Raw genomic sequence first — 72,089 nt, 5'->3', positions numbered from 1 at the left:
TGGAAAAGACTAATTTTAATACCAAAAGATAGGACCTAGTAATGATAGACAGGGAGCATCTTCTTTGCAGGCATGTCTAAAATCAAAATAGTAAACGTTTTTCTCAGTCACCAATACAGATGAGAAGTATCCATTTATGATCACAAGATCGCCCTCTGACTTCACATCCAGACTGCCATTTGGACCGTCAAGGGCTGCAGATTTTAGTGAGGGGCATTGGGATGTCCAGACCTTGTTAACATTGAAAAGGGGGATGTTTAAGAGGTTTTAGAAGGCATAAATGTTGATATGTATGACCACCCTTCCCTGACCTGCTGAAAAGCAGCTAATGGCTGCTTTTAAAATCTTCTGCATTGCTCCTCTTCTCACCTACTCACTCATTCTGAAATATGTAGAGTAATGGTTTAATTCTACAGAGTGTTAGGTGCCTGCAGCAAACTGCCAGCAGGGTGATGAACACAGATATGATAGTAACGTGTAAGAGGCAATTAGACAAGCACCATAAGTAAGCCGGGAAAAGAGGGATATAGTTCATGCTTAGATGGGGATAGTTTAAATTGGTATAGTTGGCACAGGCATTGCGGGCCAAAGGGCCTGTTCTTGTGCTGTATTGCTCTATATTCAATTTCAAAGCATTCCTTCTGAAAATGATCACTTTGTTAGATCTTGCTTTTCCTCCTCTGCAGGTGAGTATTTTTGTTCAATTCCATTGGCTTCAATGCAAGACTGCCCCCTTTGGGATCCTTAACTAAATTGTTTCTGGAGGATCCTATAAAATACCTATTGGAAGGTTTCTTTGTGCTCTGCTGCAGTTGTTTATCTCAAGCAATGTAATTTCTTTGGACATTGTTTGTCTTGTACATATCAATTTAAACACACTCATGATATAATGGGAATAGATATTAAAAAAAATAATAATTCTGTGCTTGGTTCCACACAGTTGATGCAGTACACATAGCTCCCACTACCTCCACCCGTGTATTCTACATCAGTGTTGGAGTTTGCTGCGCAGTAATATTCTTGGTGGCAATAATATTAGCTGTTCTCCACCTGCACAGTATGAAAAGAGTGGAAATTGATGAAAGGTGAGTGACTTCCAGTTTAATGCTGTGGAATTATGTTTTTAAAGGTACAAACATAAAAAAGATAGAATAAATCCTACATTTTCTTTAAAGTAAACAATTTTTGGAGAAAATTTAATCAGTGGTAGAATATAGTTCAGCCCACAATGTTTGCAGTAAACATGATGCCAAGTTAAATTGATCTCATCTGCCTGTACATGACCCATACTCATCAATTCCTTTCACTTTCATGTGCCTATCACAAAGCCTCTATTGTATCTGCCTCCACCCCAATACCCCTGGCAATGCATACCGGCAATGTGTAAAAAATGTGCCCCGCACATCTCCATTAAACTCTTCCCCCTCTCACCTTATAGCTATGCCTTCTATTGCTGGATATTTGCATTCTGGGAAAAATGTTCTGACTCTCTCATAATTGTATATACTTCTATCATGTCTTCCTTCAACCTCCAATGTTGCAGAGAAAACAATCCAACTTTATCCAAGCTCCCCTTGCAGCTGAACCCCTCTAATTCAGACAGCATTCTGGTAAACCTCCACTGCACCCTCGCCAAAGCCTTCACTTCTTGTAATGGAGCAACCAGAACTACACGCGATACTCCAAATGCAGCCAAGTCAAAGCCTTTTAGAACTGCATTATGACTTCCTGGTTCTTTTTCTCAATGCCCTAGCAATGAAGGCAAGATACCATACGCCTTCTTTACCATCCTATCTATTTGTGTTGCCACCTTCAGTAAGCTGTGAACTTGGATTCCAAGATCTCACTGCACGTCAATGCTGTTAAGGATCTTGACATTAATTGTATACTCTCCGCTTATATCCTACTTTCACCAATCTCCTTCGTCACCTCCTCAAAAAACTCAATCAAGTTAGTAAAAACTCAAATAAAGTTAGTGTGTTATATTACGTTGTGGTATTTTAAATATTAATGCTTTGATTTTAAATGAGATTGTAGCACAGCGGTTTAACCATGCTTGTCATCATTGTAAATGTTTAGAGATACAGCAATGAAACAGGACCTTCAGCCCACCAAGTTCATGCAGACTATCCAAGACATGTTCACTCAAGTTCTATGTTATTCCACTTTCTCACCCACTCCCTGCACATTAGGGATACTTTTTACAGAGTCCATTTAACCTACAAATCCACACATCTTTGGGATGTGGAATGATACTGGAGCATCGGGAGGAAACCCAGGCGGTCACAGGGAGAATGCTCAAACTCCACAAAGACAGTACCTGAGGTTAGGATCAAACTCTGGTTATTTTTATCCACAAATTAAACATTAAAAATATTCCCCAAAGCCATCTTATGAATGGAAACCTATGAATATTGTCACAAATGGTAGGAAATGTTATTTCATTTAGAGGCAGGTACTGATGATCTCAGTATTGAAACTGGGAGCTCTAAAGTAGTTAATTGACATCCACATTAACTACTAAAATAAAGCCACTACTGTAATGATGACCGATGAAACTACAGATTGTCATGCACTATTGTGTTCCTCTGTGTCTCCTCTTATTGGGGAATGTAAAACTGGAGGTCACAAACTAAAAATGAAGGGATGCCCATTTAAAACAATGTTGGTGCAAAATGTTTTCATTAATTTTTGAAATCTTTAGAACTCCTTCTCAAAAGGTAGTAATATTAAATTCAATATGGTATCTCAATGAGTCCTGATGGTCATGACCAAATAGAAGCTGCTCCTGATCCTTGAGTTTATGATGGACATCCGCACAGCAATGATCTAGCACATGGGTAAGAGTGGGATGAAGATTTAAAGTGGCAGGCTACTTGAACATTGGAGGTTCAGGCTCATATTCGTTGTTTGAGCAGAGGTGCTCCACAAAGTGTTCACCTCACCTACACTTGGTTTCTCCATGGGATCAGTGTAAGCTAGCTAATTGGATGTAAAATTAACTTGGTTTTAGGAGTCAGATGGTAGAAATGAAGGTTTTCAAATTGGATGTTTGTGACTAGTGTACTGCAGAGATTGATGCTGGGTCCACTGTTTGTCATCCATGTTAACGACTTGGATGAGAATATGACTCTCCTGGCATAACATCAGGGATAACATCAAAATGGTGGTATAATGAAAATGGTTATTTAAGATTGCAACAGTGTTTAGGTTATCTAGGAAAGTGAATCGATTATTGTTTTATAAATATTAAAGTAGAAAAGTAGGAAGTGTTGCATTTTGGTAAGTTTAACCAGGGTAGGGCATGCGCAGTAAATGATAGGGCACTGCATAGTGTTGTAGAACAGAGAGAATTAGGGGGTATGTAATACTGCATGTTTGCTTCATTGGTCAGGGAATTGACTATAAAAAATTGTATGTCTTGTGCAACACTACAAGATGTTGGTGTGCCCACAGTTGGAGTATTGTGTTGCAGTTTGGTCACTCAGCTATTGGAAGGATGTCACTAACTGGAATGGGTGCAGAAGGCAAGGCAAGGCAAATTTATTTGTATAGCACCATTCGTGCAAACAGCAATTCAAGGTGCTTTACAGGAAAGAAAAAATAAAATAGTCAGTAATTAAAAATTGCAAAATAAGCAATACGACAAATGTATGAATAATAAAACAACGTCAATGAAACAATAAAACGATTTTAAAGAGCACATAAAAGGGTTAAAATTGGACGGTTAAGATTACCTGCATGTCGGGTTATGGAAAAGCTATAGTAAACAACAGTGTTTTTAGGCCTGATTTAAATGCGCTTACAGTCTGTGCACACCTCAGGTGTTCAGGGAGCTTGTTCCACAGGTGTGGAGCATAAAAACCGAATGCTGCTTCAGCCTTTTTAGTTCTGACCCTGGGAACACAGAGTAAACCTGTCCCTGAAGACCTGAGGAGTCTAGGCGCCTCATATACAACAAGTAGGTCAGAGATGTATTTTGGACCTAGACCATTCAGTGCCTTGTAGGTCAGTAACAGAATTTTAAAATCTATCCTCTTACACACAGGTAGCCAGTGCAAAGATTTAAGGACAGGTGTAATGTGGTCCATTTTCTTGGTGTTGGTCAAGACTCTGGCAGCGGCATTTTGGATAAGCTGCAGTTGTTTAATTGATTTTTTATTGAGACCTGTAAAGATGCCATTACAATAATCTAACCTACTAAAAATATATGCATGAACAAGTTTTTCAGTGTCTTCTTTGGACAGAAATCCCTTGATTCTTGCAATATTTTTTAGATGGTAATAGGCAGATCTGGTAATGGTCTTTATATGGCTGTTAAAATTCAAATCCGAGTCCATAACTACACCAAAGTTTCTGGCTTTGTCTGTGGTTTTCAGTGCAATTGAGTCGAGTTGAGCACTCACCTCGCCTTGTTTTTTTGGGACCAAAGACAATAATTTCTGTCTTATTTGCATTGAGCTGGAGGAAGTTCTGGTTCATCCACTCATTGATATGTTTGACACACTGGCTCGGTGAGTGTAGGGGACTATGGTCATGTGGTGACACTGCGATATATAGTTGTGTGTCATCGGCATAAGTGTGGTAGGATATGTTAAAATGCTCTATGATCTGAGCTAGGGGGAGCATATAAATGTTGAACAAAATGGGTCCAAGAATGGAGCCCTGAGGAACCCCGCATGTGAGTTTTGTACGTTCTGATTCAAAATTACCAAGGGAAACAAAATAATCCCGATCTTTCAAGTAAGATTTGAACCAGTCCAGCACAGAACCAGAGAGTCCCACCCACTTCTCCAGTCTGTCAAGCAGATTCATGAAACTGTTACAGGACAGGAAGGCTGAAGTTATACAGAAAGTGGATAGGGATTGTGATTTATTTCCCCTGGATCTTTTAGTCATTTATAATATAGTGGTATATATTTTATTTCGAACATGTAAAACAAAAAAATTAAAAACAAAGCCAAAAATAACAATGAAATGAACAATAAACCTATACACAACTCATTGAATAACCTCAGAAACATCACAAATTAAACCGTACATGTTGGAAAAGGAGTAATAGGAAGTATACACTTATTCCTGCCCTTCTCCGCAACTCATCAATTCACAAACTTTATCTCATCTCTATATATATGTATATGTATATGTATGTGTGTGTGTGTATAGTTTGCTAAATAGTTCCATTGTCATCACCAACATGCTGTCCACTTGTGCAAGCTTCTCCCTAAATTTTGCCATGTCCATCTTTCAGTGATAACTATTAGAAATAGTGTCTTGCATCTACTAGCATTGTTTTGTCTTTTCATACAGGCAGGCAAACTACATGAATTCAGTATTTCAGTAAGCATAATTGGTAGAATCTGGTCCATTTAGCCATTGTTATTTCTTACAATTGATATTAAATGTTGTCATTGCCTGCATCCAAAACCCAGAAATTAATATTTTTAAAAAATGCCTTTTTGCTCAGTTGCTCGACAATGTAAAAATAAAGGTTGGGTGGGTTTGCCTTCTTTCATTTAACATGTCTGTTCACCATGATGCAGGTAGTCTCTTAATTGTATTTGGGCTACCATTTGTAGAATTACAAACCACAGAGTTTTTTATGTTTTGTGCAGAAATGTTGGATCTTTTCTATCTAAAGGCCTTTTTTGAAGAAAAAAGTTTGATTTTCTTTTTACCTTGAGAACATTTTGGCTTTTAAGTCTTGAAAACACAAATACAAAATGCCATAAAAATTGCAAATGTAATTGAATTACTTATGTATGGTAATGTGTTGTTTTTGTTTGTTTTATCAGCATGAGTGAGAGTGGAAGCACCCAGGGCCTGTCGCAGCCCTCCACACAGACCACCCAGTATTTGCGAGCAGATACACCCAACAATGCAACACCTGTCACTAGTAAGGATTTTATTTGGATAATGCGAGAATTACATAATTGTTTCATTTATTATTAAAACATAGAACACTACAGCACTGGAACATGCCTTTCGGCCCACAATGTTTTTGCCGAACATGATACCTAGCTGAATTCATGTCATCTGCCTGCACATGATCCACATCCCTCTATTCCATGCGCCTCCATATGCCTAACTAGAAGCCTCTTAAACGCCACTATCGAATCGGCCTGATCCACCACCTCTGGCAATTTGTTCTAGGTCCCCACCTGTGTACTCCATTAAATCTGCCCCTCTCACCTTATATTGCCCTCTTGTATTGGACATTTCCACCCTGGGGTAAAAGTTTTTACTGTCTACGCTATTTATACCTCACATAACTTTACATACTTCAATCAACTCTCCCCTCAACCTCCAACTTTCTAGAGAAAACATTCCAAGTGTATCCAGCCTCTTCCTGTAGCTGAAACTCTCTAATTCATTTGACATTTTGGTAAACCACCTCTGCACCCTCTCCAAAGCCTTGACATCTTTCCTGTAATGGAGCGACCAGAAATGCACACATTACTCCTAATGCAGCATAATCAAAGTCCTAAAACGATGCATTATGACTTGCCTTATCTTCAATGCCCCTTGAAACGAAGGCATGCATGCCTTATGCCTAACACCCTATCAACTTGTGCTGTTACCTTTTATTGAGCTATGAAGTCGGATGCCAAGATCCCTCTGTACATCAAGGGTCTTGCCATTGGGACATAAGATTAAGGTGAGGGGGAATAGATTTAATAGGAACCTGAGGGGCAATATTTTTACACACAGGGTGGGAGGTAGTTGAGGCAGTTACTATCAGAATGTTTAAGAATCATTTGGACAGGTACATGGATAGGATAGATTTTGTGGGAAATGTGCCAAACGCAGGCAGGTGGGACTAGTGTAGATGGAGCATATTGGTTGGAGTGGGCAAGTTGGGCCGAAGGGCTGGTTTCCATGCTGTGTGACTCTATGACTATTAGCTATATACTCTCTCCTGGTAGTCAACCCCCCAAAGTGCAATCCTTCATCCTTGATCGTGTAAAACTCCATCTGCCATTTCTCTACCTGTTTCTGCAGCTGATCTGAACCCACTGTAGATAGACACAAAAAGCTGGAGTAACTCAGCAGGACAGGCATCAAATCTGGAGAGCAGGAATGGGTGACGTTTTGAGTCGAGACCCTTCTTCAGACTAGTCGGGTGAAAGGGAAATGAGAGATATGGACGATGATGTAGGGAGAGATAAAGAACAATGAATGAAAGTTATGCCAAAAAGTAACAATGATAAAGGAAACGGACCATTTTTTGCTCTTTGGGTGAAAATGAAAAGCTGGTGTGACTTGGGTGGGGGAGAGATGGAGAGAGAGGGAATGTCGGGGTTACTTCAAGTTAGAGAAATCAATATTCATGCCACTGAGCTGTAAACTGGCCAAGCAAAATATGGGATGCTGTTCCTCCAATTTGTGTTTAGCCTCACCCTGACAACGGAGGAGACCTAGGACAGAAAGGTCAGTGTGGGAATGGGAAGGAGAATTAAAGGGTTTAGCACTTCACTTGCATCTCTTCCAACCTCATCTACTGTATCCGTTGTTCAAGGTGTGGACTCTTGTACATCAGCGACACCAAACGAAAACTGGGTGATTGTTTCGCTGAACACCTTCACTCAGTCTGCCTGGACCTACCTGATCTCCCAATTGCTAAACACTTTCATTCTCCCCATTCCCAGCATCTGCAGTTCCTTCCTACACATATATCCTCTGGTGTCATCAGCAAATTTGCCAACCCATCTACATTGATGTCTCGGTCTTTTGGATTATTCTGGATTAAGTTAATCATACAGTTTATTTTAGTTTATCTCTTGACAGTAATTGTTCCTGTATCCCATAGTGGTTAAAATTATGGGATAGAGCATTTCTTTATAAAGACTCGATAGACTAAGGCAGCACAGTGGAATCTCCAAAGCATAGAAAGCTATGGATTGGGTATTGGTACATGGAAGTAGTCGATCGGGACTTGATGGTGCGGATGAACAGGGTGGGCTGAAGGGCCTGTTACTGTGCTGTATAGCTCCACGATCTGACACTGCTCCAGAGGCTTGTACATACAATGTTAGAATGCTCCATGTGCCTAAGATACTCCTGTCGTGTAGAAGGGGGGAATTTGTCAACATTTTAAAATAAGCTTTCCCCTGTGATTGCAACAGTCAGAGTAAGAAAGCATTAGTATTTGCAACTAGCTCGCACTCCATTGATGCCATATGTCTTAGATTTAATTTATGTGGCAATCTTAGCTAGCCATAGCTAGGAACATTGTGATCCGTGAGTGATTCACATCAGTTCACAATTGATCATCATACCCAGGATGCCCTGATAACAAAGGTTGAAGAGTAAGAATAAAAATATCATGGAACATTGGACTTTGAATAGTGCAGCTCAAGACGTTGAACATGATGCCAAATTAAACTAATCTATTCTGTCTGCACATGATCCATATCCTTCCATTCCATGTGCATATCGAATAGCCTCTTAAAAGCCATTATTACCCCTCACTTATAAAACCCCAGCCAAATGCAAAACTGATTAGTGAAAGGCAAGGTAGCAGGTCAGATACTAATCAGAAAAGGATAAGGCAGATACTCTGAGATGTTTTTTTTTTTTTCTGCATGCTCAGGCTGGTGACACATCACTCTTGCCAAATCTGATCTGCAGGTTAGACACGGTTGAGGAAGGCATTTGGCATGCTTACATTCATTGGACTCGTCTTGGATTCATATTGAGCACAATAATTGGGATGTCATGTTACAACTCTGCAAGATGTTGGTGAAATCACATTTGGAGTATTGTATGAGTGACTGACATAGTTTTGTCTTTTCATTCAGGCAGGAAAGCAAACTACATGAATTAGAATTCAGTATTTCAGTAAGCATAATTTGTAGAATCTGGTCATTTAGCCATTACTATTTCTTACAGTTCATATTAAATGTTGTCAATGCTTGCATCCCAAATCCAAAAATGACTAGTAAAAAATGCTTTCTTGCTCAGCTGCTCATGAGTGTTATGCATTGGGCTTATTCTGATAGCCCAATCTTGGCTTCAAGGAGAAAGTGCGGGTGGTCTCGGGCTAGTCACGGCAGCTCACTCATACCTTAAAAGGTGATGTTGGGAGTCTCAGGCTTGTCCTGGCAGCTTGGTCTAAGTCTCACAGAGGAGGCTTTGGTGGTCTTGGGCTTTTCCCAGCAGCTCCGACCTGGCCTCGGAGGTTCTGGCGGTCTTGGGCTTGTCCCGGTGGCTCAATCTTTGCACTCCATGTGGGGCGCCGTCCCTTGTTGTCTGAGCAGGTTAGGATATGCTGGTGGTCTGAGGCTTGCCCCAGCGGTTCAGTTTTGGAATCGAGGAGGAGACGCTGGCGGTTATGGATTGTCCCTGCGGCTCAACTTTTCCTCCAAGCCTGCCTTTGTGTATAAATGATTGTTAAAAGAAAAATAATTATGATTATAACACAACTTTCTGACCTTGCAGGAAGTGATTTGAAGGAACTTTCTGGGTGTAATCCTGAAGAAGAAAGACAAAATGGTATCACCCAAGTTTCCAAAAAGTCAGGTTAGCATCATCAATAGCAGTGACTTTACAGAGCACATTGTATTTAAGGTGCTAAGAAAGTTCTATGGAGATGCAAAAGTGGTTTTACTGAATTCATATCCCAATCAACAGTTTGGAAATTGCTCAGTAGCCATTTGGAAATTTAATTTTACTGTTTTTTGCTTTATACCAATTTTGTTTCTGTGATGACTGAAGCAAAATATTTATTTAATGTGTCTGTCATTTCCCTTTTCTACTTTACTAAATGACTGTTACTGCTCTAAGAGAAATAAATAGAAATAACATCCAATAGTCTGGGAAATCTGAGGCACGACCACCAAAGTCTAAAAGTGCTGGTCTGTTGTTCTCCTGTACTTTTGGATTAATGTGAAGAGAGCGGAAGAAATTGAATGGGTGTCTTTTTGGGCACAGGAGGAGGGGTGCGATGGGCAGAGGGGATGGGGTGCGATGGGCAGAGGGGATGGGGTGCGATGGGCAGAGGGGATGGGGTGCGATGGGCAGAGGGGATGGGGTGTGATGGGCAGAGGGGATTGGGGTCAATGGGCGGATTGGGTCTTGGTGGGCAATGGGGACTCGGGGGTCTCGGTGGGCAAGAGGGTTGGGGCTCCAGGGAGACGAGGGGGTTGGGGATCTCAGGTGATGGAGGGTGTTTGCATCTCTGTGGACAAATGGGGCTGTTAGGCTTGGTAGGCAGAGTAGAGTGATGGTCTCTGGACTGAGGGGGTTGAAGATTTTTGTGAGTGCACGAGTTGAGGATCTTTGTGGGCTCACAGGTTGGGGATCTCTGTCGGTGCACGGGTTGATGGTCTCTCTGGGTGCGTGGGTTGAGGATCTTTGGGCGCAACACAAATTGATTGCTGACAGGACCATGCTTCATACTTCTGATAGTCATGCTTCATTTTTACGTAAGCGTATTTGTTGTGATGTGCAAAACGGCCTAACATTATTTGTTTATTTTTCTCTTATGTATTTGTAGCTGCTTTCCTCATGCATGGTATATGCTGCAATTTATCACTAATCCTACAGTTACGCACTTTTGAGTTTTGAACAAGGTCAATATATGTTGGATATTGGTTTTCACTTTTTCTTTCCAGGTTACCCTACACTTCGGATAGAAAAGAATGATCTCAAAAGTGTCACATTAGCAGAGGCAAAAGCTAAAGTGAAGGACATAGCTATCTCCAGAGAGAGGGTCACTCTCAAAGAAGTTCTTCAAGAAGGTGAAGATTGCAGCAAAAGTTTTTTAATTATTTAACTTTTCAATCCTACACTTTTCCGCTCTGAGATGACTGGGTAATTTCAGAAACAACCAGGGAATCCAGTAGGCCTTGGTGGACCAATCGCAAGTGTTGCCATATCTTTGCGCTCCTACATCTCAACGAATTCCTTCTGCTTTTTCAACTCTGGCCTTTGTCCATCCATCTGCCGAATAACCCCCCCCCCCCCTCCTGTCTTCACATCTCACCTACCGTGTTTTGTCCTGCTCCTCTTCTCTTCCAATTTTCTTCCCCCTCAATCAGACCCGAAGCATCACCTATCCATGTCCGAAGAAGGGTTTCGGCCTATTTCCATCGCTCCATAGATGCTGCTGCACCCGCTGAGTTTCTCCAGCATTTTTGTGTACCATCACCTATCCATGTTCTCCAGGGATGCTGCCTGACCTGCTGAGTTACTCCAGCATTTTGACTTTTTCAGCAAAATAGATCTTATATAGATTTTGAAAGTTAAATCTGAAGTGTAAATAAATTAGCTTAATGGCTTTCCATACAATATTTGGTTAATTTTGTGTTTCAGGTACATTTGGTCGTATCTTTCTTGGGATTTTAATTGATGAGAAAGATCCAAGTAAAGAAAAATATGTATTTACTAAAGCAGTAAAAGGTAAGTAATCATATAGTAAATATTGTACCTAATTGAATACACAGCTCTGAAGTTGACTAACTGTCTCCACCTCCTGTCAGGAGGACGGTCCGTATAACGGTCAAGTAGGCGCTGGATGTCCTAGGGCATATGAAGGTAGATACATTTCCCGGGCCTGATCAGATGTATTGAAAGATGCTGTGGGAAGCTAGAGAAAAATTTGGGGGGGCTCCTGGCTGTGATATATGAATCATTGTTAGACTCTAGTGAGGTGCTGGATGACTGGAGTGTGGCTGATGCTGTGTCTTTATTTAAGAAGAACGTCAAGGCCAAGCCTGGGAACTAGACGAGTGAGCCTAACGTCTGTAGTAGGTAAGTTACTAGAGAGGATTCTGAGGGATAAGATGTGAATGCATATGGACAGATAGGCTGATTAGGCATAGTCAGCCTGGTTTTGTACATGGGAAATCGTGTCTTATGAATTTGAGCTTTTTTTGATGAGGTAACCAAAAAAGGTTGACGAGGGCATGGGTGTAGTCGTTGTCCATATGGACTTCAGCAAAGCTTTTGATACGGTTCATATAGGATCTGGGGAGAGCTAGCAAACTAGATAAAGAATTGGTTTCATGGAAGGAAACAGTGGTGGTGGTAAGATGTTTTTTGGACCGGAGGCCTGTGTCAAGTGGTTTGCCTCGGGGATCGGTGCTGGGCCCAATGCTGCTTGTGGTTTATATCAACAATTTGGATGACAATGTACAAGGCATGATGAGTACATTTGCAAATGACATTAAAGTGGGTGGTATTGTAGATAGCGAAGATGGTTTTAAAAATTGCAACAATAGACAATATAAATAGACAATAGACAGTTCGCCTTTATAACAAGAGGAGTTGAGTATTTGAGCAAAGAGGTCCTTCTGCAGTTGTATAGGGCCCTAATGAGACCACACCTGGAGTATTGTGTGCAGTTTTAGTCCCCTAATTTGAGGAAGGACATTCTTACTATTGAGGGAGTGCAGAGTAGGTTACAAGGTTAATTCCCGGGATGGCAGGACTGTCATATGCTGAGAGAATGGAGCGGCTGGGCTTCTATACTCTGGAGCTTAGAAGGATGAGAGGGGTTCTTATTGAAACATATAAGATTATTAAGGGTTTGGACACGCTAGAGGCAGGAAACATGTTCCCGTTGTTGGGGGAGTCCAGGGGCCACAGTTTAAGAATAAGGCATAAGCCATTTAGAACGGAGATGAGGAAACACCTTTTCTCTCAGAGAGTTGTGAGTCTGTGGACTTTTGTGCCTCAGAAGGCGGTGGAGGCCAGTTCTCTGGATACTTTCAAGAGAGAGCTCGATTGAGCTCTTAAAGATAGTGGAGTCAGGGGATATGGGGAGAAGGCAGAAACGGGGTACTGATTGGGGATGATCAGCCATGATCACATTGAATTGTGGTGCTGGCTCGAAGTGCCGAATGGCCTACTCCTGCACCTATTGTCTATTGTCTATCTGCTTCTTCGTCCATGCTTTGCATTCGTTGCTGGGATCATATGGTTCGTGTGCATAGTTCTAACACGTCCTCTGACTTCTGCCAAATACCTCCTGAATCCCCTTTGAGTGGCTATCTACTAAAACAAGAAGATTATTATTCCCTTGCCAAGAGCTGCAATATTTGTTTATTTGCTGTTGTGCTGCTTGCAAAATTGTCATCACAGAATGGCAGATAGAATGTAATTCTGACAAGTGTGAAGTGATGCATTTTGATAAGTTAAACCAGGCAGAGCATACATAGTAAGTGACAGGGACCTGGGGAGTGCTATTAAACATGAGACCGAGTGGTAAAAGTGGCAACCGGTAGACAAGATTGTGAAGAAAGCATATGGCGTGCTTGCCTTCATTGGACGGAGCATTGAGTACAAGAGTTGGAACGTCATGTTACAGCTGTACAAGATCTTGGTGCCGTTGCACCGAAATACTGTGCACAGTTTGGGTTACCGTATTATTGGAAGGATGTGATTAAATTAGAGCCGGTGCCGATTCACAAGGATGTTGCTGGGAATGGAGGACTTGCATTATAAGCAGAAACTGGATTGGCTAGGACTGTTTCCCCTGGAGCAGAGGAGGCTGAAGGGTGACATTTATAGTGGTTTATAAAATCATGAGTGGCATAGATAAGAGGGAATTGGGAGTCTTTCCTGGGAATTGGGAGTCTAAAACTAAAGAGCATAGATTTAATGTAAGTTATACAACAGTACAACATAGGAAACTGGTCCCTTGGCCCAGCTGTTTCATGCTGATCAAGTTGCCTAACTGAGTAAGTGAAACTTGCCTGTGTCTGGTCCATATCCCTTCAAACCTTTCATGTCTGTGTACCTATCCAAGTTCCATATGGAGTGGTGGCGCCTTCTATGTACCTATCCAAATATCGTTCCATCCGAGTGGTGGCACCATCGAGTGTGGCAGCCTCGCCAGCAGCTGTCTGTCCTTTCATCCTTTTTGTTATTTTTAGTCTGTCTAAACGTTTGTTTTTGGAGGTCTTTTAGTCTTTTTTATGTGGGGGAAGGGGGAAACTGTCTTCTCAGTCACTACCTTGTCGAGGATGCGTCTTTTCTCCGAGCCGCATTTCCCCCCCCCCCCCCCCCCCCCCCCCCCGGCCAGAGCTTCAGCAGCGGCACAGCACTAAATTACCATCGCAGAGCGGGCGTGCCGTCTTTAACACCATGAAGCTGTGGTCTGCGGGAGGCGCTGACTTTAACATCGTGGAGACCTGGGATCTTTTGCCGAGGATCGCCAGTGATGGAGCTCCGTCCAGCTCGGCCTGTGGACTTCGGAAGCCGCGGTCTCCAGTAGGAAGCGGCCGATTCGGAAACTCCAAGCCGCTGAGAATGTTCTTCCGTTCTGACGCCGGAGCTCCGATCATCCTGGCGCGAGGGCCTGAAACATCGGGCTCCATTGCGGCGACTGCGGAGGCCCCAACAGGCCCCGGCCACGGGTGAACAAGAGGAAGTGGACTGAACTTTGTTGCCTTCCCTCAGTGGGAAACGTTGATTCCGCTGTGGGGGGATTTTTTTATGTTTTATGTTAAATTTTATAGTGTTGTGTTTATCTTATTTGTGTGCTGTATGGTAACTCAAATTTCACTGCACCAATTGGTGTATGTGACAATAAATATCCTTTGTCTTTTATATACCCACCACCCATTGTGTAAAAAAAGTTACCCCTGAGGCTCTTATTAAATCTATTCCCCCCCCACCATTAACCCATGTCCTCCGGTTATTAGTTCACCTATTCAGGTCTAAAGAATGTGCATTTACCCCATCTATTCCTCATATGATCTTGTACACCTCTATAAGATCACCGCTCATTCTCCTACACTTCAAGGAATAAAGTCCTAGTCTGTTTAACCTCTCCTTAAAGCCCAGCCCCTCAAGTCCTGGCAACATCCTCGTAAATCTCTGCACCCTTTCAAGGCAGACAACATCTTTCCAATAACATGGTGACCAAAACCGAACACAATACTCTAAATGTGGTCTCACTGACGTCTAGTATAACTGCATTTGACCTCTCAACGTTTATATTCAATGTTTACCAAAATGCTGCTTGGATTAGAGGGTTCCATCTACAGGCAGAAGTTGGAAAGACTCGGATTCTTTTCACTGAAATGTTGGTGTTTGAGGGGAGTCGATAGGAGTATATAAAATTATGCGAGGCACACATGGGGTGGACGGTCAGAATATTTTTTTCCAGGGTGAAAATGTCCAAAACTAGGGGGCGTGGCCATAAGGAAAGAGGAGGAAGGTTTAATGGAGATGTGCAGATCAAGTTATTTACACAGATCGTAGTGGAGGGCCTTGCCGGGGGTGGTGCTGGAGGCCGATAAGGTGCCATTTTAGAGGTTTTTAGATAGGCACATAGAAGTATAGTGTCTAGGGGGATATGGATCATGTACAGGCAGATGAGATCAGTTTGACTTGGCGTCATGTGCGGGCACAAACATTGTGGGCCGAAGGGCCCATTCCTGTACTGTATTATTCAGTCTAATGGTGCAGAATCTATTTTAATCTTTGACCTCAATCATACAAAAATTAATATTTTTTTCAATTGAATGAGATGCTGGTGATTGAGAGCATGCATTGCTGCTGCCTCACAGCTCCAACAACCCAGCTTTGATCCTAACCTCTGGTGCTGTTTATCTGGAGTTTGCACATGGTGTCTGGATAAGTTTGCCCCAGGTGCTCATGTTTCATCCGAAATCCCAAAGATGTCCTGGTTTGTAAGTCAAGTGGCTTCTGTAAATTATATCCATGTTATTTGATAATGGAGATATAGTCAATGGGCATGTGACTAGGATTATAAGGAAATAATTGATGGAATTGTATTTATAGTATTGTCTAAGAGAATACGGGGGTGAGTTTTTCTCAATTAACCACTTCTGCTTGAACTTGAGAATGCTTGTTTACAGATTAGTTCCTAGCACTAAATGATATGGTGCTATGAGCCACATGCACACTTAACTAGCTTTAAAGGTAGTGATTTTTACCTTTGTTTAATGGAAAGAAGGGAACAGATTTTGTCCAAAAAATGTGTGCAAGTGCTATAATTTATTTTTGTTTCCTTTTGTAGACCATGCTTCAGAGGTACAAGTAACTATGATGTTGACAGAGAGCTGCAAACTGCGGGGACTCCATCACAGGTAAGCAAAATTAACTTTCATCTATCGTTCTTCTCAGGCAGTCCATTGGGGTTAAGTGTCTAAGAAGGAACTGCAGATGCTGGAAAATCGAAGGTAGACAAAAGTGCTGGAGAAACTCAGCAGGTGCAGCAGTGTCTATGGAGCGAAGGAAATAGGCAATGTTTCGGGCCGAAACCCTTCTTCAGACTCTCCTGCTTCAGCGTTTATTATATTGAGTCTGCGATGACAAATGAGTCCTGTGTGGGAACAGTGAACTTGCATACAATATTTGCTAGTCTTTTACAGTAGCTGTGATTCTGTTCTCATCTTCTGTCCATCTTATTCTCTTTTATGCCTTGTTTCTCAGTTTACTTTTCAGTCTTGTTCTCAATATTTGCCTATCATGATATCCTCCCCAAAATTTTATTTGGTTCAACATATTCTCCCACTCCCCCTCTCTTGAACCCTGTTGCATCATATTTTTACCTTCCACTGTTGGCGCATGGCTAGCAGGTGCTCCTGATAGAGATGTTCAGTGTTGTTGGAGCTACCTGCCTCTCTCTTGTCACTGCGAGCAGTCTTGGGTGAGGGTTCTCCAGGATTTAATGGAGAGAGTTTGGTGGTACTTCTGCAATGCTTTGACATGCCAATTTCGGGTTTGCTTTTCAGACACAAAGGATCCGGTGGATCTTTAGTTTCCTTCATGTAGAATCATTGATTTGTATTGGTACAGGAGAGGCTACTTGTAGTGTGAAAATCCCCCCAAAATGCAGGTGCTGGCAAACTGAAATTAAAATTGCAATTGCTAGAAACATTCAGAATTAATGTTTCGAGTTAAATACCTTACTCATAACAGTTCAGCAATGTAGTGGTTACATCAGCGAATACACAGCCAAAGTACTGGACCATGGTTCCAGATGCATGAGTTCAAATTCCACTGCTGCAACAGAGGAGTTTAAATATAAACAATTAAATCAATCTGAAGTTAAAGAAAAAAAGATTACAAAAAAAAATAATGATCTGGTTCATTAATGACATTTGGGTAGAAAATTGTTGTTCGATCTGGCGGATGTGTTATTCATGACTCAACAGTGCAGCTGTCACGTAACTGCCATACCTCATTAAAAGCCTGTTTCCACCCCATTATAGATGTGATCTCCAGACCTTTAGTGTTCATGTTTTATATATTATAGATCGAGATAATAGAGTAAATGGAAAAGAATTGTGTTCAGCAAACATAGAACAGCACAGGAATGTTTGTGCCGAAGATGATAAACTGAACTAAACTAACGTTAAACTGAAGAAACAAAGAAGTTTCTTTATTGGAGCTATTTATGTTGTGCTGCCATCACCAAAGAAACTCAAACAGTGGGTAGGTGGGAACCTGGCGTGCCCCCTATGTTCAGAGGTGCCAACGTTGAGGCATATTTTGTCAGGATGTTAGACTAGTCTTTCTCAAGGTCGATATACATGGCAGCATAACTTGGTCTTGAAGTGGAAAGCTGAGAGGATGAGAGCACAGGTGAATTCATTATGCAATAGGACTGAGAGTGTGGCTATTCATTTTGTCCGTGAGGGAGAGAAAGGTAGAGGAGGAAAGTTTTCAGACAGACATGAAGGTCAGCTAAGGGAAACTAATGATTGGGAAATAATTACTACTAGTTTGAGGCCAAATATAGTGAAATCAGACTGTCAGCTGTAAAATCACTGACTATTTCTCGTGATTTTTCTGCCTGAAGCACCAAGGTTGAGGGCCATACTATGGCAATAAGCTCCTGCCTGGAAGCAAACATCACACTGGCACCATCTCTACCATGGCAAGTTATTCTAAACGATGAAGAATTATACCCATTCATGAGAGGGGCTGGGTTTAGGCATTTCCACAACCAGCTGTCAATTGATTAATGACTTTGCAGTTGGATGGTCAACATGGAGAAGGGGTGGGGGGAAAGATGGGATGAGGAAGGACACAAGGAGAATGGGTTGTGGGATGCAAGCCAGGGCAAAAAAACATAATGGGGTATCTGTATTGGGAAGAGTGAATGTTAGAAATGAAGTACAGGAAAGGAAGAAGCTATTTCCCAATGCTAACCAAGGTCTCTGGATCAGTGCTTCAAGCCTCTTGATAACAATGCAGTTACAGGCAATATTTTTTATATATTAATATTTTACGATTTGTTTCTTCTGATAGATTTGAACTTTGTGTGTAGTGAGGAATATGGTGTAATTGGCCGTGGAGGTCAGGGGGATGGAACCTCTCCTGTTTCGAAAACTGCAGGAGCAAGAGATGGTGTTTGATAGTGACTAATATTGTGTTGTTTTTGGACCAGAAACCTTCTGCCCATCAATCATGTTTGCATAGAGGATGGTGAGAGGCCCATGGTACTGCTCCCTTACATGAACTGGGGTAATCTAAAGCTCTTCCTTCGACAATGCAAACTTGCCGAAGCCAACAATCCACAGGTAACTTCTAAATATTTTTTAATAATTTATTTAGTTATGGCCAGGAAACAGACTCTTCAACCTAACTCACTCATGCCAACCCTGAGCTATTCCTCTTTTCAGAATGTCCATGTGTGGGGGGGGGGGGGGGGGGGGGGGGGGGGGCAGGGGGTAGGGGGTAGGGAATTGTCGACATCTCAACCCAAGTAATTTATGGATTACTTTCTCTCCACAGATGCTGCTCGACTAACTTTTTTTGTCCCATTTGCCTCCATTTGGACTTTGAAATCTTTGAATCCTTTCATATACCTGTACCAATCCAAATGTTTTTAAAATGTTGTAATTGTACCACCTCCACCTCCACTGGCAGTTCGTTCCATACATACACCAGCCTCTGTGTGACAAACCTTCCCCTCGGGTCCCCTTTAAATATTTTCCTCCTCACCTAAACCCATGCTCTCTAGTTTTAGACTCGCCTACTATGCGGGGAAAAAGACTGCACCAGTTCACTTTACGCCCCTCATGATTTTAGATACCACTGTAAGGTATCTTGTATGTATCTATAATTACAGAGGTATGCCTCGGCTTTCTACACTCCAGGGAAAAACCCCCCAACTTATTCACACTTTCCTTATAACTCAAGCCCTCAGTCCTGGTAATATCCTTGTGAATGTTTTTTTATACTGTTGAGGGAGATGACTGTTTAGGGGAGAGCAGCAGCTAGGTTGGTACCGGGCCTAGCTCTAAGGCACAGTGGGGTAGGTTGAAGTTAGGCAGTGCGATAGTGATAGGAGACTCGATAGTTAGGTGAGCAGTCAGGAGTGTCTGTGGCAGCAAATGGGACTCCAGGATGCTTTGCTGCTTCCCTGGTGCCAGAGACTTGGATGTCTTGGAGTGGCTGTTTCCATGAGTTTCATTGAGTTTTTCAGATATGGAAAAGAAAAATGGGATCAGCGGGCAGCAGTTTAATTCATCTGAAAGTGATATAATTTCTATCACGATGTTCGATGTGTCTTGTTTGGAATGGAAATTATAGGAGATTACATTATTAGTAAAATTGTTATGTATTCTACAAGTATGACAATTATTTTTGGATCTAGGAAAAGTAATTCTTTTCAATTTGATATCGTTTTCAATTTATACAGGGGACATTCAAGTAATTGTTATGTCTTTTTCACAGGCAATATCACAGCAAGACCTTGTTCATATGGCCATTCAGATTGCCTGTGGGATGAGTTACTTGGCAAGGAGAGAGGTTATCCATAAAGACCTTGCAACAAGAAATTGTGTGTGAGTGCAAGAGATTACTGCAAAACATTTCTAGTTCACAAATTATGTATTTTTATGGCTAGGGGACCACGTTGGCTTCGATGTATGCAAAATTTATAGAACTCTTTATGGGGGTTCCAAACAATTCCATTAAATTTATTCTGTCCTTACACCTAGTTTGAGCCCACATGCAACTCTAATTGACCTGAAATTACCTAGCAAGTCATTATGATCTTTCCAACCACCTTTTTCAGAGTTAATTCATAATAATTGCTATGGTTCATGATATTTTGGGTTAGCATTAACTGCCTGCCTTTCTAAAGATAATTGGGACAAAGACACAACATTTATTTATTTCCCTTTGTACTCCACAGGTTTTGGATTGGATTGGATTCAATTTATTGTCATTGCACTTTTCAGTGCAACAAAATGGTTTAGCCTGCAGTCATAACATAGAATAAATAACAAACACTCAACAGTTTAAAGTCCCAAAGTCATTGTCTCTTCCCTCCTTGCTCTCCCCCTCTGCGCTGAGGCAATCCAAGCCTCTGATGTTGTGACCCCGCCGGGTGATTTTGAGACTTGTAATAGAAAAAAATCACATGTGGTTGAAGTGCACATTATCAGATTTTATTAAAGGGTATTTTTATACATTTTGGTTTCACCATGTAGAAATTACAGCTGTGTTTATACATAGCCTCCCCCCCCCCCCCATTTCAGCAAACCAAAATGTATAAAAATGGCCTTTATTAAAATCTGACAATGTGCACTTTAACCACATGTGATTTAAAAAAAAAATACAAATCTCAATTGTGGAGTACAGGGTCAAATAAATAAATGATGGGTCTTTGTCCCAAACATTATGGAGGGCACTGTAAAATTAGAGAATTCAGCGTTCATACCGCTGGGTTGTAAACTACCCAAGTGGAATATGACGTGCTGTTCCCCAGATTTGTACATGGCATCACGCTGGCAGCAGAGGAGGCCTACGACAGAGGTCGGAATGTGAAGTGGAGTTAAATTATTTAGCCACCAGGGGATCCTGTAGCCATGGCTGACCGAGTGTAAGTGTTCAGCAAAATGTTTGTCGCGTCTACGCTTTGGCCTGCCAATGTACAGAAGCCCACAACAGGAACACCGGGTGCAATAGATAAGATTAAAGGAGGTGCACGTGAACCTCTGTCTCACCTGGAAGGGCTGTCGGAAACTCTGGATGGAGTCGAGGGAGGAGGTATAAGGACAGGTGTTGCATCTCCCGTGATTGAAAATGAAAGTACCTGGGGAGATGGTGGTTTGAGTGGAAAGTGGCGAATGAGTCATAGGAATTGTTATGTTTTATTTTGGTATATAATATTAGAAATATTAATAACAGAAATAGCAGTTGCTGAAAATGTCTTTACATTGCAATCTTAGATTTACCTATGTTCAACATTTAGTCAAAATGCAAGAAAGTGCTCTCAAACTTTGAAGGTAGGTTTCATAAAATGCAGGATGTGCTATTCACGCAGGTATATCTTGTACTGTAGAAAGCTAGGCAGACGTGTATTACGATTTAATTCATGTTGCAAAGAATTGCCAGCATTGCAATGTACTCAGTTGCTATCTGGACTGGATGTGCATTCCTACCTTCGGTCAGAGATTTTTTGATCTCCAGTATTTGTTTTAAAATGTGAAAGCTGGAACCAGATTTTGTATATTCTGACTTGAACATTTCTATCACTTATATAAGAGTATTTTTGCTAATTGTAAGTCTGTGTCCATCCTAGCATTGATGATGGCCTTCAGGTAAAGATTGCAGACAATGCTCTCTCCAGGGATCTCTTCCCCATGGACTATCATTGCTTAGGGGACAATGAAAACAGACCTGTTCGATGGATGGCATTGGAAAGCCTTGTCAACAATGAGTTTTCAAGTGCTAGTGATGTGGTAAGCAATCTGTTCCAAAGTACGTTGAAATGTAAATACCATTATAAACACAATAAAGGAGGTAGCTTAGTTGCTTAGTTTATTGTCATATATACCGAGGTACTTAATCATAATTGTAATTTATTAGCAAAGTATTTTGCAACATATGAGGAATTTGGTTTGCCATACAGTCATACCAAAAAAGCAACACGACACACAACTACATAAGAATTTGACATAAACATCTACCACAGCGGCTCCTCCCCATTTCCGATTGTGATGGAAGGCAACATAAGTCTTATCTTCTTATCTCCCGCGGTAGGGGGAGTCGAGCCATCTGCAGTCGGGGCTGTCGATGCTCCCACGGCTTGAATCTCCCAAAGTCGGTCTCTAACCAGAGACCATGAGTTCCATGTTGTTAAAATCCGCAGGCTCCAGCAGTTGCAACTCCGAGGTCGTCCCCAGCAAAAGGCCGCCAGCTCCATGATGTTAAGCTTCAGTGCCCATGGAGATACGACACGGAAAAATTGGCATCTCCATCAAGGAAAGAGATAATTAAAGTTTCCATCACATGATACAAAACTAAAGAAAAACTAAAACATACATCTTATAACAAACTAAAAACACAAAGAAGGAAAAAGACAAAAGCTTTTGTACTTGTAATTTAATGCCTTCCATTTTTCCAGGGAATATATTCCCAGATTGTTGTCAGTTCACTACCCATCATATTTATGTTGCATATCTCATGAAAGGTTATGATTTATTAAGTTTTCTGCCCTTGTATCAAACTAGTTAAGAAGAAAACTGTCTGCTTATGTTCCTCTACTGTGATCTACTGATCTCATCACCTCTTCCGATCTCCACTTCACAGCCTCCAACCTTATCGTTCCCCTGCCCAATTCTGCCTGTTTCTTTCTCCTTATGAAGAAGGGTCTCGACCTGAAACTTCAAATTTCTCTCTTCCAGAGATGCTGCCTGACCAGTTGAGATTCTCCAGCATTTCGTGTCTATCTTCAGTGTAAACCAGCATATGCAGTTCCTTCCTATTCTTTAAACAATATGTAGTTGTGGCCCTAATAAATCCTTCCAAGAAACTAATTTATTACATCTGCCAAGCTGATTACTTGCCCAATATTGCATTTCCTGGCATTTAGACTGCTTCCTAACCAGGTTTCGAGGGATATGGGCCAAACACAGTCTGGTAGGACTAGTAGAGATGGGGCATCTTGGTGGGTATGGGCACGTTGGGTCAAAGGCCCAGTTTCCATGCTATATGACTCTATGGCTCTAAGGTTAAGGTTATAACAACTTGCCTTCATTTCGATGAGCTTCAACTCTTGTGAAGTGATTCTGAAGGACTTTTGGGTGTTTATAGGCAGACATTCCACTGGGTGCTACTCGAGTCACTTGAAGTAAACGTCAGAATTCCCATATGACCAAGTAACAACGTTTTTTTTTAAACAATGCATGGTGGATTGGGAACAAGAAAGGGTAGCACAGCTTAGTGTGGAATAGCATAGATATTGCTTGGAAGCTGAAGGTGGCAGCGCTATTTTTAGAAATTTGGGAATTACAGAGAGTATTGACTCATTTGAAGCTGTTGAGATTGAGAAATAAAACCAGAGATTTCAACCGCAGAATGGTTGCATTCAGGGAAAAGATTAATAATGCTATGAAATGACGTGGAACAGTGGCGCAGCGGTAGAGTTGCTGCCTTACAGCGCCAGAGACCTGAGATAGATCCTGATAATTAAAGGTCAAATATGAGTTCCAATGGTTCATATTCAGGAATGTTTGGATGGGAAGGCAGAAAGACTAGTCTCAGAAAGAGGATGTCCTGGAAGGTTCAAGGCAGAATCTTTTAGTTCAGAATTAAGGAATTCTGCTGGGATTGTGCTGTAGGCATCTAATTAGAGAGAAGGAGGTTGAAGTGCAAATTTGCAGTGAAGTACAGCAGTATGCAAAACTAGACAGCAGTGGTAATGGAGGTTTTCAATTATTCGAGCAAAGACTGGAGATATTCCTAAAAACATTTTTGATCTGTGTTTGTTTCAGCCCAACAAGAGAGGTAATGTTGCTAGACTTGATTTATGGGAAAGACAAAGCCAATTAGGGCACTGGTCAATAGGGAACGTCCACATAACAGCACACACAATATTAAATGGTGAAGTGATTGGGTTTTTCATTTGTATGTAGATGGTATGTTGATGCTTGATGTCGACATCAAAATCTTGCCAGCCAATCTGCTCGGATGGCAAGGCTGTTTTTTTGTGAACCAGGAATTGTGCAGTGTCACAGAATGCATGATCATCTAATCCAAATAATTCTTTGTTTTTTTTTTTCAGTGGGCATTTGGCGTTACACTGTGGGAATTAATGACTCTGGGACAGACACCATATGTTGATATTGATCCTTTTGAGATGGCTGTTTATCTAAAGGATGGATACAGAATAGCCCAGCCAATCAACTGCCCAGATGAATTGTAAGTAACCATTTATAATTGGTGTTTTTTTAAATGTGTAAACCTAATTTATAGCTGAAATATTTGTAATGAAGCAAACATTCAACTTAGTAATGAGGAAATGAAACAAAGCAATGGCCTGCCGAACAAATTTCGGAAGAGTAAAACTGCTGACACACGGTAATTGATGCCCAAGTGATGTTGTAAGGATGAAAATTCCAAGAGTGAAGGTCTGCTTGTATTCTCAGAGTATCAAAATACTCAGTTCTGTATTGGTGATTTCATAATATGATTTTAAAGGGCTATTACTTGTCTAGAAATACCACTTGCTACAGTTTTTAAAATATTAAATCGTTTTTTTCTGATCAGTATTTGAGTTATCTATCTTCTACATTTACCTCAGTGACATTGTCCATTGACATTTCTGATCAGCGATTGTACTGATCAATAATGTTTGTTGCCCCATCCTATTTCTGATCTGTGAATGTTCCTGGTGTTCGTGCATATCTGATCATTAACTTATTTAATCAAGTAGTACATAAAGTCATGGAAATTTATGAGATAGAAGGAGGTTGTTTGGCAGACTCTGAGCTATTGGTCCATGATCTTATGGTTCTTCAAATGCATTTCGATACATTCGAAAGGTACTGAAGGATTCTGTCTGCATCAATCTATCAATGTGTCCTGGCCTCCACTGCTAATTGTGTGAAAAAATAACACTCTTGGATCTGTATTCCTTGGAATTTGGATGAAGGGGGAGCGATAAGCGCAACACCACAAAGAGCGCTGTGTAAAGGAGTGCTAGGCTTTTTGAGAGTAATCATTACAATCGATGTAAGGTTGCAGTGCTGCTATTGAGGTTAAGATTGGGGCCTTGGTGAGTCAATAGACAATAGGTGCAGGAGTAGGCCATTCGGCCCTTCGAGCCAGCACTGCCATTGAATGTGATCATGGCTGATCATCCCCAATCAGTACTCCGTTCCTGCTTTCCCCCCATATCCCCTGACTCTGCTATTTTTAAGAGCCCTATCTAGCTCTCTCTTGAAAGCATTCAGAGAACCTGTCTCCACCGCCCTCTGAGGCAGAGAATTCCACAAACTCACCACTCTGTGAGAAAAAGTGTTTCCTCGTCTCCGATCTAAATGGCTTACTCCTTATTCTTAAACTGTGGCCCCTGGTTCTGGTCTCCCCCAACATCGGGAACATGTTTCCTGCCTCTAGTGTGTCCTAGCCCTTAACAATCTTATATGTCTCAATGAGATACCCTCTCATCCTTCTAAACTCCAGAGTGTACAAGCCCAGCTGCTCCATTCTCTCAGCATATGACAGTCCCGCCATCCCGGGAATTAACTTTGTAAACTTATGCTGCACTCCCTCAATAGCAAGTATGTCCTTCCTCAAATTAGGGAGCCATGGGCATCAGTGACCCTAGGTCTAAGCATTTCAATGCTGTCAGTGATCCAGCTTCTGAGCAGGAAGTCATAATCCAGCGCTATAGGACTTTGATTAGGCTGCATTTGGAGTTCTGGTCGCCACGTTGCAGGAAAGATGTAGATACTTTGGAGAGAGTACAGGGGAGGTTTACTAGAATGCTGCTGCATTATGCCTGAAAGGTGGTGACCAGAATTTGCATAGAGCTCCTGCTGTGTCCATGCAATGTTTCATTCTGCGTACTTTGTCCTGCCCAATATCTAATTGGGCAGGACAAAGTATTTTATTTTGTTCTGGTATTTTATTTCATTCTTCACATGTTTAACTCAGTTTTTATTTTTAATTGTTCATTGTATATCGTGTTGTTACTTGCGAGCAAAGCACCAAGGCAAATTCCTTGTATGTATACATACTTGGTTAATAACATTTATTCACTTCAAATTTAATTCAATTACTCCCTGACCCGTCCTCGATTTCATTGCATCATTCTATACGGAAGCAGTCCCATCCACACACCAGTATATCAGATCTAAGCATTTGATCTGTTGCTTTTTATGCCTTGGTGATTCTAGCGATTGTCTAAGTCATTCTTAAATACGGTTAGAGTCACTGCTTCCACCATCCACTCAGGTAGTGGGTTCCAGATTCCTCCCATGCTCCGAACAGAGGAGGGAGGGGGTGGGATTTATTCCTCAGATCCTCTCAAAACATGCTACCCTGTACACTCAACCCCTCTGTACCCTGTACCCCTCTAGTTTTAGAAAGTTTCCTATTATCCATTCTATTTATGGCACTCATTATTGTGTATAAGATCCCCTCATTCCAATTAAAACAAAACTAGCCTATCCAGTCGCTCCTAGTCCCAGGCAACATGCTGGTGAATCTCTTCACCCCCCTCTGCAGTGCAGTTAGGTCCTTCCTATAATACACCAATCAGAATTGTACTCAGTTGTGGCCTGCTCTTCTATCCTGTGCCCTAGCTTCAGCAAGTAGCTGAAGGCCATCTATGGCCTTTGGCCAACTATCTACCAATCAACCCCCCCCCCCCCCCTCCTCACCTGTATCCACTTATTATTTGTGTAGGAAAGAACTGCAGATGCTGGTTTAAATCGAAGATAGATACAAAATGCTGGAGTAACTCAGCGGGACAGTCAGCATCTCTGGAGAGGAATGGGTGATGTTTCGGGTTGAGACCCTTCAGTCTGAAGAAGGGTCTCGACCCGACACGTCACCCATTCCTTCTCTCCAGAGATGCTACCTGTCCCGCTAAGTTACTCCAGCATTTTGTATCCACATATTACTTGCCAGTTTTTGATTTGTTCCCACCTCTTTTCCAGCTTGCTACCCCTACTACAACGAGCATCTCAGTCTCTTGTGCGTATATCTAGTTTACCCATGCTATTAATACAGTATCCTCTTGCATCCTCCCCATCACACCTGAACATTCTATACTGTGGAACGTTGAATTTCCAATCCTTCCATTAATTTAGCTATGTCTCTATGATAGCAACAGTATCATATTCCTATCAATGCTCTATTTATCTATCTTGTTAAATATCGTTCTTGTATTAAAGTGGATGCATCTTAGCCTTCCAAACTTCTAGTCCTTAACTGCTCTGCCTGTAGAATTAATTTATTTTCTTTCGATTTCTGACCCGCACCTTTCCATTGCTCTCTCACTATATTTGACGACCGATTTCCCCTGAAAATGAATTTAAATTCTTTGCGACAGAACAAGCAAACCACCGTGGAAGAATGTTGGACCAGTTCTGGTTCAGGTGTGAAGTTCATGTTGTGAAGCACTTAGAAAACCCTCCTCACCAGAGTCAGCGTTCACCACTGCACTCTGACAGCCACAGTAAGGAAACCCCTTGCTGGTATCTGATATCTGCAGCATTGTACACCTGATCAGAGTGTGCCTTGTCTTCCGTGTTATATTAGAAAGCAAAACTTAAAACATGTTAATTAATGTTGCACATCTGACCCATGTCTGATTATTAACTTCTGTTGTTAATATTTGACCAGTGAACGCTCTCTGCTCCCATTTCCAATTGGTGATTCTTTTCATTTTTCCTGTTAATCTGACCAGTGACTCTTTGGTCCATTATTTGTGTAATGTGATTTTTTATTTCGTTTCGTATATCTGCTTTTGTTGATCTCTTACCCAGCTCAATGTTTCATTAGTAATTATTCTTGGATACCCAATATTACTGACTACTTTTTTTTGCCATTATATATCAGGTAGGTGATTGGTGACTGGTCTCATTTATTCAGATAGTGTGAAACAGGGACCGGGTTATCTGTTCACCAGCTGCCGCTGAGTATTTTTACTCTGATCTGGGATGTTATTGTGTCTCGCATATGAGTCGCCCTGTGTTTTGACATCCATGCCTTTTTTTTCCCCAACCCCAGATTTGCAGTGATGGCCTGCTGCTGGGCCTTGGATCGGGAGGAGAGGCCAAAATTTCAGCAGCTGGTGCAGTGCCTCACTGAATTTCACGCAGCCCTAGGTGCCTACGTCTGAAATCTTCAACACTAAATGCTGGTTCAATAATGGAAATAAAGGAAAATAGAGGAGACATTTCTTATTAAAGTGTGCCTTCAAATGCTTTCATCATTTGTTTTGTAAACTATCCAGATAATGCGAGTTCTCATCTGTACTAGCAACAGCAGTGTGTTCACTTGAATGAGAACGTGATTGAAATTCCTGGTGCATCCACTTGTAAAGGATTGTTAAGGGCAGATATCAGGGAAGCATTACACTGCATTCCTTGGCTTCTATTGCCTTATTTCTTTAGGAGGCAGGATGTTGAAGACTGAAAAATATTTTGTTGAGTCTTTTGAATGTCTACTTATTTTTGGTACTACCAAAGTGTTGCTGAAGTTGTGAATAATTTGTCAAATATTTCACCGTTGCGGCGAAGCTGTTATCTATTCTCTAGAATCCAGATTCATACCTGTGTCTGGTGAAGTCTGAAGCCTCCATGCACCTCCAGTTATGTTAATTTTGTGCAGCAGTCTTGAGTTTTGAATGGTTGAGGTACTTGCTTGCAATGGGAAATGAAGCTTCTGCCTTTGCCTCAAAACTAGGTACGTGGGGAGTTATTTTGCATTTTAGCACTTCCTGCCACAGTAATTTATCCTCTTATGTTCAAACTATTATTGCATGGAAACCTAACAACATACCGTCAGCCTTTTTTTTTCGGTACAAGATGGTTGGGATCACGAGGTTCAAAACCTTGCTTTGTAAATCCAAACTTTGTATATATTTTTTAAATTCAATTGTTTACTATTTCTAGTTGCCAACGAATGTTCATCTTTGTATAATGTACAATGCAGAGGATGTGATTAAAAGAGAGAAATCCTACATATATATTAGAATATTTAATTTAAGTAGCTATATTGAAAAAATGAAGGATTTTAAAGTAATTTCATTGCATGAACTATGTAAGAGATATCCAGCACAGATACAAGTCCTTCGGTGCGCCATGTCTGTTTAGCTATCAACTACCCATCAATATTCATTCCATTTCCCTGCACCAACCCAAAGGACTACAGTTGTCTGAGTGGATTCAGAGAGATACTGAAACCACAACCTGGTTTTGCTGAGCAGGTCTGAGTATGGGCTTTGATCAGCTAAAGTGCTTTGGTAAGGAAGGTAATGGTGAGTAACAACACATGGGTATTTCTTTCTTTCTTTACTTTCAGACTCTCAAGAACTAGGAGAGGTAGACTGAGTGAAGTCAAGGACCAAAGGATGTGTGTGACATCCTAAATGAATTCTTCCATATTTTGAATATTCACCAAGGAGAAGGATGTGGAGGCTGCAGTGTTGTGGGAGATGATCAGTTCAGTAGCAGGAAAGAGTAGACATCAAGAATATTGGAGCGCATTCCTTAAAGCCAATTGTGTTTAGTTTAGTTCAGAGAAACAGCGTGGAAACAAGCCCTTTGTCCTACTGAGACAGCGACGACCATTGATCACACGTTCACATTGTTTCTTTGTTATCCCACTTACTCATCTACTCCCTGCAAACTAGGGGCAATTTACAGAGGACAGATAACTTACAAACTGCACGTCTGGGTTGCAGGAGGTTGCTGGGGCACCCGGAGGAAGCCCACATAGTCTCGGGAACAACGTGCAAACTCCACACAGACAACACCCGAGGTCAGAATTGAACCCGGGTCTCTGGCTGTGAGGCAGCAGATCTACCTGATGTGTCATTGTGCCACTGGATCCAGTTTGCTATCTCTCCCGGGATCCCATGCGATCTAATCTTACAGCGCAGCCTATTATGTAGAATCCTATTCAAAAACCTCACTGAAGTCCACATAGACAATGTCCACAGCCTTGCCCTCATTAACCTTTTTGATTACCGGTACCTCTTCAAAAAACTCAAACACAATTGTAAGACATGATCTCCCACATACAAAATATGCCAACTAGAACCAACCAGCCCCTGAATATCCAAATGCATATAGTCATATAGCATGGAAACAGACCATGCGGCCTAACTTGCCCATGCCGACCAAGATGCCCCCATCTACACTAGTCCCAACTGCCTGTGTTTAGTCCATATCCTTCTAAATCTTTCCTATCCATGTATCTGCCCAAATGTCTTTTAAATGTTGTGATAGTAGTTTAGTTTTTCAGTTTAAAGATATAGCATGGAAAATGGCTCTTAGGCTCACTGAGTCTGCGCCGTCCAGCGAACGCCCATAATGCTAGCTCTATCTTACACACTAGGGACAATTTACTGAAGCCAATTAACCTACTAACCTGAACATCTTTGGGTGTGGGAGAAAACCGGAACATCTGGACAGAGCCCACACCGTCACATGGAGAATAAAAATTCCACATTGACAACACGTAGTCAGGATCAAACTCGGGCTTCTGGCACTGTAAAGCAGTAACTTCACTGCTGCGTCACTGCCACCCCCTTGATCACCATGCCTGCCTCAACTACCTCCTCTGGTAGCTCGTTCCATAAACCCACAACCCTTTGTGTGAAAAAGTTGTACCTCAGTTTCCTTTTAAATCTTTCCCCTCTCATCTCAAGCCTCTGGCCTCTGGTTCTTGATTCCCCTACTCTGGGTAAATGACTGCATTTACCCTATCCCCATCATGATCCTTGTACCCCTCTGTAAGGTTACACTTCTTCCTTCTGTGTTCCAAGTCCTTGCCTCCCTATAGCTCAGGCCCTCAAGTACTGGCAACATCCTCGTAATTCTTATCTGCACCCTTTCCAGCTTAATGTCTTTCTTATAACAGGGTGACCGAAACTGAACACAATATTCCAAATTTTACCTCTCAATGTCTTGTACAACTGGAACATAACGTCCCAGCTTCTATAGTCAATACACTGACTGATGAAGGCCAATGTACTGAAAGCTTACTTGATCACACTATCTACCTGTGATGGCACTTATAAGAAACTCTGTAGCTGGACTTCTAGATTCCTATGCTCTACAAATTCCCCAGACCCTTGCAATTCACTATGAATGTGATAGAGTTGTCAGAGTATGGGATTTTAATTTTCACAATATAAATTGAGACTGTCATAGTGCCAAAGTCTTAGACGGGGTGGTTTTTGTCAGATATTTTCAGGAAACTTTCCTTAAGCAATATGTAGAGGGCCCTACAAAGCTTGACATACTCTTAGGAAATTGGGACGGTCAAGTGACTGAAGTGTTGGTGGGACGTCTAGAAGGTGAGATGTTTTAAGAGTGATGCTCAGACTTCAAAGCATGCATGTTCCCTTAAGGTGAAGGGCAAGACTACAGGGTTAAGGAAACCGGGATGACGGGTGAAATTAAGGATCTCGTCAGGGAAAAGGAAGCCAGGGCAAGGTAAATGCAGCTGGGATCAAGTGAATCCGTTTGGGGAGCTGAGGAGAATTCGTCAGCGGCATAGTGGTGTAGTGGTAGAGAACCAGAGACCCGATTTCGATCCTGACTACATGTGCTGTCTGTATGGAGTTTGTACATTCTCGCTGTAACCACATGAGTTTTCTCCGGATGCTCCAGTTTCCTCCAGCATTCCAAAGACGTGTAGGTTAATTAGCTGAACACTTGCACTCGGTCTGCCAAGGCCTACTGGATTTCCTGGTTTCTAACCATTTTTACTCCCTTTCCCATTCCCTCGCTGAACTTTCTCTCCTCGACCTCCACTTTTGCTGAGTGAGGCTACAGGCAAACTGGATGAACAACACCTCATATTCCACTTGATAGCTGACAACCCATGGAATGATCATTGAATTCTCCAATTTTAGGTAACATTTCACTACCAATCTAATCCAAACGCCCCCTTCTCCACTTCTCCCCCCCCCCCATTCGCTCCCCTGTGCCCCACCTCTCCAACTACCTCCCCCCCCCCCCCCACCCCTTGGCTTTACAATCTGGAACTCTTCAAACCTTCCTATCTTATCACTGTTTAAAAAGGAACTGCAGATGCTGGAAAATCGAAGGTGGACAAAAAGGCTGGAGAAACTCATCGGGTGATGCAGCATCTATGGAGCGAAGGAAATAGGCAAAGATTCGGGTCGAAACCTTTCTTCAGACTCTTATCTCTGTCCCTTGTTCCAACCATCTGCCTATCAAAAAATACCCTTGCCTGTCGACAATATCTCTGCATATAGCATTTGTCTGCCATGTTTTTCCAACTTCTCCCCTTTTCCAGTTTTCCTTCCCCCCCCCCACCCCCTGCAATCAGTCTGAAGAAGGGTATTGACCCAAAACATTATCTGTCCATGTTTGGATGACAATGATGTTAACAGAGTTGGTACATTTACAGATTACTCCAAAATTGATGATGTGGTGGACAATGAAGCACGTTTTCTTAGATTACAACCTGCTTCAGGTTCCAGGTGAATTGAGCCAAGGATTGGCAGATGGACTTTAATTCAGACAAGTGTGTGGTGTATTTTATAAGTTGAATCAGAACAGGTCCGTGGTAGGGCTGAGATTGTTATGGAACTATGTACCTATGGGTACATAGTTCATTGAAAGTGGCAATACAGGCAGACAGAGTGGTGAAGAAGGCATCCGACACACTTGTTTTATCAGTCAGATATTTGCGGACAGGAGTTGGGACATCATGTTGCAACAAAATGGTCATTGATGATATCATACTTGGAGTATTGTGCACAGTTCTGGTCGCTCAGCTTTAGGAAAAACATATCATTCAGCTAGAAAAGGTGCAAGAAAGATTAACAAATGTTCTACTTGCTGGATGTCCCCTTGCCCACAAACAACTTGCTCCATTCAACTTTTGCAACCCCCTGTCTAATACCATCGAGATTTGGCTGCCTCAATTTAGAACTTTAACTTATGTCCCAATTCTATCCTTTTCAATAATTATTTTAAATATAATAGAACTACGGTCACTGGTTCAAAAGTGCACTGCACTGACATCTCAATCAATCACCCTGCCTTATTTCCCAAGAGTAAGTCAAGCTTAGGTCTCTCCCTAATTGGGCCCTCAATATATTGCCAGAACAAACTTTCTTGAACATATTCAACAAATTCCAACCCATCTAAGCTTTTGGTGCTATAGCAGTCCCAGTCTATATTAGGAAAACTAAAATCTCTGACCATGACTACCCCATTATTTTTGCAACTCTGCATTCTCCCTTCATATTTGTTCTAATTTCCATCGACTGTTGGTATAATCCCAACAAGGCGATTATGCCCTTCAAATTTCTTTGTTTCACCCATATTGTTTCACTTCATGATCCATGAACACTCCTTTGTTCAATCTGCAAGACTTCATCTCTTTTTCTAACAATGTCATTTGTGCGAATGTGCGCAATAACTTCTGGTAGCTCAACTTCTTCCTTGAGAATGTTCAGCAGCCACTCCGAGGCATCATGGGAGGCAACACACTATCCTGGAATTGTGTATGTTGCTACATTATCTACTGTCTGATCTGCTAATTTTTGAGCCTTCTCTCATTATAATCCTGTCTGCCTTTATCCTTCCCCCTATGCCTCAGAGCCAGGCTGGGTGCCACAGAACTGACTGCTGCTATTCACTTCTGAATAGTCATTCCTGCCAACTAAACATCTTGAGCTCTCCAGGATGGCCTCCCTCTGTGCTGCTGTGACATTCTCTCTGATAAGTAGTGCAACTCCCTCAACTCTTTTACATCTCTATCATAATACTACAGGGAGTTTTCCAGTGTTAATGGAAATGACAGCTGTTGTTTGTGCATGCGTGTGTCTCATATTCCATGGGCACTAGTGTACTAAAGCTGGAAGACAGTGCTGTAAATGTTAACGTGGCTGGAGCGAAGTGAAAAGAATATGATAAGATAAAGCACGGACAGAGAGTTGAAGACAGAGTGGGAAAACTGGGTGAAGCTAATGAGAATGGAAGAGGGACAGAGCAGTCGTGTGAGGGACAGGGAGAGAAGAATGAATCCGAAAATAGGTGCAGGAGTAGGCCATTCAGTCCTTCAACCCAACGCCACCATTCAGTATGATCATGGCTGATTATCCAAAATCAGTATCCCGTTCCTGCTTTCTCCTCATATCCTTTGATTCCGTTAGCCCTAAGACCTATATCCAACTCATGAATACATCACCAGAAAACTGGGGTTGGAGAATGGGGGAGAGAGACATGTGGAGGAAAGGGAAGAGGCACTAGGGTTATGCAGATGGGTAGCAGGAGACTAGGGGAGGTAGTAGTGTGGGGGGGGAGTGATAGAAAGCAACAATAGATATTGAGAGAAACAGGAAAGAAAGGAGTGAGGCAAACAACAGGTGAATGAGAGAACAGCACAGGCAGCAATCATAGGAAGAGACACAGAAACTGGCTGAGTGATAGAATGGTGTGAGACACAGACACAATCATGCACATACACGCTGCATGAACACTGACATTTGTATGAATTGGGAAATTTATTTTCATTTCAACAACTAAAATCAAAATTTAAATTGAATAACAATCAATATTTTAAATACCTACAGGTATGTGATTTTATGAAGAAATATGTACCAAGATTCCAAAGTATAATTTTAGACCCACTGGAAGAAGTAATGAATATCAAGGCGGAGTCAAAAAAATTAATATCATACTTGTATAACAGTATTTTAAACATAGAATTACCATCAACAGAGACAATTAGAGAAGACTGGGAAAAAGAATTAATGATAAAAATCTCAAAAGAAACATGGGAAAAATATTTGATACATATACATAAATGTTCGATCAACGCTAGACATAATTTAATTCAATTTAAAATATTACATAGATTATATTATTCCAAAACTAGGTTGAATAAATTTTATCCAAATATTTCTCCCATTTGTGATAAATGTCTTTCTCAAAATGCCAATATTACGCACTCATTCGTCTCTTGTACAAAACTATAAATTTTGGTGTGACATATTTGATATATTCTCAAAGCTATTTAAGACAAAAATGGAACCTAACACTGAAATGATTATATTTGGAGTAAGTGGAGATGGGAATAAATTAAATACACACCAACTCATTTTTCAATTATGGGTTAATAACAGCAAAAAACTTATACTTAAATTTTGGAAAAATGCTAATACACCAACATTTAAAATCTTCTTCTTCTTATCGAGTCCACACACAAGATTAGAATTTGTTCAGCCAGAGCTGAACACACTTCTTGGCATCTGCCCAATGGTGTCTGTCTTGCGCTTCTTGTGCTTCTTGTGCGTGGTGGTGGAAAGATTGGTTGAAACAGGGCCGCGACGTGAACGCTCTTTCCTTGGCCCCAACATTTAAAATGTGGATTAGTAACATGCTGGACACAGCACATTTGGAAGAAATGAGACTCCTCCTAATAGACAAACAAGACCAATTCTTAAGGAGTTGGTCCCCATTTATTGATTTCTTGGATCCATGTGTATCATGAAAACTAAAAGTTTCAGGTATGGGTGAAAGATGATTTAGAATATAAAAAAAATAATCTCCTTGTGGCGACTGAATAAACTCCCTCCTGCTTTCCTTCTTCACATTCCTTTTTTTTCACTTTTTCTTTATCTGTTTTTCACTCACGCTTACTAGTCTATTCTTCACTTTTCACAACCTCTTTTTCTTCTCTCTTTCCTCACTTCTCTCTTTAAAATTTTTTTTTTTTTTAAATGGAAGTTGTACAGAGAATGTAATATGTTAACATAATTTTTGTATCAATGCATTGTACTCACTTCTAATAAATTAAAAAACAAAACAAAAAAACACTGACATCCAGCTCAGTATTATTAGCGAGGAAATATATTTCCATTCTCTCCTGCTTTTGCAGTCCAAGGTGTTCTCTGAACCACCAGCCCTTTCACCTTTCCTTCCAATAGATGGCACCTTCCATGTAACTCTCCTCCCCCCCCCCGCCCCTCCCTCCCACCTGCTCATATTTCCTGGCTGTTCTAACTTCCCTCTATCTGGCTGAAGCATTGCTGCTCCATTCATCTCTTTCCTGTGGTCCTAATTCTTGCTGCTCTGTGCACTTCTCTTCATCTCCCCCAGAGGGTGCTCTTGGCTAATAAGATTCATTGACAGCATGTCTGTCCCGTTCTCCCTGTTTCTGACACAATACCTGTTTATCTCTCTCAGTCCGTCTCAGACTTTACTGCTCTGTGTATCTTTCCCTTTCATATCTCTCCCTCTGTGTTGTGCACCTCACAGTTTGCTTTTTGTAGCCCTTTTCTCTGTTCCTGTCCTGCCTCTCTGTCTGGGAGAGTGTCTCCGATATTATTGCTCTGTGTATTCGGCTCATTCTCCTCCACGATTTGTTACTCTCAATTTTCCTTGCTGATTTCCCTCTTTCCCAGGCTCGGTGTTCTGTGTGCCACTCTCACTCTCTCCGAGAGCCACCGTCTCTGTGTGAAGGTTGTTTCTCCTACAGGTATTCTCCGAGTTCAGCTGGGCACATCCTGGTGGGGTTAAGGTTCACAAAGCAACACAGTTCACAATACTTTTTATAAGATTTTGAAAACCTAACCAAAGTAACCATACCAAATACAACAAATGACATAAGAGGTTATATGAAATGATACCAAATACAGAACTTACATATTCTGCACCATCTGCTCTAACCCTTAAACACCGTCCTGGTTTATTACTCCTTCCCTACAGCTGGTTAACTGTGCAGTTCCCTTGCAGGTAACCCTTTGACTCCAAACACATTTGTTCTCCAACTTTTTATATCCAGCCTGGAAACAGGCTCTTCAGCCCATTGTATCCCTGTCACTAACTAGTTCTATGTTATTTCACTTTCACATCCAGCGGCAATTTACACGGGCTAATTAACCTAAGACCCACACGTCTTTGCGATGTGCGAGGAAGCCAATGCACCAAGTGGGAACCCATATTGTCACAGTGAACATGCAAACTCCACACAGACAGCATCCAAAATCAGGATCCAATCTCTGTGAGGCAGCAGCTCAACCAGTTGCTGCCATTCTAGAGGTACAGGCAGCAGGGATCAAGCAAATCCCTTGAGGAATGTAAGAGTGCACCTTAAGAGGGAAATCAAGAGAGTAAAAAGAGGACAAGAGTTTGCTCTTGCTGCAACATCCCAGTTGCACGCATGTCTCCACGCCTTGAGTTCATCCGTCTTAGCCGTCAGGCCTCTCACATTGAAATAAATACAATTCAGTCCTTCCTCATCTCTGCCATGCTCCTGCCTATCCTGTCCATAGAACCTTCTTCCATCACCTTCCGTACAGACTTCCAGCCTCTCACCTGCGTCAGCCATGCATTGGATCCCTGCACCCCCCAACCCCAATAATCTAATTTCAATCCTAGCACTGGGTATACCACTAGCAAACCTATTTAATACACATTTTGAGAGGTATCTGGATAAGAAAGGTTTGTGGGCCTAGATGGTGCAACTTGGTTGGCATGGATAATTTGGACCAAAAGGCCTGGTTGCATGCTGTATGACACACAGTCTATGTGCAGGAACATTTTTTTACGCAGAGGCACTGCCAGAGGTGATTGTGCCTCTTCTTGCTGCTATCATTGGAAAGAAGAACTAAGAAGCCTGAGAACCATTACCTCCAGGTTCAAGAACAGCTTCATCCCATCAGCCATCACCTTCTTGAACCACTTTGGTTAGGCTGCTTTGGGAGTATTGTGTGAAGCTCTTGTCTCCCCCCCCCCCCCCCCCCCCCCCGTTACAGGAAACATGTGGAGGCTTTGGAGAACAGGGGAGTTTTACCAGAATGCTGCCTGGATTAGAAGGTATTACCTATACCGAGAGATTTGACATACTTGGATGGCCTGATGGTTTTCTTTGGAATGTCAAAAGTTGAGGGGGGACCTGATAGAAAGATGTCAGATGATGAGAGACATAGATAGGGTAGACAGTCTGATCCATTTTTCCTGGGTGGAAATGTCAAAGACTAGAGAGCTGAGCTTTAAGATGAAAGGGGCAAATTATAAAGGAGCTGTGAGAAGCACATTTTTTTACAGAGTGGTGGGTGCTTGGAGGTGGTGGTGGAGGCAGATACTAAAATGCGTTTTGGATGTGCAGCGAATGGAGGGATAAGAGTCAATTGCAGACAGAGGAGATTAGTTTGAGTTGGTATCATGTTCGGCACAGACATTGTGGGCCAAAGGGTTGCATGTTGACAGGAGGGGAACCAGCATTCTGGCAGGCAGGTTTGCCATTGCTACACGGGTGGGTTTAAACGAAATAGTCTTAGGGGGAAGACAAATTGGAAATACAAGGATGGAGTTCAAGGGAAAGAGAGTATAGGAAAATGTAAGAAAGACACCAGAATTAACGGGACAGGAAGCTCACGAAGGGATAGAAAAGTATGGTCAAGTGAAATAGGAATCGATGTGAAAGGTGAGGCGAGTAATGGATTAAAAGTATTATATATGAATGCGCAAAGTACAAGAAGTAAAGTGGATGAGTTTGAGGCTCAGTTAGAGATTGGTAGATATGACATTGTACGGTTAACAGAGACATGGCTGCAGGTGGATCAGGACTGGGAATTGAATATTCAGGGTTATACGTCCTATAGAAAGGACAGGCAGGTGGGCAGAAGAGCTGGGGTAGCTCCTCTGTTGGTGTGGGATGAAATTCAGTCCCTTGCGAGGGGTGACATAGGGACTGATGATGTAGAGTCGCTGTGGATAGAATTGAGGAATTGTAATGATAAGTGGATACTAATGGGAATTATCTACAGACCCTCAAACAGTACTGTGGATATTTAATATTTATTTATTTATTTATTTGATTATTTCAAACTGAATAAAAAGCAAGTGTGAAACAGCATACAAAAAAACAAAACAAGAATATTTATAAAGTGTCATAAACAATATCTATAAGGTATAGGGTGCAAGTTGCAACAGAAGTTAAAATTGACATGTAACACAGGTAATGCCACTGTGGTTATGGGAGATTTCAATATGCAGGTAGAATGGGAAAATCAGGTTGGTTCTGGACCCCATGAAAGGGAGTTTGTAGAGTGCCTCCGAGATGGATTCTTAATGCTTACCAGAGAGAAGGCAATTCTGGATTTAGTCAATTGTCAAATGAACCAGGTTTAATAATATGATACGTTTTAATCTGCAATTAGATGGTTAAATTAGAAGTGTCAGTGTTGCAGTTGAACAAAAGGGACTATGAAGGCATGAGAGAGGAGCTGGCCAAGGTCGACTGGAAGAGGATCCCAGCAGGAATGACGGTGGAACAGCAATAGCAAGAATTTCTGGGCATAATCCTTCCTCATCATCGCCCACCTTCTCTCTTCCGGTATCTTCAGTGTAACGATCCTCGCTGTCGGTCCTGTCCAGGAAACTCTCGTTTTCCCAGATGATCCTGAGGTCATCCAGTTGCCTCTCCACTGCCCCAACACGGTCCTTCAGGAGCTGAACCTGGACACACTTTCCAGTTGTAGCAGCCAGAGGCACCAGCAGTGTCCCTGACCTCCCGCATCCTGCAAGCATCGCACTGAATCAGCTCTGTCATTTCTTCACTGTGTCTCGCCTCTCTAACGTTTGGCATAGTCTCCTCCCTCAGCATCCTTGCCGAAGACTCTCGAGCCAAAGACTTGCACTTTTCTCACAAGGCACTTCTCTCGACAAGGCCGCTCCCCGACAGGTTAATTGGCCTCTGCAGATTTCGCCAAGTGCACAAGGAGCGGAGGAGAAAGTGGGATAACATAGAACTAGTGTGAACGGGTAATCGATGATTTGCATTGATTTGGAGAGCCACAGATATAGGCAACTTTCTAGTTGGTGGTGCGAGCAACAAGGTTGTCCATGTGTTTAGTGCACTGGTAATAAATCCAGATGCCGCCAGCTAGCAAACCTTGCAAAAAAGGAAGAAGAGGGACAGATGGACAGACTGTCTCATTTTGCAACTGGATCTGACTGACAATCAGTATTAAGACGACTGTTGTCATGGGTCACTCCATTCCCCCTGAAATTACCCAAAACACCACTCCGCTGGAAACTGTCAACTAACTTGGATCTACAGTGACTGATAGCCTCTCTGTATGAAGAAAGCAGTTTACGTGTAGGAAAGGCAACTACCTTCAGGAGGCTAACCAGAGAAGAACAGGAAGCTCACAATCAAGACCAAGGTAACTGTCTACAAGGCATGCATCTTGAGCATGTTACATAGAAACATAGAAATTCGAGCCTGCACCGCCATTCAATATGATCATGGCTGATCATTCAACTCAGTATCCTGTACCTGCCTTCTCTCCATACCCCCTGATCCCTTTAGCCACAAGGGCCACATCTAACTCCCTCTTAAATATAGCCAATGAACTAGCCTCAACTACCTTCTGTGGCAGAGAATTCCACAGATTCACCACTCTCTGTGTGAAATATGTTTTTCTCATCTCGGTCCTAAAAGATTTCCCCTTATCCTTAAACTGTGACCCCTTGTTCTGGACTTCCCCAACATCGGGAACAATCTTCCTGCATCTAGCCTGTCCAACCCCTTAAGAATTTTGTAAGTTTCTATAAGATCCCCCCTCAATCTTCTAAATTCTAGCGAGTGCAAGCCGAGTCTATCCAGTCTTTCTTCATATGAAAGTCCTGACATCCCAGGAATCAGTCTGGTGAAGCAGTGAAGCTTGGAGGAATTACCTACACCAATACATTGAATATTTTTATTTCCGCCGTTTTCCTCGCATTGTGGGAATTTCCTGGCAGTATAAAGTCACCAATGAATCTGTCCTCTCCCTGACCAACAAGCCTAGCATGCCTGTGATCCTCAAACAGATGTGTCTCTGCTGCCTTGGACATGTATACAGGATGGAAAAAGGACGTATCCCCAAAGATGTGCTATGTGGGAGGTTGTCAAAGCAGGAAGTCCAAAGCTTCACTACAAGGAGACAATTAAGAGATATGACAAATTTTAACATTGACACTGAAAACTGGGAAGCAGCTGTTGATGACTAGGGCTGGTGGAAAAAGGACCTCCAGGCGGGTACGAAGCACCATCACAGCATCTGGTTCAAGACCTTGAAGGCCAGGCGCCAACTACACAAAATGGTCAACGGCAAGAGAAACACTCCCCAATCCAACTTCTACAGACAGCTTCACCTGTGGAAGCTGTGGCATGGCCTCCCTGTCACAGCCTAATCAGCCACAGCAGGAAATGCAACCACACATGAAACATTCCCCTCTCCAAGCAGGACATCATCAATGCCACACCATCATAGAAACATAGAAAATAGGTGCAGGAGGAGGCCATTCGGCCCTTCGAGCCAGCACCGCCATTCATTGTGATCATGCTGATCGTCCCCTATCAATAACCCGTGCCTGCCTTCTCCCCATATCCCTTGACTCCACTAGCCCCTAGAGCTCCATCTAACTCTCTCTTAAATCCATCCAGTGATTTGGCCTCCACTGCCCTCTGTGGCAGGGAATTCCATGAAATTCACAACTCTCTGGGTGAAAAAGTTTTTTCTCACCTCAGTCTTAAATGACCTCCACTTTATTCTAAGAATCAGATAGACGAATGCTAATCATAGGCAACATCTTCTATGCAGCAAATGCCCCCCTGAGAAGGCAAAGTCAGTTGGAATCAAAGTCAGTTTCAACAGCAAAACAGAATGAGATGAATACTTGAAAAATGGGAACATCTATAGGAAGGTTGGGGGCAATTCAAGTGCACATTCAGAGAGTTGATAAACTAAACATCCTGGTTCTCCTACCCTTTCCCATTTCCTCAGAACAGAGACCAGCCTGGCTCAAGACATTGTGGAGCTTGTGGGCAAGTTGGTGTCGAGGGAGTTTGCATGCAGTCCATGTAGCTTAGTTTTTACTGTTAGCAAATAAGATACAAAATAGAAACGGCTGGAGTAAAATTGACTGAATTTTTGATTTTATTACTGAAATGTGTGCTGGCATTTCAATATAAAAATCCCAGGTCTGAGATTCACATCATTAAATTGAAATAACCGCATACCGTACAGAATGCTGCAGCAATCTCAGCATTAATACACAGCCTTGGCTTCACCTTTAAATACCTTTATAAGTTATTCAATAATAATGCAGTTTATCATCTTTGGCATGAGGTTCAGTGGCACTAAAATACAGCCGTGTCAGATACAAATACTCATACAAAATATATTAAATTTTTTTTTTTTTTTTTTTTTTGCTTCACAATATTTTTTGTAAACAAAGTACATGTGAATTCCGTCACAGAGAGAAGGCAATGGCCAGCAATTGCACAATGTATGGAAAAACATCAGCATGTAACAAGCTGGGCAGAATGAAGCAGGTTGCCCTCTGCCTTTTGGCATTGCTGAATTTGTTCTCATATGACCTGCACCCACTTGTGTGGCGGAACAGGAGACGCTAATCCTGATCTCCTCTTCATGGGTTTTGCTGCGATGGGTATCCTTAATACTTTAGGTTACAGGCCTAGGCATCTTCCCCGCAGGCTATTTGGCCACAGGTGGCATCAGACCCTATTCACAGCCTGCACCTGTTCCCAGAATGAGTCAGTGGAGTGTTCTTGGCCCAAGCTCAAATTCACCAGTGAATGATGGGACAATTGTAAGTTCATACCTTGGCTGTAACCCTGACAGTCCTCCAATCAACTCTTTCGCATTGTTATTTGGAAATGATGAATAGTCGGTGTGGCAGAAACCAGCTGCCAGTCTGTGGCCCAACTCTGACTGACACTTTTGTGCTCAGCCACCTCCATCAGGGCAAGAACTGGTGGCTGCACACAGGGAACAGGAAGATGGTGCATACACCAGGGCCACTCAGAGCCAGGGGGTGCAGGGCAGGGAACATTAATGGAACTGTACCCTCACCCCTGCTGTTCGTATACCAATATTGACATGAAGTCTGATATGAGCTCATATGGGATGAGGCATGCAGGGTGATGAACAGGGCCATTGTGCTGCTGTGTGTGTGGGCAGTTGTAGGCTGGGGCAATGGAGGCTCGGTTGTAGATTCTGGGAGGGCCATTTTGGATCAGAATTACGTGGGCACCATTTAATTAAATGGTGTGACTGAAGGAGAGCGAGAGGGTTTAAACCTGACACAATCAGCACCCCATGACCTCACTCTCGTCGCTCCTCCATCTGGATTGCTGAATTAACGATACATCCTCTAAACACTGGTGGTTGAATCAGGGAGCTTGGGGGGCCACTTAACTCCGCGAAAGATCTGAAAGTTTGCTTGGAGACTCCTGCATCTGGCAGCCACAAGAATTCCGCTCTCTTTTAAAAATGCTTTGTTTCATTCAGAAAGGTGTGGGTAATGTCACCCCTTTGCACACGCACACACACACACAAGCTTTCATTAAGATATTACAGTTCTGGGAGAGCCCCATCACCTGGGCATTCCTGCTACGAGATGTGGAATCTCCCTGTGCCAATGCTGACATGCAGCCCAGGGCAGTGTGGATCTGGGGAAGGGGGTTCTCCAAGCAGAGTACAATGAAAGGGAGAACTACCCAGTCACCTATGAAAATCTTGGGGTCAATGCAAAGTGAGTTGGAACTGAAGTAACGATCAAGGCTAGCACAGAAAGTGCAGAAAGAAAGAAGTGGAGGATGGGAAGAGGGAGAGATACCGTGCCCATTGCTGGCAGAAATGGCGCAAGAGGTTTAGTAGATGTTTTTAGTCACGGCAAAGAGTTAGTAGAATTGCACAGAGTCTAAAGCTGAAACTAAGAGCTTGTTAGAATAGAGATTAATTTACAGCTTTATGTACAGTATATATTACATATAGCACAGTTTTGTGCCAGATATTTGTAATTATATATATTAATACTGCTGTGAAGCTTGTATGCTTGGCAGTTGGATGCAAAAATACTGACTTCTGCAACACCAAAGTGTCTGTCACAGGTTGGAGCTTCACAGCAGTTTGAATAGTTTGGATTAGTTTACGAGTGTTTCCTGCCACTCAGGGAAGGCTCACACATGGCACAAAGACTAGCTCAGCTCTTCTTGTGTGTATAACCCTCAAATGAACACAGTGTTATAGCAGCTTATGGATCTGATGCATTGAAGGCCACATCTCCCTCTCTCCCCCCCCCCAAAAAAAAAATCATATTCCGTCTCCACACATTTATGCAGGAATTGTTCATATTTCCTTTGTTTCTGTCCTGGTTCCACATTCTGATAACTTGGTAGAGGACAGTAAAAGGTTTTCCAGATATGGAGGCCCTTTTATTTCACAGAAGTCCCTTGTGTACTGCCAGAAGTCTTTTTCATATGAGAATTTCCACCATCTCAGTGTTTGATGATTCTGCTTTTCTGATAATGTTGGGGCTGATCTGCTTCAGTGGCTGCAGTGAATCTGTGGACACAAAACACACAACGGAATTCCTCATTAGTGCCTGTAATCATTCCCATCCCTTCCTTTCACCGTTCCCGATTTCTGGACCACCTCATCCCACGTAAACCACTGCGCTGGGATTACTTGAAATAAAATCCAATCAGAAGAAGTGAGATATGGAAATCAACGTTTTCCATTCTTATGATCAGCTAGACAGTGACGCACTTACCGACTTCCTCATTTTACTCAAATGCAATCCTTCCCTCCCTTTATCATTGCTGTCTTGCATGGACACTTACCTAATGAGTTGGCTGCTCGTGAGTTGACCAAAGTCTCGTCCTGCGAGCTGCCCTGGGCCGACTGCACTGCATCGCCCTCCTTCTCCGTTTGTGTGCTGCCATCTCGGCTGCTGTGTTTAGTGTGGCCCGACAGGGGACGGGGCTCCAGGACAACTATTTGATCCTCAATGTACCCTTTGCTTCCAGCACCTGAAAGACAGAACGGTCCACTCAACATCAAGTCTTCCATTCCCACACTTGCTACAACTGGGGCTAAATCTTCTATCGGATAATGTTCTCTAGCTCTGCTATGAACAACTCCACCGATTGTTTCAATTGATGTTTCTAGGTCATGTGGTACAAGCTCTTTAAAACAGTTCAAGCAGATGTGAAAGAGATTTAGGTCATGGGCTCCTTTGCAAGAGGCTCTGAAGCTGGTCAAGCAGGTGACTTATTCGAAGGGTGGTGGACCTCGGTTGAACTGGCAAGCCAGCCGAGGCATCACATACTTCAGTGCTCTCCATCAAACCTGTCTTCTATTCACCAGCCTTCCTGTACTTTCCAAACCAGTTGGCTGATGGATGTCCTACTCCCAGTGATGTTTAGAATTAGTGCAAGCTTTTTACTCCATGTGTACAATTACTCCATTATTCCGCATCCATTCAACAGTTTAAAGGGATTTTGTGAGGGAATAGAATCAATAGATTCTGGTGAAAGTAACAAAGGAGGCCAGCTTAAAGTGACAACAAACTAACAGGACTTTTGCCAAATTGATAACAAAGTTGTGTGTTGATCTTTAGTTCAGTTTAGGGATGCAGCAGGGAAACAGACCCTTCGACCCACCAAGTCCATGCCTACAATCGATCACCCGTTCACACTAGTTCTATGTTATCCCACTTTCTCATCCACTCCCTTCACACTAGGGTCAACTTACAGAGGCCAATTATCCTACAAACCCGCATATCTTTAGGAGGTGGGAGGAAACTGGAGCACCCGGAGGAAACCCACATGGTCACAGGGAGAACATGCAAACTCCACACAGACAGCACCTGAGGTCAGAATCGAACCAAGGTCTCTGGCGCTGTAAGGCAGCAACTCACCCACGGTACAACTGTGCAGCCCTAAATGCCTGAAGCTGGCTAACATGTCAGTGAAAAACTGTCTCCATTAATGGCAGAGGGTTTGAACACACAACCCCCCACACAGGGCAGGTATGCGGCCACTGACTCATGGGAATGCCATAGGTGAATCAGTTTCAGGGGAAGCAACCAAAGCTCTCTGGAAGTGATTTACCTGAGCTGCCTCTGCTTGTTTTATCCGGGCACCGGTCACTGGTCAGAGACATGCCGGCAGACAGAGCGATGGAGGGCACTGAGCGAGCTGGCCTCAATGAAATCTGCTCCGCCTTCACCTGGTCCCTTCTGGAGCGTTGTTGGAGGACCTTGATGATAGCATCCTTTTCCAGGATCTGCGCATGCAGGGCCTTAATCCTGAAGGCAAGAGGAAGCACCAATTATTCACAGCTCTCCAGACTTTGCACCAGCACCTTTATCTTAAAGTCCATGGGCTTTTGCAAACGTACTAATGCCGCACGATACGAAAACCTCTCCCAGGCCCGTCTCAAAGCAGCTAACCCAGAAGGAGTTACCTACTGAGAAAGGTAATGATTGCATGGGTTTAGACTGAGGAAGGGAAGGATTCCACACAACAACGGTCACAGGGAGATGAGGATGGGTGGGGTCTCAGTCAACGAGAATCATAGGCAGGATGTGCGGCAGCCTAATGCCGTCACCATGAACAGGTGCATGGGCAGAAGCACAGCCTGTCTTGGGCGAGTGGTCAGACAGAACACAAGGTGACCAGGCACCGAACAGGTACAGGTGAGGCCTGAGAAAAGGCAGTCGGAATACAGCAAGACCAGGTACAGTCAGATTGGCTGCAGACTGGCCGTGTACAGGCAGAGCCGGAGAGCAGATTGAGTACAGATGGGGCCGGGGAGCAGACAGACCGGGTACAGACAGACTGGTTACAGGTGCGGTTGGGGGCATACAATCCAAGTACAGGTACACTGGAAACACACAAACAGTGAGCAGATAAACTAGGTACAGCTGGGGCTGGGGAGCAGACAGACCAGGTACAAGTGAGGCTGGAGAGCAGACAGCCCCGGTAGAGACAGACAAAATACAATCTAGGTACAAATGGGGCTGGGGAGTCGATAAATGAGCGCCAAGGCTGGCAATCAGCTTAATGAGGGTGAAACCACCCTGGGTAGAGATGGCCCCAGATTTGGACGTTCCCGCCATTCAAGTCTCATTCATCCCTCGCTGATTGGTCTCTACCGGTGGGGCTCTGGGGAATATTTTGTGCTTGAGATGGGATAGCTTTATCCTCATAGCATCATGTCCGATCCTTCCCAGCACCCCAAACACTGCCTCACGCAGCCTCTTCCCATCGGATGCTCCTGGTGCACCAATCCCAGTTCTAAGCCCAAACCCAGGCAACCTGATCCCAGCCCCATCCCGGCCCCCGGCCCCATATCTGTTGACAAGTACCTGCTCTCCATCTCCTGGTGCCGATGGTTAGTCCCAATAACCTCCCCATTCTCGTAGTAAACTCGCTTCTCCAAAGAGCCATCATTGAAGCTGCTGTTGGGTGAATGGTGGGGGGAATGGTTTATGATCGTGGTATCTCTGCAGAAATAAAGAAATAATTTAGTTCTCCCGAAGACAGCAGCCCAGATGCTTCCTGAGACATGGGGCTCTCGTCCTGGACACGGGGCTCTCGTCCTGGACACGGGGTACCCCTCAAGACATGACCCCCCCCCCCCCACAACTTGCGGGGCTCTCCTTCCCCCCCCCCCCCCCCCCCCCACCTTAAATATGCGGCTTTTCCTCCTCCTCCCACCACAGACCCGAGATCCCTGGGACACTGGGCGCTTCTCGTGACACTAGGCTTTTCCCAGATTATAAGGCTCCTACTGTGCTGGGATATCTGAAATAATGCTTTTTGAAAACTTTAAAATTCAACATCTATCTGTCATTCCTACCATTTCAAGGAGGGACTGTTCACTTTAAACACCCGGGCAGCAAAATAAACTGGTGAGAAATCCAAGAGCAGGGGTGTATACACCTACGGGTTCCCTGTGACCCTGCAGGTTGTATCTCCAGGTGGAGAGGGGGAAGGATATATCCAGGATAAATCCTTTAATGTATCTGATTCGCGTTGTTAAAGTGAAACAGCTGGGAAAGCATAAACGTACCTCTGGGTTGCTGCTGTGGCAGCTGCATCCATTGCAAACTGCCGCATGGTGCTCTCCTCCAGATACTTCTGTTCCCATTTGGTCATGTCAGCTTCCAGAGCCAGAATCCTCTCTTCCTTCTCACGGAGCAGCTCCATCAACGCTGGTGCACTGTACTCTGCAGCTCCAGTGTTCTGGGCTGTTGCTTGGCGCTGCGGGGAGAACCATGCATTCAAGCTTTCCGCAGATAAACAAGCCGCCTGCCCCTTGCCATCTTAGTTAAATGCTGAAAATACCGACAGACCTGATCCACAGTGGGACTGTCAGAATCGGGTCACTCACAGGCAGAGCCTCGAGTGCAGCTCCCACAGAGCCAAATACTTCAATGAGCCATTAAGCTGAATGCTGTTTGTCATCCATGGCAGTTGCAAAATAATCACAGCACCATTTTGAAGGATATTATTTTTCAACTGGGCAATATTTATCCATCAATAGGTTGTTATTGTAGGGCTGCATGTGGGAACTTTCTCTGTACAAGGTACCAGAAATAGGCCACAATCCAACTAGACTCCCAGCAACACCCCTCTCTTCCCTGCCTTGTCACTATCAGTGTAACGCCCTCGCCCTACATAAACTTTATGCAAAATCCCATCAATGCACCTTAATGTTCATCACATTCTCTCTTCTTGCCATTGAGCTCCACGCTATAATCACTCTGGCTTTCTTCTCAACCCCGTTTGATCGCACGGTAATGCTTATATTGATGACCTCTGGCTCTGCTCTTCCTCACAAGGGCAAACAGTCTCTGAATACTTCCACCGTTCACCCTCCTCTGGGTAGTTCAACCTGCCAGAGCTGGTGTTCTTCCTACACAGTAAACATCAGTCCAACTGGCTGTTCTAAGTCCCACATTATTCCAGTGAGCACACTCACAAAACACTTTAAGTAAAGCATTCTCGGATGTCCTAAAGACACAAAGAGCACTAGTTCTTTATTTTCTAAGTGACCTTGTGGCAAACACAAATGTTATACTTGGGTTCCTTTGAAAATTCCTTTAGGGACTGTGCTTCAAGCAAGATACACACTTGCAAGGCTTTTATATTGCGTCGCTTCGATATAATTTTTGATAGAACCCGCTGCCTTTGTGATAGTTGACAGACACACTATGGAATGGTTTTAATTTAGATTAGAGATACAGCACGGAAACAGGCCTTTTGGCCCACCGGGTCCACACCGACCAGCTATCCCCACACATCAACGCTATCCTTCACACACTAGGGACAATTTGCACACTCCAAGTCAGGATCGAACCCGGGTCTCCAGGGCTGCTGGTGCTATAAGGTAGCAACTATACCATTGTGCCACTGTGCCACCCTTACAAGGCAGTGCAATACCATTCCAATCAGTCATCCCATCTGTTGCTCACTTGGGTCCATTGGTCTGCATGGAGTAGAGCTTCCAGACCTCCACAGGCATGCTGGCTGCTGTCATGTTTTGGGCTTGCTCTGAATAACATTTACAAAATGGGGTGTGGAGTTCGCGTTAGGCGGCAGGTGGCCTAGTTACCTGCTGTGTCCGTAGACTCTTCAGTTCCTGTTCCAGTCGGTTCCTCAGCCGCAGCTCCAGCTGCTCGCGTTTCTCACACGCTGCCTGCAGCTGGGTCAGAGCATGCTGCAACTTCTCCACCCTCTCCACGTAGGCTCGCTTCTTCCGCAACTGAGGGAGAGACAGAGAAATGCCTGACATCAAAACCTTGACCATGCTGTGGCAGTCGATAGTTAAAGAGTTGGCAGAACTTGCTGTACCTCATCTTCGAGCCGCACGACTTTGGACTGCGTGCTGTTGAGGGCGTGGTCAAGCAACTGCATTCGCCTGTGCTGATCGTCATTCCTGCTGCACGAAAGGCTCAACTCTCTCCGAAGCTGCTCCTTCTCTTGCTGCTGTTCCCTGTCTGTAAAACATGCACATCCAATCAAGAAAATGCTGCTGGCAATTTATCTCTTACATTCATCAGCCATATGGTGCCTTTCTCAGCACAGGCAGCATGATAACATAGCAATCAGACCAATGACTATACTGCAAATGATTTCAAGAATACAATCTATTTTCCCATGGACCAGCCACACTGTTAGTTAATTAAAAAGCTCCTTCAGGTAAGGCAAATACATTTTACTTTTGACAATTCTATAATTTTTCTAATCAATCCGTCCTGTGATTAGTGTGATCAGATATGCACTGATCAATCCAATGGCTCCTAATTCCATCTCTGATTTATTGTTTCAACAACTGTCCCGACTCTGAGGCTGAATTCACTGGTGTCTAATGACATATCTTTACATAATTCTGGAATAAGGGTGTGACATTTGTAATTTTCCAGTCCCCAGGCACCAAGTCAGAATTATAGGGCTTTGGTGAGGCTGAAGTTGGAATATTGCACATGGTTCTGCTCACCTCTTTACAGGAATGATGTGGATGCTTTGGAGAGGGTGCAGGGGAGGTTTACCAGAATGCTCCCTGGATTAGAGGGTTTCAACTACAAGGAGAGGTTGGATAGTCTCGGATTATTTTCTTTGGAGCATCGGAGGTCGAGAGGAAACGATGGAAGTATATAAAATTATGAGAGGCACAGATAGGGTAGGCAGTCAGAATCTTTTTCCCAGGGTGGAAATGTCCCACACTAGAGGGCATACTTTAAGGTGAAAGGGGGAAAGAGGGCAAGTTTATTTTTACACTGTGAGTGATGGAGGCCTAGAACGCATTTCCAGGGGGTGGAGGTTGAGGCTGATACAATAGTGGTATTTAAGAGGCTTTTAGGCACATGGAAATGCAGGGAATAGAGGCATATGGATCATGTGCAGGCAGTTGAGATCAGTTTAACTAGGTATCATGTTTGGCACAGGCATTGAGGGCTGAAGGGCCTGTTCCTGTGCTGTAGTGTTCTATGTTCTAAGATAGAACCTCCAATTGAAACCAATTATATTGCAGAATCTGTATATTTAAAGCAATAATAGAAAATGCTGGACAAACTCATATATGGAAAGAGAAACAGTCAAAGGCCATTCATCAGTATTGGCAAACATTCTTTGTTCTGATGAAGGGTTCCCAACCCTTGAAAGATTAACCATTTCTCTTTTCACAGAATCTGCCTGACCTGCTGAGTGTCCCAACATTTTCTGAGAGTGAATCTCCCTCTTGAACAATTCCATTGAACACATTAAACACCAACCACAATGTCCAAGGATAGTCATGACCACCGGTGTTTCCAACTGATATTTTCAGTCATAGATGGTGAAGCCCTGACTCTTTCCACCTCTGCCCCTTCTTGAATTCATACCCCAAATCCACATCTTTAACCAGCTACTAACAACATCTCCCAATATCTTAATCTGGCTCCCTGCTAAATTCTGGATGCCATCACTTCCGAGATTGGGATTTGTCTAATATTCAAAAGTGTAGATTAATGCAAGGTCGTTATTTAACAGTGGACATTAGATTAAAGAATGCAACTGACTTCACATCAGTAAAAGAATAGCTGTAAGAATGAACCAGGCAGAATCAGTGCTTCCGCTGTTTCCTGTGATAAAATCGCCCCCGCCTGACGTTGCGCTGCCCACTGAGATTTCACAGAGTGCAGTCACATATAAAAAGCATTCTGAGAACTTTGGCTCTCCAAAATTGCATTCCTCTGAGCAATAAATAGGAAAACACATTGACTTCTGCAGCAATAATTACCATAAGGTTGCAGACGCACAAAGCAATTCACTGGTGCAAGTGAAGCCACTGCTTAGCACTGCAACATTCTTCAGCAAGTTTGCAAATAATTGTGCCAAAGCATCAAAAATCCTGCCCCCTTTATTGTTTATACTAACTCTTCCGCTAAAAGCTCATTGTAGTAATATCAGCAGCAACCAGCATTCCACATTCCACTCCACCTTCCTCTGCCATGCTCCCAAGGGAATGACCGAATGACCTTGGTAGGCTCCTAACTTCCTGCTATAAAGTTGTGCATTGAACAAAGAATGTGCTTGAGGCCGAGGGTGGGGGAGGGGAGCTGCACTGTTAATGGCAGTCATGGGACAAACTACAATCCCCGTTCCTCTGACCTACATACTTAACAATCAAATGCATACTACACAACTACCTCCAAGAGCAAACCCGGGTTAACACTTCAGTGGTACACAAAATTGCTGGAGGAACTCAGCGGGAACCTAACACTTCAGTGCCCACGGCTGTGATTTGTACTGGCACAGAATAAAAACAAGAGGAGGAATGGAATGAAGCCAAAAGAGGGTTGGAAATGCAATGTGCGCATTGTTTAGCTCTCTGGGAAATTCTTTGCCTTTCTGGGGCTGAATACAGAGGGAAAAGTGAACAAACTGTGAGCAGATATGGCGTGGCCAGGCCTAGTGTCCCGTGGAACTATTCCACAAAGTGAGGCAGCAGTAATCCTTCTCGCTGGTCCAACATAATATATATTACACTGCAACATCCCCAACACCTGCTCTTAAAGTGGACATCTAATCACGTGGGTCTTCACTGGGACACTCAGATTTAGTCTTGTCTTCTGACTGCTGCTGTAAATCGTACAGCACCTCAATCTCGATACATCGTAACAAAATGGTGCTGGTGAGGCCATATTTGGCGTATGGCGTTCAGTTTTGGTCACCCTGCTATTGGAAGGATGTCATTAACTAGAAAGAGTGCCAAACATATTTACAGGGATAGTGCCAGGACTTGAGGGCCTGAGCTCTCGGGAGAGGTTGTACAGGCTAGGACTTTATTCCTTGGAGTGCAGGAGGCTGCATGATGATCTTATGGAGGGGTATACATTCATCAAGGGAATAGATCGGGTAAATGCGTAGATTCTTTTAGTCAGAGTAGGAGTATCAAGAACCAGAGGACATAGGTTTACGGTGAGAAGGAAAGATTTAATCAAAACCTGAGGGACAGTTTTTTCACACAGAAGGTTGTGGGTATATGGAACAAGCTGTCAGAGGAGGTAATTGAGGCAGGTAGAATTTAAAAGATACTTGGACAGGTACATGGATAAGAAAGATTTAGAGGGATAGGGACCATATGGACTTGTGGGATTAGAGTGGATGGGGCATGTTGGTCGGCATTCGCAAGTTGGGCTGAAGGGCCTGTCTTGGTGTTGTCTGGCTCTATGACTAATGTTTGCGACTTCAACGTGACCAGGTCTGTTGATCTATGCCTGATCATATGGACACACACATACAAACGCATATGCTAATTCAAAACCCTGAAAGTGTAGGCTGAAAGCGGGGAGGGAGTTTCAATAGGTTTTTTCTCATGGGATTAGTGTAGATGTTGAAATTGTCGGCATGGACCTGGTGGGCTGAAGCGCCTGGGCCTGTGACTTGATGACGCATTCTCGTACACAGGCATTCAGAGTGCAGATGTGACTCTGCTTGTTCACTCATCAGGTGAGAATGTCGTGTTGGTAATGTGCTTAATAAAAAACATTCCCTTTAAGCTGCGCTCATTGAGCATGACAATTGTTCAGCCGTAACTAACAGTCACACAGTGTGCTGTTCCCAACACAATTGTCGCAAACGTGAACCTGGGCATAACCTTGGCAGGAACCCAGGGGCAGGTTGGTGGGAGGGAAGTGACATGAAGGGGGCAGACAGAAATCTGGATGGGGCTCGTATCACAAGTCCAGCAGAGAAGTGGGGAATTCATTAACAACCATCTACATCAAGCGGCAGCATCTCCAACTGGGCACGGGCAGAGATGACCACGTAAGTGGAGGAAGGCGCAGCACCCCATCCCCACCTGGGGATGAAAGTGGCAGGAAAACCTCACCATAAACCCACATATATTGCCATGCATTTCCAAACAAATTATGCTGACCTCGTAACCAGAAACATCCAACATATCATATAAGCTTACTTTAAAGAAGGCCATTCAGCCCAATGAGTCTGGGCCAGCTCAGAGAGCAATCCAATTCCAGACTAACGTCCCCTGCACATTAATCCCACATTCCCATCAACCCCCAGCCTGCCATATTCTACACTTGGGGGGCAAGATGTGCAAGAGGCAAGAGGTACAGAAGTGTGAAAACGCATACCTCCAGATTCAGGGACAGTTTCTTCCCAGCTGTTATCGGGCAACTCAACCATCATATCAACGACTAGTGAGCTGTCCTGAGCTACTATCTACCTCATTGGAGATAGTAGGACTATCGTTAATCGGCCTTTATCTTGCGCTAAACGTTATTCCCTTCATCATTCTCAGATTCAGATTCAGATTCAACTTTATTGTCATTGTGCAGTGTACAGTACAGAACCCCGAAATGCAGATCATGTATCTGTATATTGTAATCATGCAGTCTTTCTGCTGACTGGTTAGTACTCAACAAAAATCTTTTCACTATAGCTGTAAATGTGATAATAAACTAAACTAAACTCTATAAGATCAACCCCATCCTCCTGCACTCCAAGGAACAAAGTCCTAGCCTGCTCAACCTCTCCCTATAGTTCAGGGCCTCCAGTTCTTCGTAAATCTTCTCTGCACCTTTCCCAGATTAACAACATCTTTCCAATAAATGGGTAACCTAAACTGAACATAATACTATAAATGTGGCCTCACAAATGTCTTGTACACCTGTGACATAACGTCCCAACTTCCATACTCAATACTCTGACAGATGAAGGCCCAATGTGCCAAAAGCCTTCTTGACTTTATCGGACTTCAATGTTATATATTTGCACTAAATATTGTACCCTATATTGTAGTCTATTTTTCTGGCTAAATAGCATGCAAACAAAAGTATTCCACTGTATCACGTGACAATCTTAAACAAACATATTTACAGCAACCAATTAACCTACTAAACGTTTTGGGGAGTTTTACTGGAGCATCCAAAGGAAATCCATGAAGAAATCCACAGGGAGAATGTGCAAACCCCACACACAGCACCAGGGATCAGGACCAGACCTGGGCCCCTGGAGTTGTGATGCAATGGCTGAACTAGCTGTGCCACTGTGCTGCCCGTTGAACATCCATCAAAGCCCAGCAGTGTAAGTTTAGTAGGAATGATGGAGCCTCACCAAAATATTGCCCACATGTGTAACCACGCAGTTTCTTGCAATGAGGCAGTTTTCTGTGACGCTTGCTGCCCCACTTGCAAGCTTTAAAACTTGCTGCCATTTTCATTGTCTAACTACACCAGCAATCAGGTTTGGAGTGGCCAATTCAGGTTAAATGGGCAGACTCTTCACTAAGGGACACTCGTTCAAGCAGTGAGGATTGAAGACTTTGCAACAGCTTCATTCTCACTTTTAACATCACCACTCTTTTAGTTCTTGGAACAGATTGGGGATGGTGGGCTTTGGACGGATTGGCTCTGTGTCTCGAGAAGCAGCGCTGATTCAGGGACACAGAACCATGAGCCCACAGTCACCTTACAGAGGTTCACAAAATCACGAGTGGTGTAGATAAGGTGGATGGACACAGTCTTTTTCACAACAGAAAAGTGTAAAACTAGAGGGTATGTGTTGTTAAATAGATTTTTTTTTTTTTTTTTAAAGGGACTTATTTTGGAAGTTAGATCATGCAAATCCTGTTGTGCAAGTGGTAGTGTGGAGAGGCAGGTGCAGCAACCTGTCAGGAAGAACCAAAGTCCTCACATGTGCCTCAACCAAAAGACCTTGTATATCCCGAGAGAAACATTTTAATGGTTCTTCCTATCTGATTATTAAAACTAATCAGTAACTAATCAGCTCCACATACAGAAATACTGAGGCCTTTGTGTATCAACCAATAAATGTGACATGGATCCCTGGCACACAGTTCAAGAAACCCTGGTGGAATTTAACATTTAGCATGAACAGTTTGTCCACCTCAGGGTCTTTTGTTTTAACTTTCCTTTCTTGGTTTTCGAGAGATTCACAGCAGCATGGCAGGTTATTTTCCCCAGAGGCTCATGTACCCAGTGGGCAATGCCGGCTCACAGCTGCCCTCCTGAACTCGCCTCAAGGACATGTTAGCAAAGTTGAGCAAATAATTCTGCTCAAGATATGCCACGTGTAAGTGCTGTGCTAATTGTTCTGCAGAACACTCTGCCTGTCCACCAACTCTGGCTGCATTACTTCAGAGCTAATGACTAGTGCTTGAGGATCAGCAGAGGAGATTCACAGCAGTCCAAGTATGCAAGGAATTTACATTGCTATTATTTTTCACACAGGATGTGCTGAAGTGCCAAGAGCTGCTTGTTTAGCTCTAAGTTCTACCTTAGCTTTTCACTGTTTCTTGTGCAACTCAATTCAACCAAGCATGAAGTGCCACATCACATAACAAATGAATCAGAAGGAGCCAGCCTTCAATCTGCTCCACTTTTTGTCAAAACCATGATCTTCAACCCCAGCTCCATTTTCTAGCATTATCCCCCTCATCATTAATATTCAGAAATTGATCAGTCTCTGCTCTCAATTAAGTCAGTGACTAATTCTCCACTTTCCTCGAGAACTTCAAAGGTTCGCCACCTCTGCATGCAAATGTCTCCGCACCTCAGTCCCAAATGGCATTTCCCTCATAATTCAACAGCATCTTCAGTCCTAATCTCCCTGAGTCTAGCCTTTAAACACTTTAAGAATGTTATGTTTTGCTGAGATCTCCTCTCATTCCTAACATCTCTAGAGACTAGTTCCAATCTACTCACTCCTTCATGATACAATATCCCTTCCATTACTACAACTGGTGTAATGAACCTTCCTTGCGGTCACTCTGACATTTTTAGGTCAAGGCTGGGCCTATGAAAGATTGTAGGGGTTGGGGTGTGGCAGCCCAGAGGTTTAAGGTTAGTGCAGTTGATTATGAAGTGACAAGATTGTGTCTTCCACATAAATTCCACTTTGCTGCCTGTTTGCAAGTGGAGTCTGTGCCATGCTCTGAATAATGCTGGAGTAAGGGGTCAGGTCTTCAGCTGCCGCCCTTGTAAGTTGATAGTGGGACAGGGTTTCGCAGTAGGCTTGGAATGTACCTTCAGTATATAGAGAGCTGCCATCTTGCTACCCATCAAGCACCAGGCACCACATCTCACTACTGTCACAAACCCAGATTATTCTTTCCACAAAGTCAGTCCAAGTGTGTCTACTGGTCCGAGCCAGGGCATCAATCCAGATGTTGATCTAGACTCTGTACCATGTCACCTGGGAGGAGATCTTCCTGGTAATGTGCTGTCCTTTGCCTGGGCATGTGAATGTCTGTTGGGGTGAACAGGAGGTGTATGATGGATGAAAAGCTGGGTATCAGATTTCTGAGATGTTCCTAATTCCCCTCTTATGAACATAACTTTGATAAATTCCTTCTAATGAGCCTGTCCCACTTAGGCGATTTTTTGGGCGACTGTCATAGTCGTAGCAGGTCGCTGAAAAAACGGCGACTGGACCCCCCCCCCCCCATATGACAATGTCTACGACAATGTCTACAACAACCTACCACCCAGTCGACGTCCAGCTATAGCAAGCTACCGACAACCGGCGACCCATTAGGACGTCCACCTACAACAACCTACGACCACACCTATGCCCACCCGCGACAAGGTAAGACAATTCAGTCACTGGTATCTGTCGCCGGTTGACGTATGTAGTCACCAATGGAATGCTACAATTCTTTGGGAGACTGAGGAGACTACTCACGACCATGTGGCGGCAGCCTAGTCGCCTGTAGTCGTCTAAAAAATCGCCTAAGTGGGACAGGCCCCTAAGTATCTTAAATAAATCTAAAAAATTGATGGAAAGGAGTGCGTCATTTGTGCTGTCCTTTGCCCCGAACACATCCATGACAACTTTGGTACCCCATCCAAGCTAGTTCATTTTCCCCACATCTGGCCCATATTTATATCCATATTCATGTCCAAATATCATTTGAATGTTATTATTGTACGTGGAACTACTTCGTCTGAAGAAAGGTCTCGACCCAAAACGTCACCATTCCTTCTCTCCAGAGATGCTGCTTGTCCCATTGAGTTACTCCAGCTTTTTGTGTTTCTTGGTTTAAACCAGCATCTGCAGTTCCTTCTTATACATACTTCCTCTGGCAGCTCATTCCATATCCCCACCACCCTCTGCGTGAAAAAGTTGCCCCTTAGGTTCCTATTAAATCTTTGACCTCTCACCTTAAGATCTGATGCATTCTCTATCACTGTTCCTGAGATTTTACAGTAGAATTACTTTCTGAAGTTATTGTGAATGAACACGAGTGGGCCCATTCATTGTTGGGTCCTTCACACAAACTATCAGTCAATGTCAATCGTTGGATGGAATCTTTCCAACCAAATTTCAAGTTTCATATTGGCTAATACTTCCATTTGTGGACAAAGGTTAGTTGTACAATGATCATGAAGGTAAGTGAGGTAATCTTACTTTGAATGATCAACTTGCTGAGAATACTTTGTCCATCTTCCGATACCTCGCACTCCTTAGTGGTCAGCAGTTTATTGGCAGAACCCAGCTTTTCTATATGGGAAAGCCAGAGTATGAACCACATGGAGCACAGGAAACCAAGCAACAAGTTGCACAAATGACTAGCAGGCTACTTCAGGCCAATACACACGGCAGCTCCGAATCACCTCCTGCTCACTATATATTGTCTAATTAATGCTATAAAGATGAGGTAAAATGTGAGCCACAATTCTCCTTTAGATCTCACATTCTTTCTGATACGTTTTAACATTGTCAATGTGCCAGATATTTTCGCCTATTAATTCCTTCAACATCCTCCAGTTTGGTAGAATAAACCACATTACTGTTTGGACTCCAAAGCACAGCAGGAAGGCTAGTCTGGTTCAAATGTACAGTTCAAGGGTAACATAATGTTGAACTGGAATACTCCATTATCCCCTTATGGTGTCATTTCTTGATAGTATTAATGCATTTTAAATATGAATAATTTTTATATAACTACCCGTCTTAAATATTTTGATTGCATTCGTTGAAATCTTTATCCTGGTGAATGGTTTGAAGTGATATCAGAATACATCTGCCTGCAGTTTCGGGTCATAAACACAGTCTTGGCAAGACCTGCAATCTTACCTCTGAGATCACGGTTGAAGTCGTGAAGCCGCCGAATCTCTCCCTCCATTTTGTTTCTCATTGTTTTTTCCAGTATCTCACGTTTGGATGATGCTTTCATGAGGTTGTCATAGGCTTCAGAAATTCTCTGGATCTCTCTCTCCAACTGCAGAATAATCACAGGTTGGCGGATGAGTGAAAGGCACCAAAAGGGGACATTACCTAGGGTGAAGACAACTCCGCTAACATAACGGAAGGAGAGTGAACAGGCAATGGTCACCACCAAGAGGAGTGAACAGGCAGGTATTTATGTTGCTAGTGCAGCTGAGTTTCTGATCAATGGTGGCCAAGTATGTTGATGGTATCTGACCTACAATGATGGTAAGGCCACTGAAAGTCATGCATTGGTGGTTAAGACTCTTGTTGGAAATAGTCATTGTCTGGAACTTTTCTGGTGTGTTACCTGCAACTTCAAGTTATGATGGAGCAACTGAAGATGGTTGCGTTTTAGACACTGCCCTGAGGCACCTCTGCACTGATATTCTGCAGACAGGAAACCAGAATGAATAGTGACACCACCGAGTGTGTCACTCCTGCCGATGGAGATGATTTTCAACAGTGACCAACACTGGCATTTCCTAAAACTCACTGACAACAGTGGGACTGTGATCAATAGAAGCTCCATGATCATGACCAAGAATGTGGTGGATGTTTATGTTAACTTTTATGTAGTTGTGTGTCTTGTTGCATTTTCTTTTAGTATGGCTGTAGGTTAATTTGAATTTCACTGTACCTTAATTGGTACATGTGACAATAAACTGACCTTGAAACCTTGAAGATCAGATGTCTCAGCAGATCAAGGATAAAAACTGGATGCTGGTGCCCGAGTTACTTACAGGCTTTTGCCGGGACCTGTCTTGAGGCTGATAAACTAGCAATCTCCGCAATCTCCATGGGATCCCATACATTCCCCAGAGGGAAAGTACATCCACAACGTTGGTTTCATATGCATCCCCGTTCTAACTTATCACGGGCAAAGTCTCTTTGCACCCAGTTGGGGCGCGATTGAAAGAGGCTCATTCATATGAGTAATAATACATGATGGATCCCACTTCAAGTGTAGAGTCATAAAGCATGCAAACAGCCCCTCAGCCCAACTTGCATACGTCAACCAAGATGCCCCATCTACACTAGTCCCACGTTTGGCCCATATCCCTCTAAACCTTTCCTATCCATGTACTTGTCCAAATATTTTTTAAATGTTGTTATTGTACCTGCCTCAACTACCTCCTCTGGCAGCTCGTTCCATATTCCCACTACCCTCCCTGTGCGAGTTGCCCCTCAGGTTCCTATTAAATCTTTTCCCATAACTTTATGACTTCTGGTTCTTGATTCCCCTACTCTGGGTGAAAGACTGAATCTTCCCTATCTATCCCCCTCATTATCTTATACACCTCTATAAGATTACCCCTCATCCTCCTGAGCTCCAAGGAATAAAGTCCTAGCCTGCCTATCGCTCAGACCCTCAAGTCCTGGCAACATTCTCGTAAAATAACCAGGGTTGGAAAGCAAGCTTAGGTTAGAGCATGGAAACAGACCCTTCAGCTCACCGACTATACACTGACCATCCATCGATCACCCATTCACACTAGTTCAACGTTATCTCACTTTTCCAGTCATAACACTCCGGGAACAATTTACAGAGGCCAATTAACCTCAAGCCTGCACTTATTTGGGAGGTGGGAAAAATTGAAGCACCCGGAAGAAACTATTGCTTGTCTTGAAATTGTTAACTTTTTAGCAATGTTTAGCAATGATCTTACACCTGCATTTTACTAACACCGCATTCAGGCTTTGGAAAATGACAGCATATGTTATATTAAATTTTTTTTAAAAAGAGATCAGTAGAATTGAGAGGTCACAATCCATCATCAATAAAACTCAATGTTCTCAAATCCCGGACTGACTTGTAAATTGTAACAATTTGCTACAGTGATTCACTGGGTTGCACACACAGCCGACCTCTGCAGTGCAACTGAAAACGTATTGATCTGGTTGGATCTTCAGCAGACATCATTCCAAAGATGTTAGTTGAATTTTTAGGCTTCACACCACCAACGTCTCAGCAACGTTCATTAGTGAACCATTGTAGCTGAAGCCAAACAACTGTAGTTCAAAGTTGTCAGCATGAGAGGAGTTTATGGTCATGGTAATCATATTTATTATAGACAGGAGATAGTGAATGAGCTCAAACTATTTTACCTGAGCTAGTGTATTTTGTTTATCAGCCACAATGTCTATCAATCCAAGATACAATGGAAATCTTCCAGGGAGTAATAGTCTGATAAATTTTGGGACAATATTCAGCAAAGTTTCTTCAAAGACTTGCAGAATATTGCCAATCACTGATTTTGTGAGCTGCTTGCTCTCTTGTCCTCTGCTCTGTTCACTGACTGGTCTCAGGGGAAATTCCTGTGTGAAAACTAATGACTGGCTCACAGCTGGAGAGGTTCCTCCCTGGTGATTGCACACATTCCATCCCGATTCCTTCTAAGCGTTGTAACAAGGTGTTGCTAAATCTGACCTCACCTTTGCAGAATGTATAAGTTAATGCATCCTTGAAATTAACTGACTTCTCTCACCACCAACCGCACAAAACAAAGAACAATTGTTTTTTATTAAGCAATTTAGTAGGGATGGAGCGATATATGGATTACAATGTTGATCCTCAAAGTGAGGGAGATATTATTAGAGAGACCCAACCAGCTAAAAGCTTGAAGAGCATTCCTTTCATCAATGGATATTGGCTAACACATTGGACTTAATCAAATTAAATATTTACCAGATAACATCACCCCAGTCACAGCAGTGAAATACATCACAGGTCATAAAAACAAGGAATATTTCACAGTGTGGGAAAAAAAACCAGACAGGGCATGTGATTGAAAAATGTGATGGTCAGTTATTTGTGGTGCTGGTGGTTCATGTAGGTGTGCAAGCACTAGACACGACAGTGACGTCCAACCAGACCTTACAAGGATGAGTTATCAAGTGTGTATCAAGCCTCAGTCCAGTTCACTTTCATAACCAGCAATTTATTTTACGTAAATGCGGCAAAATTGTGATAGGGAAATAACATAGTCTTCTGCCTAACAATATACTCTCTGCAATCAGCTTCATTGTCAACACACATAAAACTACATCTGGATAGCTATATGAATAGGAAAGGTTTAGAGACCTATGGGCCTAGTGCGCCAACTTGATTAGCAGTGACGAGGTGGGCTGAAGGGCCTGTTTCTCTGCTGCATGGCTCTGACTACATCCCTATCTCGAAATGGCAAGATTGGAGAAAACTGAAGCAGATCATCTATTAGGGTTGTGAGCCATCCACTGGTCACCCTCCACACTCAGTACTGGTCTAATGACAACAACACTGGGAAAAGCACACCCTTCCACCTTCCTCCTCAAGAGGCAAGATAATCTTTCTTTACATCAGCTCAAAACCGAGGTTAAAAGGAGCTGAGAAAATGCAGCCCAACTATGGATAACTGAGCCAAAGAAATACAAGCATTCATTGCCAGGAGCCAGTTCTCAGCATCAGCACTTTCCTCAGAAGATCCTCAATGTAAACTAGGATGAATGTCACATTTTAATCACTGATCTGACAGAGGCCATCACCTTCGGTTCTGTGGTCATGATTATCCAGCATCAGCTGAAGTGGACTAGGGACCGAGTGTGTGGGCCAGATACACATTCATCAGGAGAGATGGTGCATACTCAATTCCCCAATGGAGAAAGGGATTGTGGAAATAATCAGAAAGGTGGTGTCGTCAGACGGCAAAGAACAGAGAAGTAGAACAGCGCAGCACAAGAACAGGCCCTTCGGCCCACATATTTATGTGCCAAACATGATGCCAACGTTATCATTTCTCCACCGCCATATAACCCATATTCCTCCTTTCCCAGCATCGCGACTGCTGCAGGAACTGTCGCATTTCTCAGGGGCTCAATGCAATTATGCGTTTTATCCAACATTTCTTCTTACCTTCTGGATTTTGATGGCTTTTTCAGTGTGCCCCTCTAGCTCTTTCCTTAGGTTTTCATTTTCTTTAAGCAACATCTCGACCATTTGCTGGGCACGGTTTATCAGTGCCACGTGATCCACTGGCACAAACTGGCAGCTGTCATGTGGCGCCCCTGTGACCACTACCACCTCCATTTGCGGAGAGGAGAGGAGATGCTGTCTCTGCTGCTGGGCAGGATGTAATGCTTCAGCTCGAGTCACCCTGAGCAAAACAATGACACAAACACACCAGACGTCACATCACGATAGCTTCAGTCCTCTGGAATGTAGCCTTGCTCTCTGTAGTCACAGTCTCTTTGTTTGCTTCAGTATTTAGCTCTGGGCTTTTGACTTTTAAATTACCTCCAGCTCAGCTACAAAGATTTAATTTGAAAGAATTAAAATACTGAACTGCATTCTTTAAATATTGGTGGTAGTGAAACTCAGTGCATAGGAATCTGACGTGGAGTTGCCAAATTGTATGTACATTTTACATACTATATCATTGGTGAGAAAGGACAACAAACAACCAGTAATGTAGCAGACATCCCTATTCTGATAAATCGGGAACCATTAGCCACATTAGCAATATCTCTTTAAAATATATTTGGACAGGTACATGGATAGGAAAGGTTTAGAAGGCTATGTGCCAAACATGGGCAGGTAGGGACTAGTGTACATGGAGCATCTTGATCAGCATGGGTAAGTTGGGCCAAAGGCCTTGTTCCATGCTGTATGACTATGATTCTATCAATAATTTTGCCAAGATTTCTTAACAGTTTGCAAATTTAAAGCAATTTATTAACAAGAAGATTATGTACACGAACTCTTTCAAAGATAAAGCAGAGTTCACAAGTACAGGACATTCTTTTGCAAAATGAAATCAAGCAAGAGGATCATTCTGTCCCAGCCTTTGATATCTTCCGATTGTGGCTGATGTAAAAACTGTACCTTCAGAGGTTAGGTTCTTGTCCACTCTGAAGTGGACTAACCTCTTGCCATGCCCTTCCTGTCACAGCACTTCACCATCACAAATTACGTCTAACCTTCTGGGAGAAGTTGAGCCTTCCCTTGTTGATCATTCGAATTATTTCAGGTCTAATCTCCTGCAATGTACATTTTTAGTTGTTTCTTTCTCCCCCTGGTCACGAGTCTTCCCCTAGTCCTACTCCAATCCTCCCCCACTCCTTTGTCCTACGAGATGAACCTTAGATCATGTCTCTCTGACCAAAAGTTTGATCCTGTCCTAATATCTCCTTCTGCTCTTACCGTTGTATTTTATCATACTTCTGTTTCATAAAAAATTATGTTAATCCTATTTTATTCCCTCCGCATTGCCATGAATTTCTCCTAGATTTTACCGCACATCAACAAACTAAGAGCAATTTACACTAACCAATTACATTTTTGAGATGTCTTATTCACAGACATCGATTAAAATAGTGTCTAGGGAAAGAATATGACTCCTTAAAGATCATAACGGCAATATTTGTGCAGAGCCATAAGAGATGGGGGAGATATTAAATGAATACTTTTCATCTGTTTTTACTGAGAAGATCATGGAATTTAAGGAATTGAGGCATAGGAGTTCTTTGTCTTAGATTTGAAACAAATTACCAAGAGAGGATATATTTGTGGTTTTTAAGCACTTTAAGGTGGATAAATCACTAAATCACTAGACATCACTAAGTATACCCTTGAACCATTTGGGAAGCTGGGGAGGAAATTATGAAGGTCCTTAGATATTTAGAACATAGCACAGTACAGCACATAGACAGGTTCTCCCACAATGTGCTGAACATGATGCCAAGAGCATCATGGATTTACCGGCACGGAACCCATATCCTTACATTCCCTGCATATCAATATGCCTATTCAAAATACTTTGCAACGTCACTAACATATCTGCTTCAACGACCACTCCGGCAGCAAGATCCAGGTACTCACCACCATCTGTTTCAGAAAACGTGCCCAGCACAACTCCTTTAAACTTATCCCTTTCACCTTAAAGTTATGCCCTCTGGTATTTGATTTGTCCATCCTGGGTGTATTCGGACTGTCTACTCTATTACAATGTTCCACTCTCAACACACTAAGGTAATCTACAGAGTTTGGGAGGTGAGAGGAAACTGGAGCACCCAGAGGAAACCCATGTGGTCCCAGTGAGAATGTGCGAACTCCACACAGACAGCACCCAAAGTCATGATCAAACCCATGTCTCTGGCACTGCGAGGCTGCAGCTCTACCAGTTACACCACTGAGGGCAGGGCAGTGAACGTTGTCTATATGGAAGTTAGCAAGGCCACAAATTCCTGTATGCTAGGCCAATCTGGAAAATTAGAATGCATGGAATCCAAGGTGAGCTAGCCAGTTGGATTCTAAAATTGGCTTGGAGGAAAGAGCCAAAAGAATCGTTGTGGAGGGTTGTTTTTATGCTTGGAGGCTTATGATCAGTGGAGTAATGCAGAGGTCAGTGCTGGATTTACTGTTGTTTATCATCTATGTTAATGACTTGGATGACAATGTTGTTAACATTGATAGCAAATTTGCAGATTACACTAAAATTGGTGGTATGGGTGGACAGTGAGGAAGGATATCAATTGGTACGGTGGGCAATGGAATTCAACTCTAATGTTCACCAGGATGTTACCTGGGCTTGAGTTATCGGAAGAGGTTGAATAGGCTGGGACTTTTTTTCTTTGGAATGTAGGAGGCTGAGGGGTGACATTATTGGGGAGGTACAAGGTCACGAGGTTCATGGACAAAGCAAACGCTCACAGATTTTTCCCCAGGGTAGAGGATTCTAAAACTGAAAGCATAGGCTGAAGTTAAGTGGGGAAAGATTTAGGAGGGACCTCAGGGGCCATTGTTTTCACTCTGATGCTAGTCTGTGTCTAGAATGAGATTCCAGAGGAAGTTATAGTAGCGGATTCAATTATGACTTTTAAAGACATTTGGACAGATATATGCATCGGACGGGTTGAGAGAGAGCCATGGACCAAATGCAGGTACATGGAACTAGCCAACTATCTTAACTTGGTCAGTATGGACACGGTGGGCCAGAGACCTGCTTCCATGCTCTATGAGGGAGAAAATCCACAAGGTCTCAGGAAGAACATGCAAAATCCCTACCTACAGCACCTGAGGTCAGGATTGAACACCATTTGCTGCAGATGTGAGGCACAAGCTCCACCAGCTGTGTCCCCGTCCCACCTGATGCTGTGTGCTTTGGGATATCTCATTACATTGGGGGCTCTATATAAATGGAACCTGTTATTGTTGATGTTATGTGGCTCCATGTCTTTGATAAACTTTTGTGAAGCACTTTGAAACGCTTGTGACATTGGCATGGCTACATACATATAGGATGGCCCTGCACCCATCGACTGTATCTCAGCTGGGATTGTGTTTTTTTAGGTGCAACTCTGACATGTGGTACGAGTGGTCAGGGAGCTTCAGAATAGGGAACAGGCTTTCATTTGCTCAACAGCAAGTTTCTCCAATAAACACAAAGCACATGAGGATTTACAAGGCTTGTGGATTTTTCCAGCATCTGATGGAGAAACCTAGCATCTCCTACACAACATCTTGTCCACCATCCCCCAAATCCATGCATGGCTGGAGCCAGAGTTTTGGACAGGCCCCTAACACTAAAAGGCCAATTTGATCTTGCTGGACACCTACGAATAAAAACTTTCCTTATGATATCTCTGGGTAGTAACCAGAGCTGGGGTCCTTTAGCTCACCTCTCTTCTGCAGGGCCATTCCTGACAGCCACTGAACCTGCACTGTGAGTGAGGATCAAACCAGGGGGCTCAGTCATTGCATGACGCGATCCCTACCATCCCACCCCCTTAATGTTAGAAGAGGGGAGACTGAGCAGTAATGGCTCTTGCTGAGTGAACATTGTTGACAGCATCCTTACCTGGGTGCTTGTCCCTGGGTATTGTAGCCACGTCTCTCTGCCCCATTCTGCATGCCAACAGACCACGGTGTGGAGGACTCTTCGTAGAACTGCTGGGTGGATGCGAGGCTGGGAGCTGCCTGCCTGGCAGTGGGATAGTATTCAGGGGGAGGGTCGCGGTGGTCCAGGGAATGGCAGTAGCCCTGGTACCCTGCAAGCACCACCGGCTGCTTCTGGTGTCTCGACAACTGGGGGAAGCTTTGCGAAGAGCTCATGGCGACGGGGGCTTTGGCTCCATTCCTCTCCAGGGAAAGTTGCATTAGCCTTTCGCTGAGCGAGCGGACGTGCCCGTGTTTCAGCTCCTTGAGGCCGTCGCCGTGGAGGTCTGGCTGGGTCCTGCCCGTGATCGGCTTCAACTCGGCTGGTGCGTGGCAGGTGACGGCGGCTGGGTAAGGGCCCACACCCGCTGCCTGCCATTGCCGGTGGCCGGCCAGCAACTGAGACTGAGCCTTGGCCTCCTCGTAGGATGGCAGCGGCTCCCCGTTGAGCTGCAGTTGGTGCAGGCGATGGCGTACGTTCTCGGAGTGCGAGGGGTCGCCCTGGTGCTCCTGGCCCTGCGGCTCCTGGCGGGTGGAGTGCTGCACCATCTGGCACTCCTCCTGAGTGAGGCTCTCCAGGGAGGAGCGGGGACTACTGCACCCTCCCCTCATCGCCTGCTGCTGGATGGCCAGCAATGCCCGGGTGTCGGTCAGGTTGCCGTAGCGCAGCTGCTCCTGGATCAGCCGGTGGAGCACTGTTCCCGACGAGTCTTCCGCAGTCCGCATCCTGGCTCCAGCTATTGGGATGGCTCTGCAACACAACACAGCCAGTGAGGTCCACGGTCACCAGTATATCAGGTACGCGAGCCCCAGAACACCGACACCGGTACCGCGGGCCCAGAGTTCCCACACCGTTATACTGGAGAGCAGATACCGGTACACGCGCCCCGAACACAGACTCCGCTACATGGACCCAGATCAGGTACAAGGGCTCCAGAGCACAGACACTGGTATGTGAGCCCCAGAGCGCGGGCCCCCGAGCATAGACCTATCTGGTAAGAGTCTCTCCCCCTCTCCCCACAGGAATTGGCAGATACTAGAGGCCATAGATTTAAGGTCAGAGGGAGAAAGTTTAAAGGACTTGTGCGGACCAAGTAGGTTATAAAAGGGTGGTGCAGTTGATACAGCTGCTGCATCACAGCGTCAGAGACTTGAGTTCAATCTGGAGTTTGGGATGCTGTCTGGGTGGAGCTTGCACGTTCTCCTTGTGACCACGTGGTACTCATCTTTCTTCCCATATCCAAAAGATTGGTGCGTTTGTATTAGAGGTTAATTGGCCTCAGTAAATTGCCCCTAGTGTCTTGGGATAACACACAGAATGAGAAAGTGGGATAACACAGAGCTAGTGTGATCATTGGTGCCTGGGAGGTGCTGCCAGGGGAGGTGGTGGAAGCAGATGTGAGAGCAATGTTGAAGACGCATACTGATGAACTTGCCGGGATGAAGGGATATGGACCATGTGAGGGCAGATGGGATACGTTTAGATCAGCTTGGTGGTCAGCACAGACATACAATGATATTGAGTTGTAGAGTCACACAGTATGGAAACAGGTCTTTGGCCCTCCTTGTCCATGGCGCCCAAATTGTCATACCAAGCTAACCCCATTTGCCTGCATTTGGCCCATAGCTCTCTAATCCCTTCCTATCCACCCATCTGTCCAAAAAAATATTTTAAAAGTTATAGTTGTTGCTGCTCCTCTAGCTTCCTTTGGAAGCTCATTCCAGATATGGGCTAACATCAGAGTGAAAAAAGTTGCTCCTGAGGTCCCTCTTAAATCCCTTCTCTCTCGTCTTAAACCTAAAACCGCTGGTTTTAGAGTCCTCTAACCTGGGAAGAAAAAGAGTATGATCGTTCACTTTATCCATGCCCCTCATGATCTTACACATCTCAATAAAATCAACCCTCAGCCTCCTATGTTCCAAAGAAATAAAGAGTGCACAGTGAGTAGGGACAGTTCCTGCACTGTACTCTCTTCTGTGCTCTTTCTTCCAAGACTGTTACACATTTACAATTCAGTGACAAGTAGCATTTCACACTACTTTCTTGAGCCTCAACCAACTCAAACACTACACACCAGAACCTCCCTGGGAGTTGTCTCCCATGAGACTCCACCTCCGTGCATGGCTAGTTGCTTTATCATCATCAGATAATGGCATGAATTTGAGGAATGCTCGGCATGAAGTTGTGAGCATGAAGTGACTGGATAGTAAAGGAAAAGCTCAAGGAACTTGGCTGATGAGAGGCTGAGCAAACATTAGTCTGAATCTCAACCCTGCAGGAAATTCCAGCAATAAAGCGTGTAGAATGTGAACCACAGAGGGGACTTTTTTTTCTTACCAGTTTCAGCAATTAAAACAATCTGTATTTTATCCTAAAGTTATTTTTTTCTATTGTTAAGAAACTTTTCCTTCTAACATCTTGTGTTGATTATTTCATGCGCTGCAGGCAGGATACGGGCCGCAAGCAACTGCAACACTTCAGGAGTGCAAATAACCTTGACTTTTGAAAGGACAAAGATAACATGGCAATTACTGAGGAATTCATTAGGAACGGGGCATTTCGGAATGAAGAGTGCCCAGCGCTTCTGTCGCCTGCATTTGTGGTTCTGATCTTCTTGTAAATTAACAACATTCGACGCTTCCTCTCTAATCTTAATTGCAAAAAGCACCAAACGTTTAACTGGATTCCAGGTGATTAACATTTCTAACCACTCGAATATGCATTGGTCGGGAAAAGTAATTGCTCCCGGAATACATTTGTTGGTAGAGAAATACAGATCTAAAGATAGTCAAGCCGATACACAAATCCCCCCCCACTGCAAGGATAGAAACATTCCTTCCCCGTTGAGTCTTGATTATCCCTGAATAGGGCCACTGATAAAACACAACAGACTTAGAAAAGGAACTGCATTCCTGAAGGTTTCCAAAACAAAGGCTCATTCACCCACCTGAAGAATCTCAGGGCAAGCCACACATTCCACCGCAATGTGAAAACACCTCTCAGCCCACTGCTCCTGAACCCGATAACCTACCAACTAAACCCTCCAACGCCAGCCAAAAGTCGCATTCATACACCGCCTAAATATCTTTGGATTCAAAATATGATGCATTCCACCAACATTCCCAAACTAGCACGCGGAAAAAAAAAATTATTCTTCCAATCAACACCTATAAGGGTTATTAAGGAAGTCTTGAGCCTCGAGTACTCGGAGTGTAGTTGGTCACATCGTTTACAAAAAAAAGACATTATTATTACATCCTTCCGTGAGTTTTCTTTGAAGACCCATTATAGACAATAGGTGCAATAGGCCTTTCGGCCCTTCGAGCCAGCACCGCCATTTACTGTGATCATGGCTGATCATCCACAATCAGTACCCCGATATCCTGATCTTCTGCAACTCTTAACTAACAACCAGTGAAGACCCCTTATCATGTGTAACTTTAACAGTTACAATGAGAATATCTAATCTATAAAACTAATTTGTAATTCATCTGCAATCTTCGCCAATCCGCTAATATTTCTCACCGAACGACGCTGATGGTTTAAAAAATAAATAAAGTATGACCAGTAGGTGCGAATATTCACGTTGTAACACAATGTTGACAAAATTAATATTCTATCATTTGGAATCTTTCTATAGCACGGAATGATATTTAGATTCTGCAATTTTAAGTGCGGTTGAATATTTCGGGATCGAGGATCGCTTTCAGTTTGCGATCTTCACCACCGCGCTCAATAATTCCTGCCGCCGCTGCTTTCTGCTGGCACATTCTTGTCGGCTGACATCATTTACCAGTGTGGAGAAACGCAGGCACCAGAATACGCGGGGGAAGAGACACAGAAAGAGGAATAATCCCGCACACAAAACCCTCTAAACAGCAGTAATAAAGTCAACCCGCACCGAATTACCCGAAGGAATTCTCTATCCGAACCCCTAGGAATATTTATACGAGTTTTAACACTTCCCCCGCAAGTACAGTCTTACATGAAATGGAGTTCCCGGGCAGTGTTAAAATGCGGGACTCTGTCCCAAGGCTAAATCCGACCAGAGTACCGAAGAGAAAGATGTAACTCACCTTGTGGTTTCAGGCAGCGACGGTCGAGTTGAGGACGGAGCGCCAGTGTGCCTGCGAGCTGTAGAATGGCTGCGTCCCGCGGTGCGCCAGCGAGCCAGGCAGCGGCTGGAATGCCAGGAATGCGGGAGCTACGTGTTCCTCAGTCTATCAAAGCCGCCAGCCGGGGCCGGCCGACTCACAGCCGTTGGGGCCAAACCTGCAGGGGGCACAGCTGGGCACACATCGCGGACCACAGCCCCCCGGCAGAAGCAGTGGCGAATCAAGGACAGTGGGTCTCGATGTCTGCGTGGCTCCGGCAACAGTGATAGAGCCATTCAAAGGTGGCAGCTGGTCATCTCACCAAGGTACACCGAAGCCTCGCCGAATGTGAGACCATGCTGGTGGGGCGCAATGGTCGTGCTCTCTCTCTGTGCTTGCCTCGACTTTCATTCAAAGTGGAATATTCGGCGTGACTCGCTGCGGAGAGACTGGACATTGACAACCGGGGCAGCGTTTGTGGAACTCCGCTGAAGGTTGCAAAACCCATTGGCTTTAGTGCAGATGCACCTGTCCTCCGACTTCAAGATTAACTCTGTGAAAGAATATTATTTCCAAACCCAAGACATTTGATACGATAACTGACGAGTTCAATATAGAAATGCTCCTGGCAAAATTAAAGTGTAACCTCCCGAACCAATGCCCCTCTCGCCTGAACTGTGATCTGAATCCTACCGTGGGTTTCACGCCCAGTCACAATCAAATGACAGCCATGATTGAATGGAGTAGTAGACTTGATGGGCCGAATGGCTTACTTCTGCTCCTATCACTTATGATCTTATGAAATCACCCACAACATCCCACACATCTGAGACAAAGGTGCACTGCTCTGAGTGGCCCATCTGAGGCTGTTGATCAGCCTCTCTGCCATTAGACAATAGACAATAGGTGCAGGAGTAGGCCATTCGGCCCTTCGAACCAGCACCGCCATTCAATGTGATCATGGCTGATCATCCCCAATCAGTACCCCATTCCTGCCTTCTCCCCAGATCCTCTGACTCCGCTATCTTTAAGAGCCCTATCTAGCTCTCTCTTGAAAGCATCCAGAGAACCTGCCTCCGCCGCCCTC

At 43.5% G+C, this 72,089-nt stretch overlaps 2 protein-coding genes across 2 annotated transcripts in view; one reads left to right on the top strand and one right to left on the bottom strand.

Moving 5' to 3' along the window:
* Positions 1-28,922, top strand: part of ryk (receptor like tyrosine kinase) — a 49,652-nt gene extending 20,730 nt beyond the window's left edge. Inside the window, exons 6-16 of the mRNA XM_033031683.1 lie at positions 941-1,085; positions 5,796-5,896; positions 9,442-9,522; positions 10,617-10,742; positions 11,317-11,403; positions 15,995-16,064; positions 18,374-18,506; positions 19,666-19,775; positions 21,521-21,680; positions 24,005-24,141; positions 27,964-28,922. Of these exons, the coding sequence (XP_032887574.1) occupies positions 941-1,085; positions 5,796-5,896; positions 9,442-9,522; positions 10,617-10,742; positions 11,317-11,403; positions 15,995-16,064; positions 18,374-18,506; positions 19,666-19,775; positions 21,521-21,680; positions 24,005-24,141; positions 27,964-28,075 (1,262 nt within the window). The 3' untranslated portion in view covers positions 28,076-28,922. The remainder of the gene's footprint in view (positions 1-940; positions 1,086-5,795; positions 5,897-9,441; positions 9,523-10,616; positions 10,743-11,316; positions 11,404-15,994; positions 16,065-18,373; positions 18,507-19,665; positions 19,776-21,520; positions 21,681-24,004; positions 24,142-27,963) is intronic.
* A 12,933-nt stretch (positions 28,923-41,855) lies between these two features.
* Positions 41,856-71,145, bottom strand: amotl2 (angiomotin like 2). Its single transcript, XM_033031676.1, has 12 exons — positions 70,985-71,145; positions 66,831-67,658; positions 62,888-63,128; positions 58,864-59,008; positions 58,195-58,287; positions 49,612-49,757; positions 49,373-49,522; positions 47,828-48,018; positions 47,121-47,258; positions 45,862-46,058; positions 44,590-44,778; positions 41,856-44,311 (listed from the first exon to the last, which is right to left on the bottom strand). The coding sequence occupies exons 2-12, from the start codon at positions 67,631-67,633 to the stop codon at positions 44,223-44,225; spliced, it is 2,382 nt and encodes a 793-aa protein (XP_032887567.1). The 5' UTR covers positions 67,634-67,658; positions 70,985-71,145; the 3' UTR covers positions 41,856-44,222.
* Between the last annotated feature and the right edge of the window lie 944 nt (positions 71,146-72,089).

The sequence above is a fragment of the Amblyraja radiata genome, chromosome 13, assembly GCF_010909765.2.
Source record: "Amblyraja radiata isolate CabotCenter1 chromosome 13, sAmbRad1.1.pri, whole genome shotgun sequence".
NCBI classification, from domain to species: Eukaryota; Metazoa; Chordata; class Chondrichthyes; order Rajiformes; family Rajidae; genus Amblyraja; species Amblyraja radiata.
This window is presented reverse-complemented; position numbering and strand designations above follow the sequence as displayed.

Excerpts from the sequence above, each read along its gene's own strand:
- amotl2 (XM_033031676.1), bottom strand. The coding sequence starts at position 67,633 with ATGCGGACTGCGGAAGACTCGTCGGGAACAGTGCTCCACCGGCTGATC. Across the intron at positions 49,523-49,611 it reads TCGTGCGGCTCGAAGATGAG|TTGCGGAAGAAGCGAGCCTA; the intron begins GTACAGCAAGTT and ends TCTCTCCCTCAG. Across the intron at positions 44,312-44,589 it reads ACGAGCAGCCAACTCATTAG|ATTCACTGCAGCCACTGAAG; the intron begins GTAAGTGTCCAT and ends TTGTGTCCACAG.